This window comes from Heterocephalus glaber, unplaced genomic scaffold (assembly GCF_053883595.1).
Source record: "Heterocephalus glaber isolate CG9 unplaced genomic scaffold, H.glaber_assembly_v1.0 deba00001466, whole genome shotgun sequence".
Classification (NCBI taxonomy): domain Eukaryota; kingdom Metazoa; phylum Chordata; class Mammalia; order Rodentia; family Bathyergidae; genus Heterocephalus; species Heterocephalus glaber.
Genome location: NW_028258313.1, coordinates 1,421,675 through 1,491,026, shown reverse-complemented (window position 1 = coordinate 1,491,026; position 69,352 = coordinate 1,421,675). Strand labels below are relative to the sequence as shown.

At 54.2% G+C, this 69,352-nt stretch overlaps 2 protein-coding genes across 5 annotated transcripts; one reads left to right on the top strand and one right to left on the bottom strand.

Annotated features, from left to right (window-relative positions):
- Positions 1 to 23,005: 23,005 nt before the first annotated feature.
- On the top strand, positions 23,006 to 43,125 carry LOC101712523 (NACHT, LRR and PYD domains-containing protein 3). 4 transcript variants are annotated; one of them, XM_087181033.1, is made up of 10 exons: positions 23,006 to 23,243; positions 24,642 to 25,112; positions 27,778 to 27,876; positions 28,415 to 30,146; positions 31,551 to 31,721; positions 31,822 to 31,992; positions 36,291 to 36,461; positions 41,070 to 41,240; positions 41,965 to 42,135; positions 42,645 to 43,125. In XM_087181033.1, the coding sequence occupies exons 2-10, from the start codon at positions 24,836 to 24,838 to the stop codon at positions 42,742 to 42,744; spliced, it is 3,063 nt and encodes a 1,020-aa protein (XP_087037159.1). In that variant the 5' UTR covers positions 23,006 to 23,243; positions 24,642 to 24,835; the 3' UTR covers positions 42,745 to 43,125. The 4 variants fall into 4 exon arrangements, with proteins under 4 accessions (XP_087037159.1, XP_021107778.2, XP_087037161.1 ...); XM_021252119.2 differs by having other exon boundaries at positions 23,006 to 23,544; XM_087181034.1 differs by lacking the exon at positions 23,006 to 23,243 and adding an exon at positions 23,573 to 24,252.
- A 9,057-nt stretch (positions 43,126 to 52,182) lies between these two features.
- Positions 52,183 to 53,241, bottom strand: Or2b11 (olfactory receptor family 2 subfamily B member 11). The gene has a single exon (XM_004874753.2). The coding sequence runs from the start codon at positions 53,239 to 53,241 to the stop codon at positions 52,183 to 52,185; it is 1,059 nt and encodes a 352-aa protein (XP_004874810.2).
- Positions 53,242 to 69,352: the final 16,111 nt, after the last annotated feature.

Below are 69,352 nucleotides of genomic sequence, written 5' to 3'. Positions count from 1 at the left end.
GGTGAACGTGGGGAAACTGGTTTCCGGGCGAGGCTGGAGGCAATGGCAGGCTCGGGACTCCACAGGAGTGGTGGCCCTCCAGGGAGAAAGCTGTTCTGCAGGTGGACATTGGTAGTCCAGAGCACAGCTGAGAAGTGGCCCAAGCAGGGCAGGGTGGGCTGGGCACTTTGGGAGAGAGGAACAGGAGGAGGTGGAGGCTGCCCCGGGCCTTGGCAGCTTCCGGTCTGGCCCAGAGTGGGTGGGGAGCAGCCACAGTGGGGCAGAGCTGGGGGGCCCAGTGGGCCCTGGCTTCCAACCCAACCTGCATCAGGGAGGAGGGCGCCCAGCACAGCCGCTTACTGTACACATCAGCCCGGTCAGCCTGTGTGCCCGGTGAGATCGAAACGCCAGTCCAGGTGTTTCTGGAAGGTGCCCTTGGCATTTAAATCTGGATGTTGCTGCTGGTGGTGGTGCTGGGGCCGGAACCCAGGGCTTGGAGCCCGTGGTGGGGTGCTCAGCGCTCCGTCGTAGGGTTTGGGCCATGCAGCCCTCTGCGGGCCTGGCCTCCTGAGGAAGGAGGATCTACACAGCCCATCTTGCAGATCTTGGAAGCCGATCCTTGAACTAAGGCACCCTCTCCTGCTCACTGGTTCGGTCTCCAGGTGCATGGTTTATATCTAGATGCTCTCCAAAGTCTCAAGCTTCCCAGATGGGGCTTTTGGGAAATGATGGGGTGGTGAGTGCTGCCAGGCTTGCTGTTGGGAGCTGAGGTCTGGTCAGGAGCAGGGCTGCTGGGGCGTGGCCTGGAGGCGTCCTCTCCCTCCCTGGCAGCTCTCCTCCAACCCTGCCCGTCCACCACACCCTCTCTGTGGTGGAGCCAGCAACGGAGGCCGAATCTGAGCCACGCTAAACCTGTCCTCCTTAAGCTTCGTGTTGGGCACTGTGTCTCAGCAACAGGAACGTGACCGAGGCGCCCACCGTGGTCAGCTCTGCCCAGGCCCCAGACCGACTGTGGAACTCACCAAATCCTGGCCTGGGCATTGCTTCTCCTTTGTTTGCAGCTTGGGGAATAAAGATTTGTTCTTGGGGTCCTTTCCCGAGTCATGGACCTATTCAGTGGCTTCCATCTGTCAGGGTCTCCTGTTGGACCTGACACCGAGCTCCCGAGTCAGGGACTGCTCTCAGACTTCTGAGCAGCCGTGGTGAGGGCTGCAGAGCACCAGGACGCCACCCTTGGCACCAACTTGGACGCCTCGAGGGGCCTGTGCCTCTTGTGGTCAGCTGGGCCTGTCCCTGTCCCCGGGGGCTGTGTTCCTCCTTCTCCAGGTCTGGATCTCAACCTCTGCCCACCCTTCCCGGAGGCCTTGCCTCAGGGGTCCATGTAGAGGGATCTGCTCCTGCTGCTCTGTCTAAAAGGCCTCTCCTGGTGATGGTGCGGGGTCCTCATCTGCCGTCCAGCCTACCCGGAAGCTGATACAGGAGGCTCGAAAGCCCACACTGGGTAGTTGAGCAACTTAGTGAGAGCTGTAACTACAATGCTCCTTTCTACCTCTGCCCAGTTCCACACCTGTGTTTCTTCTTGCCACTACCTGGTCTTGCAAATGTATTTCTTCCTCCCCACCCTCCCCTGAACTGCAGGCTTCATAACGAGGGTGACCATATTTGCCACGGGTGCCTGATACTTGATACACTAACGTTAACAAATGAGCTTCATAAATTGCCGAAATTAATAAACTGCAGTGAATGGAGAAGAAATTGTTATAGACAGCCCACGTGAATCCACTTGGTAAAATCGGCTTTTTGTTGCAAGGAAAAGAAAAGTTCATTCCAGTGAAGAAGGATTAAAGTCAGAGATTCTGGCAGCCAGCTGAAAAGCCGTGTGTCACATCCGTGTGAGGCTGGGCTGACGTTGGGAGAGCTGGTGGCAGCTGCCTGGGAGAGGTTTCATCTGTGAGTGGATGGGACAGCAGCAGGAGAGAGACACTAGCAGAGAGCAGGGAAAGGAGGTTCATGTGGGTACTGGAGGGGCTGAGGCCTCTGGGGTGAAATGTTTACGGCTTGGATGCCCAAGGACAGTCTGGGTCTGCTCAGCTGAGTACACAATCACCGGACCTCGAGGCACTGGGGGCTTTGTACTTCCTTTCCAGTCCGTTTGTCCTATTTACTGAGGAGCCGCTGCTGTTTGCTGAGAGCAGCCTGTTTGCTTTGTCCTATTGGTTTAGGCCAGGCCTGACAGAAACGTGGACTGAAATAACTGCAAAGATCGTATGGAAGTAAGACGAAGACGACAACCCTGGCTGATTCATCTCTGGCTCCAATGCAACAGGAGAATGAGGAAAAGCAGTTAAACATGCAACGGTAGAGAATTTCCACACAAAAATGCAGGGGCTGACTGCAGAAGAAAATGCTCAAAAGGGCCAGGAATTTAGCTCAGTGGTTCTGCCGCCTGCCCCTCAAGCACAAGGACCTGAGTTCAATCCCCAGTACCAAAAAAAGAAAATACTCAAAGGGCTGAGGATTTAACTCAGTGGTTCTGTTGCCTGCCTTGCAAGCGCAAGGTCCTGAGTTCGATCCCCGGTACCCCCCCAAAATAAAGAAAAAGAAAATGCTCAAAGAGAGATGGACACACACTTCAACACAGGGTCCATCCTGGTTATGCTGTGGTCCATACAGAGCCAGGGAAAAACTGCAGACTTCCAGGCAGAAAAGGACAGCGTGGGCAGGAGGAAGCCCTGTGGGACACATACTTGTTGTTAGCAATATTTAAAGCCAGAAAACAGTCATATCTGCTGTTTTAAGGTGAAGCCAGCATAACCCTGAGCTGTTAAGTCTAATTAAGGACCACTCAAGAAATATGGGAGCTGGGCCTGGAGGTGCATGCCCGTAATCCCTGTAATTTGTGAAGCTGAGGCAGGAGGATTGAAAGTCTGAGGCCAGCCAGGGCAATTTCATGAGACCCTGTTTCAAAGAAAGGAGCAGGGGATGTAGCTCAGTGGTGGGCAAACCATAGGTCTGATTCCCAGGAGAGAGAGAGAATGAGAATATGAGACTGAACGAAAAAGGCAAATGAGGCTCACAGCACCTGTGAATCTGTGTAGGCAAAGAAAATAAACAACTACTCCACGCAGAGCAGGCAACAGAATGTGAACCACTTCCTAAGCGGGCTTTGGTGAGCCAAGGCTGCTTGTGAGTACTGGGTTTGGAAAACATTTTATTAGTTTATGTTTGTAGTACATAGTGATTACGTTCTCCGCGTGTACGTAACACCCTCAGTTCCTCCTTCATCTCCTTTCCTTTCCCTTCGCCCCTCCCTCCATTTCTTGGATTCCTTCCCATTTGAGAAAGATCTCTCTCCCTACTTCTATTTATTTCCTATCTTTTATTTTGCTCTTTATAATTCTCATGCAAGAGAAACCATGTGATATTGAAGCTCGCGTGTCTGATTAATTTCACTTAACACTATGGTCTCAGGGAGCATCTGTTTTCCTACAAATGACTCGTTTGCCCTTTACGGCAGAGCACTATTCCACTGTGTATAATGCCACATTTTCTTTATCCACTCATTTGTTGAACATACGGGCTGCGTCCAAGATTCATCTACTATGAGTTGGAGCACTAAATTTTTAAATACAGATCAAGACTAGCCACAGAAATTAAGACCACAGTTCAGAAACAAACACTGACACTTAGAGAGGAGGACACACACTTTGGAAGTAGCTCAGTGGAGCTTGCCTGGCATGTGTGAAGCTCTGGCCTCCATCTCCAGCCCTGCAGGATGATAGTAACTGAACGGACAGAATCAATAAAGCTGCATTTCCAGAGCAGCCTCTTGTCATTTCGGAGTCTGAAGCATATGTATAATACTCTCATCTTATTTTTTAAAAAGTCAGAATCTTAGCAACTAAGATCACTTGTGGCAAGGAAATCTTCCTTCAGTTTCTCTTATTTCCACAAACTTCCACTCATGAATTTTTTTCTCATATTTCATATTAATCACTTTACTACTTCAAAAATTTATTCCTTGTCTTTCTTTGAAGCTTAATGTAAGGCCTTTCCTGGATGTTAAAGAAATATTATTTTTAGCCAGGTGTGGTGGTGCACACCTGTAATCCTAGCACTCAGGAGGCTGAGGCAGGAGGATCACTCAGAGTTCAAGATCAGCCTGGGCTACATAGTGGGTCCAAGGCTAGCCTGAACTATGTAGCAAGAATATGTCTCAGAAAAAACAATAAAACAATTTATTTATAATTATAAATTATATAATGAGGCGTTAGCTTAGTGGTAGAGTGCTTCCCTAGAACATAGGAGATCCTCGGTTTAATCCCCAGTACCACAAATAAATAAATTAGTAGTCGTTTTTTTCTTTTTGAGACAGCTTTGTAGTGCAGGCTGACCTTGAACTTGCAGCGATCCCCCTGCCTCTGCTTCTCTTCTCGAGGGCTGGGATCAAATAACAGACTTTTAAAAGGGGGCTAGGGATGCAGCTCAGTGTGATGACTAAATTAAAAGCGATTGCAGGGCCGGGGATTTAGCTGCCTCGCAAGGGCAAGGTCCTGAGTTCCATCCCCGTACCCAAAACAAAAACAAAAATAAAATAAATAAAATAAAACTGGTTACTGTAAAGGCGCATCGCCATTTCCGCCCTCCTTCCCGCCCGTTCTGCAGTAGCTCCGGAGGCCTCTTTCCGGAGCGTCCACGCGCCGCCCAGTGGAGAGGCGGCCCCAAAGCACGAGGCTGTGTCCTCCGGAGGTGGCCCCGGGGACTTCGGGCGCCTCCCGACGCAAAGGCCCGGACACGTCAAGTTGACTGGACCTGGGACGGCGAGGCCCGCACAACGCAGCTCGGACACGCGGCAGGACTCCAGGGCTGCAGGGGGAGGCCAGAACGTGGGACCAGGGTCCACAGGGGCAGGGCTCGGGGAGGCGGGAGGCTTCTGCGGGACCGGGCTCCCCAGGCCGCCCTTTGCGCGGCACTGAAGGGCTCCGAAGTGGCGGTCAGGAGTCCCGCCCCGGGGCCTGAGGGCTGCGCAGGCGCCCTGCGGTCTCGGTGCTGCGCTGGATCGGAGGGCGGGCGTAAGGGCGGGGCCGGGACCAAGGAGGGCGGGGCCCGGAGGACCTCGGACTCGCGCGTGCGCCTGGGGAGCGGCCGGCCTGGCCGTGAGGGCTCCGCGCTGTCCGCGCGCTGTGTGCCGGGTCACCGCCGGGTCACCGCCGTGTTGAGGACCCGTTGCTTTAGGGGCCGGAACTGGGCGCGCAGGCGATCTCCCCACTTGCCTGCGGGAGAGGTCCGGAGGGGAGTTTCCTTCCCACGCTGCCCGGGCCGTGGAGGGGTCGTCGGCCGCGGCCCAGCAGCGTGGCGGGTCCTCGGGCGGGCGGTGGTGCAGGAAGAGAGGAGCGCGCTGGGCCGCCGCGCACGGCAGCGGGGAGGCCGGGGGGCGAGCAGGCGAACCCGAGCGGGAGGCAGAGGGGCCTCACCAGGGACCGGCCCGGCCGCAGCGGCTCCCTGGCCTGGGCTCAGTCCGGAGCCCGCCAGGTGCGGTTTGAAGACCGAGTAGGGCCCAGTGCCCCTGGCGGCGTTGGGAGCAGCGAGCGCTTGCGAGCAGGGCTGGTCAGCAACTGGGCCTGGGCTTCGCGGGTGAGTGGCGGAGGGGCCCGAGGGTCGCTGTTTGTACCGAAGGGGCCTGGAGTTGTGTGGGGCCGCGGAGGAGGTGGTGGCCCGGCCGCCTGCGGAGGTGTGCGCGGCTGTCCTCCCTGCCGGGAGTCGGGGTGCCTGAAAGGTCGCCGAAGAAGGGGGGCACACACGGACGTTCAAGCAAGCTTTATTGGGGCGGCAGTTTGCAGCCTGCTGGGGCTGACTCACAGAATGGAGACCAGCAACTGCATGGGCTGAGCTGGAAGCTTATATAGGGATCTTGCAGGAGGGGGAGCACTAGTCCACTGGTGGGGGTGGGGGATTGGGGCTGGGGTATGTAACAGTAGGTTTCCGGGAGGGGGATGGAGTCACTGCTTTCGGGAAGCCCCTGTCTCACTGGAATATCTGACTCAGAAACTGGTGGGGCAGAAAGACCTTAGCTAGGCAGAAAGTCACTAACAAAGGGAGGTCAGGCCTTAGCTATGCGTAAGTTCCCTGTTCCTTGTGGCCGGAGTGGGGCAAAAGGAAAGGAGAGGAGGGGGCTTGCTCTGCGGGGGCTCTGAAATACCTAACAGTCCCCTGCAGACCCTGCTGCTTCGGCCCGGGCTGAGGAGCACCGGCTCCCGGGCCCGAGGGGCAGCGCCCCCGGGTGACCCGAAGCGCTGGCCCTGGGACTCCCTGTGCACAGCGCCCCCTCCTGGCGGGCCTCAGGCCTGGCCTCCCACCCGGCCTTACCTGGGCAAATCCGTGCGAGGCCAGGGCCAGGTCCTGAAGAAAGGGACCGTAGGGTCCAGTACCGGGGCGCCTCGCTCGGAGGTTGGTCTGTTTCTTCCTCGTCTCCCTCTCCCTCTCTTCCTCCCTTCTTTCTTCCCTCGCTTCCTTCTTTCCCTTTTTTCTTGAGGAAGAAGGAGGCGGTGTCACCAGCAAGGCACTCCTGGTTTCCTCACCACATTTTTATGTCCTGCAGAGATAGTTTTGGGGATCCCAGAGAGGCAGAGACGTCCTCCTAAGCAAACACCTTTAACGGAAGTTTGCGAAGCTGAAAAGGGTGTCAGTAGCCACTTGGGGAACATCTGCATCTGAGAGAAATCCGGGGCCCAGCGCTCGAGGAGCAGCCCCCGGGTCGCAGGCCGGGGATTTTACGCGGGATGCATCTCAGGTCCAGCCCTGAGCACGGGGGTGGGAGGCGCGGTTCCCTGAAGGGGCTCCCGCTTCTGGACCCCGAGTTCCTCGGGAGGGTGTCTGGGATACAGGCATGTGGGGCCGACCTACCTCAGGGCCGCTCCTGACCCCGCGAACACTCCCACCAGAGGGCCTGGGCCTGAGTCCTTCCATTCAGAATTTTAGTGTCACCTTGGTATTTCTCAGGGCAGCGGAAGCCGCTGGCATCTAAACTACCACTAACTGCCATACTTACTAGTATAGTGGCCCATATTTATTATTGTAGGGAAGCTAAAGGGCCTCAGTGAGGTTTCTGGCAAATAGAGTTAAACTCCTGCTAGAGAGAGAAGCTAAGAAAAAGAGCCAATGGGGCTGGCTGTCCTCAGTGCCAGGGCCCCATTTCCCTCCTCCCTCCACTTCCAGTTAGGCACAAAAGGAGCAGAGTGGGGAGGGGGCTATATTATAGAAAACTCACTTGATATGTAAAAATACACTAACACCTGGACACTCACACACCTCTGTATAAGTACATACATATTTTATTATTCTCTCACAAGATGAGCACCTGGACAGCACAGAGACCACAGATGTGCTTATCCAGTAATTGCACATAGGCGATGGAAGGGCCGTGACCAGGTCAGGGTCTCAGAGCCCAGAGCAGCCAGTCAAGATGGAACAACTCTCAAACAGGGGAGTCCCTCTCACCATGTGTAGCAGATGTCCCTGCCCAGTACTAGCGGGCTATGAGTGGCACCTGCTTCTGGCCTGCCATGATTCAGCTATATTGTTTTATATCAGGAGTCAGACCGAAGCCATATGTGATTCAAATGGGTGTGTCAGCTGGTGGACTGGTGAGTATAGCTGCTCCCCAATGGAGACCTAGGCCCTGCTCTGTGAAGTGGCAGGGCTCCGCTGAGTTATGTGCAGCTGAGGTCAGCGTGACCCCAGTTAAAACCCTTTCCCCTGAATTATGGCTTCTCACTGACTGGATGGGTTGCTTGCTAATTGCACCCGGTCCCAATACCAGTTTGTTCTATCCAAGCAAGATAAGCAGTGCCGACTCCCTGACAGCCCTGCCTGGTGCCATCATGCCAGGTGTTTGGCAGTAATTCACTAGATAACTTCAGAGCTCCCCAGCTCCCTATTCCTTCTCACGATTGTATTCAATAAATGCTGGACAAGCTTGGGGGCCTTTGTCTTTGCTGCCATCGGCAGCACTGATCATGCCCCAAGACTCAGCTTCATTCTAAGTCTAGTTTCCTGTCTTTATTCTTTCCCCTTGTGCTGTAGTGGCTCATAGGAGGCCAGGACTCAAGGCAGAGGTTCTGGCAATGTCCCCTCCTGTTCCCTATAGCCATGTGTTAAGAGGAGCTGAGAACAAAGACTCCCGAGTTCTGGCTCTGGGCTCCCTTGTCCCTTACTCCCACAAGGTAGCTACAATCTCCTTATTTCTCTCCCTTTTCCCAATAAAGTGATTTTGTTCCGTATTTCTCTTCCCTTTCCAAAAAAGTGATTTTTTTTCTCCCTTACGAATTTACATCTCTAATTCGAATTCTTTTATTGATGTAGGTTTGTTTTTTTAGAACCCTGGATAAAATCTACCCTCACAAGATGTAACAGTAGTAGTAGTAGTAGCAGTAGTAGTAGTAGCAATAGCAGCAGCAGCAGTAGCAGTAGTAGCAGTAGCAGCAGCAGCAGCAGCAGCAGTAGCAGTAGCAGCAGCAGCAGCAGCAGCAGTAGCAGCAGCAGCAGCAGCAGCAGTAGCAGTAGCAGCAGCAGCAGCAGCAGCAGTAGCAGCAGCAGTAGTAGTAGCAGCAGCAGCAGCAGCAGCAGCAGCAGCAGCAGCAGTAGCAGTAGCAGCAGCAGCAGCAGCAGCAGCAGCAGTAGCAGTAGCAGCAGTAGCAGCAGCAGCAGTAGCAGTAGCAGTAGCAGTAGTAGTTGTAGTAGCAGTGTGGGGATTCAAGGCCTTCACCCCAAGCTCCAGCTCCAGCCCTTTTCAATTTTGAGACAGGGTCTCCATAAGCTGATAAGTTGCCCAGGCTGGCTTGAATTTGCATCCTCCTGTCTCAGCTGGGGTGATAGGGTGCCCCACCATGTGGGCTCTACTAACTCATTGATTTGAGGCCCTAGAGCTGCTGGAGGCAGAGCTGAGAAATTTCCCCTTTCCTAAGATCCCAGGTGGCTTCTTTGTCCCTTTCTTCCAGTGCTGGGGACCCCACTGGGCCTGCCACCTGCCAGGCAGGACCCAGGCTCACCCTGAGCCCATTTGGGTTTTAAACACGAGAGTTGGAAACAACGCCCGCAGGCAGTTTTGGCACAGACCAAAAGTTCTTCAGCCTCTGCCCTTGTCAGTTCCAAAGATTTTAACAGGGAGCAAAAGGAAGTTTCCCAGGCAGGGGAGGACAGTGAAGCCTGATGCCCCGACCTGCCTGCCCGGAGGGGCTTCACCAGCGCACCCCCACCTCCCCCAGGAGGGAGGAGCAGGGCCACAGGTGGGAAGACAGCGACTCATCCTTTACCCCCCCCCATGCCGGGCCGTGCTCCCCACGGGTGTCACTCCACTGCCGCGGCCAGTGGCTCTGGGCGTCCCCCCATCTGGGCGTGGCCAGCTGCCTGGGCCTGGGGACAACACTGGGAGGCTGAGGCTGGAGCCACAGATGACCCTGGGCAGGGAGGTGAATGTCGCTGGGAGCCTGCAGGGTCAGGATGCCCTGGGTGTAGTAGGCCCAGAGGCTGCAGAGACCACCCACACAGACATGGTGCCAGGGACAGCTGGGTCCACACCCCCTGACAGGTCTGAGGGTCCCGAACCTGTGTCCCCTGGAGGTGAGTGTCCACCTGAGCTCTCTGTGAGGGCTCTGAGGGCATGGAGCTTGTCCCTCACCATCAGGGCCTGGTAGGGAAGGTGTCTGGGATGCTCCAACCTGCCGTCCCCGAGTCCCCAGGCCCCGGTGGGAGTGTGTGCGGGCTCAGGTTCTCCTTTAACCCTGGCGTGTAGGACTGGCCCTGCTGAGCACCTCCTGCCCACGGAAGGGGAGGACGGGAAGAGCCTCCTCTCCCACCTGAGTGGCCCACTCGTCCTCCCTGACGCTTGTCCATCCAGCTCCTCCTCACCTGTGCTGCTGGCTCTCTTGACTTCTTCATGTTCCCCTGCACTGGGAAGTTTGGGGTAGAGGCCTGAGGGGTGCTCGGTGGGCCTCTGGCAGGCCCGAGTGAGTCTCAGTTTTGTTTGGCATTGGCTGTGAGAAGGAAATAAATCTTAAAGCTTTGGAACATATTTGTTGGTTGTTGACGTATGAGGCATGGTAAATGTTTAATTTTTAAAAATTTGTTGCAGTGAAGACACATTGCAGTGAATCCCCGTCTGATCGTCCTTGCCACTTTCCGGAGCAGCTCTGCAGTCCTCTCTCCTTAGGGTCTGTAGCTGTGCTGCTGTGGCTGCCTCCATGTCCTCTATCAATTCAAAGCATTTCCCTTTCCTGGTCATTTTGACTTTGCGGAAGGAGTCAGAAGTCACTTGATGCTGGAAACAGTGCATAAGGTGGATGAGAACATACCCTCATATCTTTTTGTACCAGACCTTGTGCTTGCCAGGCAGGCTTGGTGCCACTGAGCTAAATCCCAGGCTCCCATACCATAATATTTTTGAGAGAAATTGCCATGCCAGAAGTGATATAAGGCACAGAATGTTGCCACGATGGAAGATGAGACTGTTTGCCCATTTCCTAGGGCATTTTCTATGCACATAATTTCTCAAACAACCTGATAAGCCCTTATAATATTAGAATTCACCGTAACGTTCCTGAGGACAAACTCAACTTGCACAATTCCTCCAAGGTCAAAAAACACAATCAACATCACCTGATTTTGGACCTTGATTGACATGCATTTTCACATGAAAACTGGGTGGTTCCCACTGAGAACTATGAACCTTGGTCTCAGGATCATAACTAGGTTTTATCTCCCATGATGACATTTCTTAAAAATCTGGAATCTGAGGCAGCACAAATGCACAACTGAGGTAGGGTAGAAGAAATGAAAGACAGAAGAGCAGAGAGACAAGGAAACCATAGCTAAACCTTGTACTTTAAGAGCACTGCAGCTTCCCAGTCTCCCGCCTCTCGCTTCCCCTGGTGAGACTTAGGACTTCCGCCCTACCAGGCCCCCGCACCCCACATTCCTCAGGAATCCGGGAAGTCCAGAAATGGTCTTAACTAAGAAAGTGAGGAGCAGAAGCCCGATCCGAGGGGAAGGGGCGATGAAGGGGCGGGTGGACGAGTCGCCTGTTGTGGAACGGGCCACACCCTCTGGGCGGGGCCACCCCCAGCTTCTCCCTCCTCAGGAGAGGCGCGCGTGTCCCCAGCCCGGCTCCCTTCTCCGGGTGTGTCCCGATGGGGCAGCGACCCTGCTACAAGAGGGTGGTAAGGGCCTGCTCTCCGCCTGGGGTGGGGACCCTCAGACGCGCCCAGTGACAGCCTGTCCCTCCCTCCCCCCTCTCTCCCGGGGGCCTCGGGGAATCCAGCCTTGCCCTTCCTCAGCCGCTGACCCTTTGCACTGCCCCCGGGCCGGTGCTGCCCTCTGGCCATCTGGGGATACAGGGCCGGCGGGGGCTGCAGGGCGGCTCCGGCCGGGAAGTGTCGCGGGCCACCCCAGGAAAGGCGCCTGCCTGCGTGGGTCCCCGAGGCGGTGGGCCTGGAGCCAGCTGGGGACCTGCGGCGGCAGCAGCTTCTGTGCAGAGGACCCAGCGCGGGAGGATCTGACCACGCCAGGCTCGTTTCTGTGCTCAAGGGAAACGGCCCATTTCGGGGCCTTGCCTGTTCCTCTCCTTGGCTGGGGCTGCAGCCGCCTCCCTCGCTGGCCCGGCCACCACGGCGCCCTCACAGGCCCTGCCCGGCTCCCCAGGCCCGGGCAGCGGGAGCGGACGTCAGGGGGAGAGGCGGCTGCGCCGGGGCTGCAGTGGGGCTCACGCCGCGCGGGGCTCCCGTCGGCCCCAGGCCCGGCCCCCCGCGCGGGCCCACACTTTCGCGGGCTTCTGTCTTGGCGCCTGGGACCCCGACCCCGACCCCACCGGACGGCGCCGCTCAGCCCCACCCCGCGCTGCCGCCGGGCGCCCTCAGCAGGAGCTGTCACCAGGGCTCAGCCCGGGGCCGTCTCCTCTTCGTGTTTTATCCACCCCGCCGACCCTCTCCACACCACTTTCCCCGGTGTAGCTGGAGCCCATCTCCCCCAGGACAACTGCCTTGACCCCTCCCTGCTCCCTGGTCCTGAACAGAGGCTGCGGCTGAGCTTTATCGAGGCCACCAAGTGACTTCTGCCCAAAAGAGAGACCCAGAGCTGGGTAAGCAGGATACACAGCGGTGTCGGAAGGCAAAGGTGATCGCCAGTCAGAGCGGCCGTTAGGCAGGCAGACCGGTAAGCCGGGGACCACCTGTTCGTACACGGCGGAATACTATTCAGCCACAAAGAAGAGTGAAACAACATTTGCAGGAACAGGGATGGAACTTGAGATCATAACATTCAGTGAAATAAGTCAGGCCAAAAATTAAAATGTTATTCATGCAAGAGAAACCCAGGATATATATAGAAGAGTAAAGTGAAGAAGAGACGGCAGGAAACAGACAGATTTTTGGAGGTGGGGGGTGGGGCAGGGAAGGCTGAGGGGGGTGGAAGATGAAGTTATGGTACACACTTCCATCCCGGGGGACATAACCACTACATACTGCAAATGTACACTGATGGAATGTTAAAAGGAAGGGTTGGCAGCATAGAATAAAACTAATCCAAAAAAAGATGCAAAGAAGGGTTAGCCAAGTGTGGCAGTGCAGGGCTGTCCTCCCAGGACCCTTGGAGGCTGAGGCAGGAGGTTCACAAGTCCGGGGCCAGCCTGGACAATTTAGTCACCGAGCGAGACCCTGTCTCAAAGTGATAAAAGAGAGCTGGGGATGTAACTTAGCTCAGTGCAAAGGTCCTGGGTTCAATCCCCAGTACTGCAGCAAAACAAAACGCCCCCCAAACAAAACCAAAGCAAGGCCTGATTGGAGTGAAGATGTTCCCGCGCTGGCTGGCCAACGTGTGTGTCGTGTCGCCTCCGCTGCATCTGCAGACCAGGGCAGTGCGGGAGGCGGGGCTGCGGTTCCTCCCCTGCTCAGCCCGAGCCACTCAAGGGGCGGGGGAGGGGGGTGGGTGCGGGCTCGGACCCTCTGCGTTGGCCGCGCGGAGCCGCGCACCACGGGGAAACTGAGGCCCTGCTACGGCAGTGAGCGCCGGCCTCTCCCGCCGCTGTGCCCGGACAGCGCCTCCACAGGACAGGCCCGGTCGGGACGCCGGGGCGGCCGCGCGAGGCCCCACAACTGCCGGCTCCGCCTGGGCCTGGCGTCGCTCTGCAGCCGGCAGATGGACCCCGGGAGTCCGTGGCGCAGCTCCACTGGCTAGGCCTGCTTTTCCTTTTCCTCCCTCCTCCTCCTTTTTGCTTTAACGGGCAGGAAAATTAGAGTTACACAGAGAAATATCTTTGTTGCTAATACCATGCTCCGCACTGGTTTTTCTGCTGCTGTGAAAATGTCTAACTCTGGGGCTGGGGACAGCTTTGGGGTAGGCCACTTGCCCAGCAGCACTGGGCCCTGGCTTCGATTCCCCAGCACCAGGGAGAAAGTTTCCTTATTTATTTATTATACTGGGAATCGAACCCAGGGGCTCCTGCATGCTAGGCAAGTACCCTACGACAGAGCCACAGCCCTGCTGTAGTCAGGGTTTGGGCAAGGGAATACAGTGAGTACGGGACACATAACTGATAGGACTACTGGGTGATATTTACCCAAAAAAGTCAAATACAGAGGAGGGCAGGAGAGTAGCTACCCTCTAGAGGCCCAAGGAATCCAGCCGAGGGCCTGGATCCCAGCAGTGTCCCACACAAGTCCAGCTGAAGGCTTGGAGTCCAAGGCAGTGTCCTCCACGAGTCCAGCCCGTGGCCTGGAGCCCACGGCAACGTCTCAGGCTCGTCTGTATCGAGGATCTGCACCCGGAAGGCCCAAAGGCCAGTGGTGGAAGCCTGAAAATCTGTGCTGATGGGATGAAGGATGTGTGCCACCAGGCTGAGGAAGCTGCACTGGAGCCTGGAGTGATGCTCACGGTGAAGATCAGAGCTCCCCTGAGGAGGACAGCAGCCGCTCCCAGGGACAGGGAGGCCCCCAGCTCTTCCTCCCCTGAGAACAGCCAAGTTCGAATCACAAAAACCATCCGCAGCAAGCTTCTCCTAGAAAATCAGTAGCTGGGATTTTCCCCTCCTGTTTTCTTTTTTTTTTGGTACTAGGGATTGAACTTGGGTCTTTCCACTTGTGAGGCAGGTGGCAGAACCACTGAGCCAAATCCCCAGCCCTCCGGTCCTCTTTTTATGGCTACTGGCAACAATCCTCAGGTGGATCCTCCATGCCCAGACCAGGCTGATTCAGTTCAGCTGGGTGTTACAAGTTGCCCATTCGTTAATGCACCACAACCCCTACCCCATATTTTAATTTAAAAGGAACTTACCAGCCAGGCATTGTGATATATGCCTAGCATTCTGGGAGGCCGAGGCAGGAGAATTGGAAGTTCAAGTCCAGCCTGGGTAACTTAGTGACTTAGCAAGATCCAGTTCCAAATAAAAAAATAAAAATAAGTTCTGGTTCTGTAGCTCACTGTGAAGGCCCTGGTTCAATCCTCAATACTGAAAAAAAAAAAAAAAAAGAAAAGGCATTTTCCAATTCCACATTATGACACCAATTCTTTTTTCTTTATTCCTTCTGTCCTTCCTCCTCTTCTTCTTCTTCCTCCTCTCCTTCTCCTTCTCCTTCTTCTTTTGGATGTGTGTGCTATTAGGGGCACCAGAGGTGGTCTACCCCTGAGCTACGTTTGCAGCCTTTTAATGTTTTTAAAATTTTTATCTCGAGACAAGGTATCACTAAATTGCCTAGATTGGTCTTGAACTTGTGATCCCCTGCCTCAGCTTCTTCCATAGCTGGGATTGCAGGCATGCAGTCCCACTGGGGCTGGCCTCTACCTTCGGTATCTACCTATCTATCACGTGTCTATCAGTCTGCCTACCTACCATCTGTTTTTCGATGGTCTACCTACCCGTTACCTACCATCTGCTATCTGTCATGGAGGCTGGTGCCAGGTGTGTAAAGCTGGGTGTCTGAGGGCGCTCGAGGACACCTGAGCACCAGACTCTGTCATCTAGCACAGGTGCACCACGGAGTTTGCTACAACAACGAAGTCAGCATGGACAACCACGCGGTACACATGGCTATGCAAGGTCTCCCAGTACGTTTTGTCTCACTGTGCCTTAGCTAAGCTGATAAACAACTACTATAAGTTCTGTGCTGGAAATTAAAGTTTGGTTCCTGCTTTCTTGTGATGTGTGCTCCACGAGTGTTCTTTTCTTTGGGAACCTCGCCTGACTGGGCCTCCCTTCAGCCCATGCCCCGACATCCATGTAACCTTCTAAATGTCTATTGTCTATCTACCTGCTACCTGTCATCTATATACCATCTATCTGTCTATTATCTATCGTCTATTTATCATCTATATATCATCTGTGTGTCTATTAGCTATCTGCCTGTTATCTATCCCTCATCTCTCTGTCATCTATCTGCATACATTTTCACTCTACCGGTCACCCAATCTTCTAGGCAGAAGAAAGCATGGCTCATGCCATGCTCGGAGGGAAGGAAGGTCAGACTCTGTCAGATCAGGTAGGATTAAGACATGGGCATTAGCTTTCTGTCACTGTGACAAAATATCGGAGATAATCCACATACAAGGAGGGAGGCTTATTCAGCCTCCCAGAGCGCTGTGATTATACCCTGGCCCACCTTTCTTCTTTTAAGCTGATTAACTTAGATCTTTTTATCCCAACGTGGAAAGCTGGTGAACATACTGCCGTGGTCTGGATACCCAGCTGTACAGCTATTCCTTTACAAAGTCATTGTCCTTTGTCTACAATGTATGAAATCATCATGCTTTGGTCTCACTCCTGTGGGGGTCCCCCTGTCCAGGAAGAATAAACAAAACTTTTATGCTTTTCTCTTGTTAATGAGCTGTTGTATTAATAGGGTTCCTAGGTTCAGGCAGAGAGCTCAGAGGAGAACTGAGGGGAACCTAGCTTGGTGGCTCACAACTGTCATCCCAATGCTCCAGGAAGCCGAGGCAGGGGGATCCCAAGTTCAAAGCCAGCCTGGGCAATTTAGTGATTTACCAAGACCCAGTCTCAAAATAAAAAATAAAAAGACTGGGAATGTAGCTCTGTACAAATGCCCTTGTTACACACACACACACACACACACACACACACACACACACACTCAGAAGAAAGGAAGGAAGGAATAAAGAAATTGAAAGAAAGAGATGAGGATGGGGTGTGTGGAGGGCCCTGTGCCCTGAGTCTCTGCCCTCTGGGCTGCAGCTGCCTTCTGGAAGGCGGAGGAGGATGCGCATCCACCAGCTCCACTCCCTGGGCTCCTTCTCCTCTGGACAGCTCCACGGTTGCTGCCAGGATGCACACATTGCACTGCTGCCAGGCTCGTCCTCCAGGTGTCAGGGACGTCCGTGCCTCCAGAGCCCCAGTGGGTGGAAGCGGGTGCTCTCGGGAGCTGCTGGTCCCGGCTCCTCCAGTCCTGGCCAGCACACCCACGGTCCTGGACTCCATCCTGTGCTTGGGGCCACCGTGAGTGGTCACAGGGTTGTCCAGCATGTGGGACACTTGGTGACCACTGTCCCCGAGCAGCATGAGACAGGATGGGACTGCTGATGTATGCAGCTGCTCCGGTTTCCTTTGTGCTCCCGGCAGATCCTGTCTGGCCCCCAGCCTTCCATTCTCCCAGGACAGGACCTGAGAGAGGATGGGGAAGGGATGTTAGTGACCCAGTGAGTCAGGACTCAGCTCCACCCAGGTCCCGAGGTGGCCCTGCGTGTGTAGGAGCGTGTGCCACCAGGGCCATGCATGTCAGAGCCGGGTCAGCCCCTCTCAGTGTGCACAGGTCCAGCCTGACTGGCCTGAGCCGGCCACAGCAGCAGTGGGGGAGAAGTGGCAGGGAAATCACCCCAAATCTGTGGCTTCCTGTCAGATGGAGGGAGGCAGAGAAGAGAGGAGGGCGTCGGTGGCCCTTGCAGGCTCCTGTATGGTTTGGCACCCAGACCTGGCCTTGCCTCGGGCTGCACACTGACACCAGCGCGCTGGGCCGGACCCTACAGAGGCGCCAACAGACAGGTCAGAAGACCCCGTGGAGAGGCGACTCCCAGGGTTTGCAGGGTTTATGTCCAGTGTGCAGCTGAGGCTTCAACGTTATGCTCTGAGCAGTGACCCGGGGCCTGGATAGTTGGGATCACCGGGAAGCACAGCCCTGGGCCGCCTCTGGATACCGTGGCACATTTGTACCGATGGCCACATGGCGTGAGAGATCCGCCACTTCTGCTGGGGACACACGCTGAGGGCACCCGGGCACTGCTGGGCTGTGGGTGGTCAGCATAGCCACCACACAGACTGCGGCTTCCCACGAGAGCTCCCGGGCCATCGTGCATGCTGTGGGAGGCGAGGTGGCCCAGGGCGAAGCCAGGGCAGCAAGGGGCCCTCTGGGCAGCAGCCACAGGCGGGGGGAGCCGGAGCGGGAGTCTGGGTCCGCATGAGTCGGCCCCAAATGTGCCTGTGTGGTGGGACAGAACACAGATGCGGTCTCCCCTCCCACACAGCCCCCAGGAGTGACAGGACCAGGGGCCTGTCCCACAAGCCTGCAGCACGCTGTTAGGGCCTTCAGCCTCCCAAACTGTCAGCTAGATAAACCGCTTTTCTCTATAAAGTGAGCTGCCCCCAAGTGTTTCGTTGTAATAACAACGAAAAAGAATAATCGAAGGGCGTACAATGATGGTCCCCTGAGCCGCTGTCAACCGTGAATCTGTCAGGGAGGTGGAATTAGGGTCACTCAGCAGTGACCTTCAGGGAGGGACAGCATCCGGGGTCCCCCAGGCCTGACAGTGAGGGAGAAGAGGGTCAGGGTGACTTGGCGCAGAAAGGACTCCGGGGAGGGACATGGCCCAGGCTGGGACGGGGCTCCCAGAGGCCACCTGCTGGGCGGCGCCCAGAGCGGCTGGGGCCGGAGTCCGGCAGAGTGCTGCGCAGAGGACACGGGCACCACGAGGGCAGCAAAGAGAGCGAAAGCCGCCCAGTCACTCTGTGCACTGCGGAGTAAACGGTGGGAAAGGGCGCAGCGTTTAAAGAATTGCGCCATCGCCCAGTGGAGGAGGTGGAATTCGCAGGAGACCCAGCTTCTGCAGAGCCTCGTCCTGGAGCCCAGCAGCTGCGACAGAGAGGGCCGTGGGATGCACAGGGCACTGTCGGGAGGGCTCCGGAAACTGCCTCGGATGTGCGGGTGGGGGTGCCTGGCACGGACCGGGAGGTGTGGCGACTGCCAAGCTGCCCACGGGCTTCTGCCCAGCATCATTTGCAGTTTTTTGTTTTATTTACTCATGTTTTTCCCCCAGTTCTGGGCCTTGAGCCCAGGGCCTTCACAGTCAGCTACATCCTCACCCTTTCTATTTTTCATTTTGAAACAGGGTCTTGCTAAGTTTGTCATTCTCCTGCCTCAGCCTCCTGAGTGCTGTGATCGCAGGTGTGTGCCACCATGCCAGCTCCCCCAGAGCCCCCTCTGGGATGGCAGTCAGCCGACCGTTCCCACGCTGACCGAAGCTGCTGTGGAGCGCCACGCTGAGGTCTGACCAGGGCTGCCGGAGCTCCCTGCAGCAGTGGCGGGTTGCAGTCTCCACCCTGCCTCGCCTGCTCCTGGTGCAGCTGGAACTGCTACCACTCCTTGGCCTGCGCCTGCAGTTCCATAGCCACAGCGTTGCCTGGCTGCCATGGAACAAACGGAGGCCGCTGGCCGCCTCTGCCACCTGGGGAGATCTCGGTGTCAGGCGAGCCTGGCCTCCTGGCCACACAGCAGAGAGGGTGGACGGGGCACCATGCCATCCAGGGTGTGGAGGGACGGAAGGGGACCCAGGGCTGTGGGCAGCAGGAGGCCGGAGAGGATTCTAATGTGTGGACTTCCCAAGATGCCGGCTTCCGGGCCAAGGTCTTGGTGCCCACAAACTCTCAGGTTCTGTCTGGATTTCGGAGTTCAGAAAACCCCCAGACACCTCCGCTGCCTCATGGGAGCAGGGCTGCCCAGCCCTGTCCTGAATCGTCTTTGTGGCTTTCACAGTTCAGGGTTTCTCAGTGTGGATTTGCTCCCCTCTCTCTAGCTTTTCGGTTTGAGGGAGTTTGGGGTCACTGAGTGCTGGAGCCCGGCCTGGGTTTCAGTTCTCTGTACCCTACGGAAGTGAGTGTTGAGTACTAACCAGAAAGCAGAGGTGATTTTCCTCAGGGTACAGCAGTGAACTTTGATGCTCTGTGTTCTTTTCATGAATGATATGCAGAGAATGACTGGGTTCTTTTGTGACCAGACTGTGTTGGTTTTGATGTTCTCATGTGCACAGTGAAGATTTTCTGTGTGCTGTTTTTTTTTCTTGACCTGTTTTCATTCATGATTAAAATAGTTTTCCAAACTCTGCAATGCCATTTGGACGCAGCTGTGTACTTTCATTTCACTTCTGGGATTGTTGATGGGAAGAGCTGAGCCCAGGGTGGTGGAGGAGAAGCCACCCGACCCTTGCGACATCAGTGGGACGTTTCATTGGCAGCCCAGGCTGGAAATCCCGGCTGTTTCCCCCTAAGCCTCCCACAGCTCTGCGTGGTGTTCAGAGAATTTCTCACTGCTTTCCCTCATTCCACGTGCACCTATGTGAATGGCTTAAAATAAAACAGTGGATCCCAGCACGCTCTGACCAGCAGTGGAGTGACTCTGGTCCTGCATGGTGGGGAAGCTGCCTGGCCTCCCTGCACCTCATGTCCTGCAGCACCCAGAGCCAGCACCTCGTGAGGACACTGGGCTGTTTCCCTGTCTTGGCTACTGCGAATAATGCTGTGATGGGCACAGGTGCACCGATACAAAGTGTAACTGAAGAATACCATGAATATTTAAATGAAAAATAGCTATTACATCCAGGGGTGGTGATGCATGCCTGTAATTCTAGCACTGGGCAGGCTGAGGCAGGGGGATTACCTCGAGTTCAAGGGAGCCCGAACTACATAGTGAGACCCTGTCTCAAAAAAAAAGTTATTACAGTAAAAGACACATTGCTGTTGATCACCTCAAAATCCTCCCCCTCACTTCAAACACACTTATCCCACCTTTCTTGCCACCTTCTGAAGCCCTCTTTCCTGCGTGTCACTAGAACATTGCATTTTTGCAGGAAGAGCAACAATGGAAGAGCCTGCAAAGTTTTGGCTTTGGAGAGCTTGGTTGCTAAAAGATTAGCATTAAAAAGAAGCTAACTACTTTGCATCAGGGCAGTAGGAAGGGTACCTTGAGAGTACCTCAGAGAGCAGCCAGACCCCACTGTTCAAATGCTCAAAGGTGCAAAACCATGAAGCTTTCATTTGAGAAGAGAGCCGCTGGGCTTCCTCCTCTAGAAGGACATCTAGGGAATTGGGTCCTAGGGAACTGGTTCCTTGGAATTCATTCACAGTGCTCAGCTGTCCAGAGGCCTCCGCATCCATGATCCCAGGAGGCCTGACTACTGCTCGAGTTGGTCCCAGACCTTGGCATTGTCCATGTAATCCTGTCCTTGTAGGCATGCAGAAGGCAAGAGTTGTTGGGTCATGGAGGCTTCCATGCAGGTTTTAGAAGAAGCCCTGGGAGGCAGGGCAGTGTGCCCCCAAGAGAGCAAGAAGCTGGGAAAGTGAAGCTGAAAGCTCAGTGGAGACCCCAGGATGTTGAAGAAGTAAAATATGTGGAACATATGCTGAGGAAAGTTGCAGGCAGTGAGCAGAGTCACACCAAGAAAGAGGCCGTGAGGATTGCAGCCAGCAGTGCCACTGGGGCAGAGCTCTCTGGAGCTCACATGTCACCACAGCCTGCCTGGGTGCTGGACACTGGGCTACAGGATTTAATGTTTGCCCTGCTGGGTTTTGGTCTTGCCTTTGTCCCCTTCCTTTCTATGCCCCTACTTCTCCCTTTTGGAATGGGAATGTTTACTCTGTGTCATTGTATGTGTCTAACTTTCTTTTTTATTTTTATAGGGGTTCATGGCTAAGAGTTTGCCTTGAGTCTCAGAGGAGACTTTGGACTTGAACTTTACAGCCATGGCTCTGTTACTCTGGAGCTAGGTCTGCTCAGGTTCTGTGTCTATGGTTTGGATCACATGGCTTTTTTTGCTGTAGAGTTGATTGAGTTCTAACATATTTTGGAATTAACCTCTTGTCTGATACGTGCTTTGCAGATATCTTTTCCAGTCAGTTGGCTGTCTCCCCTTGATGGTTTCCTTTGTGTGCAGAGCCCTTGTTCCACTGTTCATTTTGGGCTTTGCCACCTGGCCTCTTCATGAGGACCCGAAAACCCTGGCCCAGGCCAACGTCCAGGGCTTCTCTGCCTTCTGGGGTTTTTATAGGCTCAGACCTTCTGCTTAGGTCTTTAGAAATTTTTAGCTGATTTTTGTATGTGGTGTAGATAAGGGTCCACATCGCTCCTCTGGGTGTGAAAATCCAGTTTTCCTGAAACTGTTCAGAGATGAGAATTCCTTCCTCACAGCATGGTATCTTCTTGGTGGCCTTGTTGAGAGTTAGCTGACCACTTGTGCTTGGGTTTATTTCTGGGCGTTCTGCTATGATCCTTGGCTCTGGGTATCTGTTTTTATAAAGGAATGAATTTTCAGTGAGCATAAAATTTGAGCTGGGTGCAGTGGCACAGGCCTGTAATCCTGTACTCTGGAGGCAGAGGCAGGAGGATTTTGAGTTCAAGGCCAGCCTGGGTTATATACTGAGCTCAAGGGCAGTGTGGACTACGTAGTGAGTCCCTGTCCCCCACACCCCCCATAAATGAAACTTCTTCTAGCTTGCCCCCTGTCCCTATTGCCTGGTCGTGCCAGTGGCTCCTCTCTTCCTCAGCCCATCTTCCTGGCTTGCTCTCCTACCTCAGATCTGAGTCCTTGCTCTCCTTCCCCGGTCCCAGGTGACCTTCACAGCCTCTTTGTGGGCTCTCGATCTACAGTCATGCCCTGATGTTGCCAGGAGCAGGTGCCCTGTTCCTGAGAGCCTTCTGGATGAAATTCTGTGACAGAGGCCAAGTCCTGGCTGCCAGGCCCAGCTTTTCATGCAAGGTGTTGGAGCCATTTTCCCCCACTGGGACACAACTCAAAACCTAAAGGAGGAGAAGTTTATTTTGGTTCCTGTTTCAGTCTGTGGTCTGCTGGCTCCAAGGCAGGAGGGGATGGAAGGAAGGGCCTGGGGGGAAGAAGCTGCTCAAGTCTTGGCAGCAGGGAGCAGAGGGAAGGCAGGAGCCAGGAGGCCCCTTCCAGGGCTGCCCAGTGACCTCCTCCAGCTAGCCTCGGCCCCCGCACAGTTGTGATGAGCCTGCTGGTGAGCAGTGCCCACTGCAGTCACCTTCCTCAGGAGCCTCGGGGACATCTGAGGTGAAACCTAGCCTCAGCCATGTCCCCAAGGCCTTCTGTCGACCCTCTGGGGCGGGTGCCATCCGCGCTCACAGGTTGCAGAGAGGGACACACAGGCTCAGGGACGCTGGCACTTGTAGCCCACCTTTGTGGACGTCAGCATCCCTGAGGATGCAGTGAGGCCGGGTCCGCAGTGCCCCAGAGGAGGGAGTGGCCTCGTGTCCATCCGTGCATCCATCTGGCCCTTAGGGTCGGCAGGATGCTTCTGGTCTGGGGCCTGCCTGGCGGACACCAGGTCTCCAGGTGGACTAGGGATGGAGGATCTGCATGTCAGGAGGGAGTCTTGGCCTGGGCGGGAAACTGTGGCTGGCTGCACCTCCCTGGGGCGGGTGGGCCTGGTCACACCCAGGGGCCCTCCAGCCAGCCCCATCTGCTGCCCCTCCCTTCCCTGGTCAGCAGCAGGGACCCCAGGATGGCTGTGGTGTCACAGGGACCTGCAACAGCCCCAGGCCTGTTCCCCACCCAGGGCTCAGCAGGGCTGCTCGGCTGACACAGGCCCAGCCCTGAGGGCATGGTTGGCACAGCCTGGAAAACCCAGCTGGGCCGTGCTGGCTCAGCCCTGCCTGTGATGCAAGCCCTGGGCCCACGCTGAGCCACATCCTCCCTGCGCTGCAGGCTGGGGCCAATATAAATTGGTGTCATTTCCTGCCCGCCACCCTCAGCCTGGTGTCGGGGTGAGTCCTGCTCTTGCGGCAGGGTGCACGGGAAGACCGACGGGGTGGCCAGGCCGGCCGGGAGCCTGTCCCGCTCCTGGGCTCCTCCGCTCCCGCAGTCCCTGTCCCCTTCGGTGTCAGGAGGGCTGTGTGACGGGAGGTGACGCTGCTGCTGACAGCTCGGGTCCCTGGAGGAAGCAGTGGGGTGCCCGGAGGGTGGAGCCTTGGAAGAGACCGGGCGTCAGGGTGAGGACGGCCAGGGAGGGTCAGGGCACCGCCTGGACCCCCGAGCCGAGCAGAGGGCTGGGCTCCTGAGGGGCTGGCGACGCCCAGCCTGAGCGGCTGGAGGGCCCAGCCTGAAGCCTCGCAGGAGGTGTCGCCACCCCCAGCCCTTCCTTCGCGCCTCTGCTGGTGTCCCTGGGCTGAGGCGACCCTGCTGCCAAGTCCAGCAGAAAGGATCAAGGAGGAAGCGACTCCGACAGAGCTGGCCAGCTCCTCCATCCAGGCTAGGAGGGGCACGGCCACAGACAGAGCCCGTGACACTGGGGTGTGTTCGCCTTTGGCCGTCTTTCTTTCTTTCTTTCTTTCTTTCTTTCTTTTTCATTTTTGTGGTACTGGGGATGGAACCACTTTTTATTTTGTATTTTGAGATAGGGTTTCTCTAAGTCACTAAGCTGCCCAGGCTGGGCTCAAACTTGCGATCTTCCTGTCTCAGCCTCCAGAGTGCTGGGATCACAGGGACAGCTGGCTTATTTCTGTCAGACCCCAACCGAGGTCCAGACCTCGGGCCTACATCCTGGCCCTGCTCCTTCCGCGCTGCACAAGCTGTGGGCTGGGACTCCGTCTGGCTGAGGCTCAGGCTCTGCCCAGAGTGCTGCTGGCCCTGAAGAGCACTGGTGCCAGTGAGCGGCCGGGGACTGCGGGCCTCGCGGGAGTGGCAGGCCACGTGCGCTCAGAGCTCTGTGTCCCGGGGACCAGGCCTCGTCAGCGCTGTCCGCCTGTCCACAGTGCTCCTCTCTGGCCTCTCTGAGGCGCCGTCCTCTCCAGTCAGGACAGTGTGGGCTGGGAGGGCCAAAGGCGGCTCTTCCGCCTCTCGGTCCCCACAGGACCACGAAGGTTTGGGGGTCGGCGGCAGGCGCAGTGCGGTCCGCTCCGATGGGCACAGAGCCGCTGTGCATGGCTGTGCTGCTTGCTCTCTCCTCAGGGCTGCTCTTCCTCCGGGGCTCGGGACACTCCGGGCAGGGCTCACTTCCTGGTAAGCACTCGGCTCGCTTTTCAGAACGGAATGGTGGCTCATGATGCTTGACTGATACGTTTTCCTTTGAGTTTTCTGAGTTTAAAATTTTTTAACTTCACCGGGTGTGGCGGCACCTGGCTGTAATCCCAGCACTTGGAGGCTGAAGCAGGGGCTCGCTCTGAGTTCGAGGCCAGCTGGAACCACCTAGGGAGACCCTGTTTTAAGCTGTGACTTGGAATTGTGCATGTTTATAGGGCGCCCTGTGATGTTTCTCCATGTGTAGAATTTGCTGACTTTGATAACTCAGTTCTCCCTGAGTGCAGAAGTTTTTGTGATACTGGGCTTGAAGCCAGGGCCTTTGCACTAAGCCACATCTCCAGCCCTTTTATATTATTTTTATCGGACAGGGTCTTGCTAAATTGCTAAGTTGCCCAGGCTGGCCTCAAACTCGCCATCCTCCTGCCTTGGCCCCTGACTGCTGGATCCAAGTCCGCTGCCCCTCGCCCGGCTGAGCGGAGACTGGGAAAGTCGCTCCTTACCCGGATGCCTGGGACCCCAGCGTGGCACTGAGCCCCGGCCCTGCCTGTTGCTGCCGAGGAACATGGCCAGCACCCGCTGCAGGCTGGCCGGCTACCTGGAGGACCTCGACTGCTCGGACTTTAAGAAGTTCAAGATGTACCTGGAGGACTACCCCCCGCAGAGTGGCTGCACCCCACTCCCCAGGGGCCAGACGGAGCGGGCGGACCACATGGACCTGGCCACTGCCATGATCGACTTCAATGGGGAGGAGCAAGCGTGGACCATGGCCGTGTGGATCTTTGCAGCCATCAATAGGAGAGACCTGCATGAGAAGGCGAAGCGGGAGCAGCCGCAGTGGGGTGAGTGGATGGGCAGGCCAGACACGGCTCCTAGTGTGCGAGCGGGCATGCAGGGGAAGCGGATCCACACATTGCACAACCCGTCTCCAGAGCTCTCTGCATCTTGCACAATGGAAACCCCGTAATGGTCCTGCCAGAGCCCTGTGACCTGCTCTCCCTGGCCGGGAGCCAGAGGTCTGGCTTCTGCTCCCTGTGCTCGCTGCTGCTTGGCTTCCTCTTGGAGGGCACCAGAAGCTCTGTGTGGCCAGCTTGTGTCAGGCGGCTGCCCCCCAGGCTCCTGCACACACGGGGCCGTCGGTGTCTCCTCCTGTGGGAGTCTGAGTGCCTTTCCCTGTGCACGTGCGAATGCCACGTGCAGCTTGTGTCCACACGTGGGCAGACACTTGTGCGACCCCCTGCTGCTGTGAATAGTGATGATGTAAGCCTCGGCGTGCAAATGTCCTGTGCACACCCTGACTCGGGCTCTTTGGACTTTATGACTGGGTGTGGAGTTGCAATCCTCAATCTAAACATTGTGAGGAACTGCCAGGTGATCTTTTTATAGCAGCTGCACAGTTTTCTGTTCCCGCTCACAGTGCACAAGAGACTTCTTCACATCCTCATGAGCAGCTGGTGCTTTCTGCTTTTTCAGAGCAATCATCCTAATAAGTAGGGGTGGTAGCTCACTAGCTCTGCTCTGCATTTCCTGATGATCGGTGCAGTGGAAATCATTTTGTGGGCTTCCTGATCACTTGCCAGCTTCTTTGGAGAAAGATCTACTGAACCCCTTTCCACTTCCTAATTAGTTTTTGCGGTTGTTGACTTGTAGTGTTCTTTATGCATTTTGGATGTTAATTCCTCATCGGATGTATGACTTTCTTCCATGCTGTGCACCTCTCTTCATTGTTAATTGTGTCTTTTCATGCTCAGAAATTAGTATGCTTTACAAATCATTTCTTGTAGCATCTTGCTTTTTCTTTTGCTTCCTCTCATGGTTGCGCTATGAGAAGATGGAGGGAAGCAGTTTGCTTTTCACACCTCCTTACAAAGCCCAACTCCAAGGTGACCAGGGACCAAGGGCTGCGGATCTGTCCCATCCCTGGTGTGGTGCTGGGCTCCTCCAGCTCTCTACTTCTCACCCCTGAGTTGCCCAGGCTTGCTTGTCTGGTCCCCCACCCAGAGTCACTCTTTTCCACGGCTTAGAAGGAGTCCCTGACCCTAGAGGATTATCCAGGTCATGGGTAACGCCTGATGGCCACCACTGTGGGAACGGAAACAGGGCAGGGGCGATCCTTAAACTCAGAGTGCACATTGTGGTGAGGGTCTTCCTTCCACACCAGGAAGGCACAGAGCTGCCTGGAGAAACAGCATGGTGATGGTGAGCCAGAGAGGGTGGGAAGGAGGAATCGACTCAGGTTGCAGACAAGGAGCTGTGTGGCAGGGCAGGGGATGCAGGGCGCGATGGGCAGGAGGCGATGTGGGGAGGGGGTGGGCAGCAGGGACCTCAGGAGCACACATGCCCAAGCAGGCGGTGCTGACAGCGCACACGGCCTCCTGTCACCAAGCAGTGTACCACCTCAAGCCCCTGAGCGTTTCTCACCATGTCCCTGCACTCAAGTTGTTCAGTGAACCTGACAGGGCTGTCTGCCCAGGGCCCCTTCAGGTCAGTGACACAGCGGGTGAAGCCAGAGGATGCCTTAGCCCCAGTGCCATGTTGGTGCCTCGCTGGGCTTGAGTGGAAAGATTAGAACAAGGTTTCACATTTTGTCCTGGGCTGGGGCGAGACTTCAGATCACGTTTGTTGGGGCTTTGTTTGGGTTTTTGTTAGGATTTGCTTTGGGGTTTCTGGGGAGCAGAGTCCCTGAGTCATTTCCGCTGCTCCGGTCCCTGCACACCTGGAGCAGCCTGACGGGTTCCCGGGGCTGGCTGCTGTTCTGTGTTCCCCAGGGCCAAGCCCTCTGGGCCTCTGGCATCTGCTGATGTAGGTCCATTTTCTCATCTGTGGGTCGTGTTGGGGTCACGGGGGGCTTTGAATGTACGGTGGTCCTGAGCTACACTTCATTTGGTTGTAGAAGAATCTCCAGGGCTGGAGGTCAGTGTTCTGCCCTGTAAAGCTTCCTGAATGAATCTAAAGTCGGCCAGGATTAGGAACCATAAATCAGAGATAAAATGGACTGGGATCCTCATGCTTTTGATTATAGTTTCCACAGAGCTTGGGTGGGACCCAGGCCTCACGCAGGCTGAGCCAGGTCCTCCCCAGCAATAGGACTCTTGGCCTGTTGGCTGGGGAGGCCTAGAAATCTTGGTTGGAGAGCACAGACGTGGGCTCTGAGGCAGGGAAGGGTGGCCTTACTGGGCCTGGCCTTCTCGAGGGTCCGGAGATCTTGGGGAGGTCTCAGGATTAGGGTCTGGGGCTGGCCACAGACAGCTGATGATGAAGATGCTCCCTGCTGATTGACTTTGGAACTGGGAAGGGGTTTTGCCGCTGGATGTGTGTGCGTGCACGCACGTGTGTGCTGTCCCCACTCCATAGAGTGCAGGACACGCCGGGGGCCTCTGCCCATGCTGCTGTCACCTGCCCTGGGAGCCATGTTCCCCTGGGAGTTTTCCAGGCCTGGTGCCTTTGACCTGTGTCCTCTGTGATAAGAATTCAGGTTTCTGAGCCGGTTTTTCTTTCTGTGTTCAGATAACCCCACAGTGGAGTGCCGGGAGGACAGCATTGAAGAAGAGTGGATGGGCCTCCTGGGCTTCCTTTCCAGAATCTCCATCTGCAAAAAGAAGAAAGGTGAGCTGTTGGTGGCACTTGGACTTCCAGTCTGGGGCCCGCTGGGCAGGTGTGGGGGCAGAGCAGCTGCAGCTGGGTCTCCCACCTGCTTCCCATCTGGGGTGCAAGGCCCGGCCAGCAGAGAGGTGGGTCCTGGGCGGGGAGGCCCAGAGTGAGGGCAGGTGCTGAGGGCAGGAGGGGGTGGCTAAGGGAGGGCTCCCCCTGGGGCTGCGCTTGCAGCATTGGCCTCTGCTCAAGGAAGATGGGGCCCTCCACAAACAGGCAGTGGACAGAAGAGGCCCCTTCTGTCCCTCTGTCCCGATTGCCACCGCCTCTGGCACTGTTCTGCTGCCGTGTTTAAAGGAGAGCAGGCCGCTTTGATACAAATTTGCTTGTCTGACACCCGGACCCATTGGCAGTGTGCACGCACATGGGAGGCGTAGTCTCTGGCTGTGGGCCACACACGTGTGCCTAGTGCTCCTGGATCTTCCCTCCCGATGCCTGCAGAGAGCCAGCCCTGTTCCTGCCCAGCTGGGCGTGACTCTCTGTGTGGCTGCAGATTTTAGCAGGACGTACAGACGGCACGTGAGGAGCAAGTTCCACTGCATCGAGGACCGGAACGCACGTCTAGGGGAGAGTGTGAACCTCAACAAGCGCTACACACGCTTGCAGCTGGTCCGGGAGCACCCCAGCCGGCAGGAGCGAGAGCGAGAGCTGCTGGCCATGGGGGGGAGCCGGCTGCGGGACGCCCCCCCGGGCCCCCTGAGGCTGGAGTCCCTGTTTGACGCCGACCCTGAGGATGAGTCCCTGGAGCCGGTGCACACTGTGGTGGTGCAAGGTGCAGCCGGGATCGGGAAAACCATCCTGGCACGGAAGATCATGCTGGAGTGGGCGTCGGGGAAGCTCTTCCAGGACAAGTTCGACTACCTGTTCTACATCCACTGCAGGGAGGTGAGTCTCGCCACCCCCCGGAGCCTGGGGGAGCTGATTGCCAGCTGCTGCCCGGACGCTGGCCCCCCAGTGGGCAGGATCGTGCGTAAGTCCTCCAGGGTCCTGTTCCTCATGGATGGCTTCGACGAGCTGCAGGGTGCCTTTGACGAGCACACCGGGGCGCTGTGCACGGACTGGCAGGTGGCCGCGCGCGGGGACGTGCTGCTGGGCAGCCTCATCCGGAAGAGGCTGCTGCCCCAGGCCTCGCTGCTCATCACCACACGGCCGGCCGCGCTCGAGAAGCTGCAGCACCTGCTGGAGCGGCCACGCCACGTGGAGGTCCTGGGCTTCTCCGAGGCCCGGCGGAAGGAGTACTTCTTCAAGTACTTCTCGAGCGAGGTGCAGGCCCAAGCGGCCTTCTCGCTGATCCAGGAGAACGAGGTGCTGTTCGCCATGTGCTTCATCCCCCTGGTCTGCTGGATTGTGTGCACTGGGCTCAAGCAGCGCATGGACAGCGGCGAGAGCCTGGCCCAGACCTCCAAGACCACCACGGCCGTGTACGTCTCCTTCCTGTCCTGCCTGCTGCAGGCTCGGGGTGCTGGCCATGAGCACCAGCACTCTGCACCCCTCCGCGGGCTCTGCTCCCTGGCTGCCGATGGCATCTGGAACCAGAAGGTCCTGTTCGAAGAGAGCGACCTCAGGAGCCATGGCCTCTGGGAGGGGGATGTGTCCGCCTTCCTGAGGATGAGCCTGTTCCAGAAGGAGGTGGACTGTGAGAAGCTCTACAGCTTCATCCACATGACCTTCCAGGAGTTCTTCGCCGCCATGTACTACGTGCTGGGAGAGGAGGAGGGGGCGGGCCCAGCGGGGAGCTGCATGGAGCTTCCCAGCCGGGATGTGGCTGTCCTCCTGGAAAACTATGGCAGGTTCGAAAAGGGCTACCTGATTTTTGTGGTCCGTTTCCTCTTCGGCCTCGTCAACCAGGAGAGGGCCTCCTATTTGGAGAAGAACCTGAGCTGCAAGATGTCCCAGCAGATCAGGGCGGAGCTGCTGAGGTGGATCGAGGCCAAGGCCAGGGCCAAGAAGCTGCAGGCGCAGCCCAGCCAGCTGGAGCTCTTCTACTGCCTCTTTGAGATGCAGGAGGAGGGCTTTGTGCGCAGGGCCATGGGCCACTTCCCCAAGATCGAGGTCAGCCTCACCACCCGCATGGACCACGTGGTGTCGTCCTTCTGCATCAGGAACTGTCCCAGCGTGCAGAGCCTTTCCCTGGGCTTTCTGCACAACTCACCTGAGGAGGAGGAGGAGGAGGAGGAGGAGGAGGGGGAGGAAGGCACGGGCCCTCCGGCCAACGGAGCTCACAGGTGAGGGTGGCTCCAGGCAGGGAGGCCCTGTCCGCTGCTTTCTGGCTGCTTTTGTGGGTGTTACATCCTCTGCCCAATCTTCAACCGTCTTCCAAGCAGGGTCACCACACCCTGTGATAATGGCCCTACTGCTTGTTTCTCCCAGTTCCTTCATTGGAGAGATCAAGCTTTTGTGTCCCGCAGATAAATGGGAGGGAAAAAGCCCACGCAGGAAGATGTGCATGGGAAGCCAGGTCAGCGAGGCCCAGTGGGGTAGGGTTACCTGTGGGACTCGAAGTCTGCTGGGAGGCCCAGGTCAGCATCCTGCTCCAGCGTGGGCTGCTCTAATGGAACACAGAGGCAGGGTCTTCTAGAGGACAAGGCTGGTTTATCACAGTGATGGAGGCTACAGGGTGCAAGGCGGAGGGCCCCCTTCTCAGGAGAGACTGATGCATGGTGCCAGGGTGGAGGTGGAGGGCATGGGAGGGCGTGGGCAGGTGAGGGTGCCGGTGAGCGTGCGGTGCGAGTGGAAGATCCGTCAGTGCTGTGATAGTTCGGTGGGTGTAGTCCACCTTCTTGGCCTGAGAGTCTGGCCTTCAGCGAATGCGCCTCCAGCCCAGGTGTCTCCTGCACTGACTTCTCCGAGGCCCAGGCTGATCTGGCTGCCTGATATTTCTAACTCTGTCCCGAGACAGGACACCGTAGTCGCACACCCAGCACCGCACTGGCTGTCACACTTCCACTTCTGGGGACAGGCGTCGCCTTGGGCTGCGTCTTCTGGCCCAGCCCTTCTATTCAGCGACCCCGCCCAGGCCTCCCCCAGCCCACCTCTACCCCTGGGGGGAGCGCGCGGAGAGAGGAGGGAGGGGGACCCGCAGGGAGGACAGTGGGGTTGGAGGCACAGCACCGGGGCCAGAGCACACCCAGACCTCTGGGCAGCGGGAGGACAAGGCTGCCGCCCAGCCCTGGGAGAGCGGGGAGATCCCGACCCGCTGGGCTCACCCCTGCGCTTGCTCAGCCCATGGCCGGCTGCGGCAGGACAGCTGACCACGGGCTAGGGGCGTCCAGGAGGGGACCCTCGGGTCTGCCCGAGGCGCTGTCCGGCCTCCGCCCTCAGCCTGCTCATTTCTCCGTGACTGTCTTTGGATTCGTGGCCACTTCCTCCCTCCCATTTCTCTTTCTTTCAATACTGGGGATTGAACTCAGGACCTGCACGGGGCGCTAGTCCCCAGCCGTTGTAGAGACAGGGTCTCCCTGAGTTGCCCAGGCTGGGCTCGAACCCTGGACCCTCCTGCGTCAGCCTCCCAGCTCTGGGATCCGGGACTGGGCCAGAAGCGAGCCGTCTCTTCTCCCTGGCGGCCTTCCTGTGGGTCCGCTCCGTGCCTCAGCACGGCCTGTCCCGACTCTGCCCTTCTGCCCCTCCAGCTCGCCGAGCTGCTACCCAAGCCCAGGAGTCTGCCGGGGCCTCTTCTCGGCTCTGAGCGCCACGCCGAGCCTCTCGGAGCTGGACCTCAGTGATAACGTGCTGGGGGACCCGGGCCTGAGCGCGCTGTGCGAGGTGCTGCGGGACCCGGGCTGCGGCGTCCGGAGGCTGTGGTGAGCGCCGTGCGAGCGCGCGGGGCTGAGGCGGGCGGGGCGTCGGGCCGGGGCCGGGGCCGGGGCGCAGTCCGCGTCCCCAGCGCTGCTCTGCCCGCAGGTTGGGGCGCTGCGGCCTCTCGCGCCAGTGCTGCTCCGACCTCGCCTCTGTCCTGAGCAGCAGCCGGAAGCTGGTGGAGCTGGACCTGAGCGACAACGCCCTGGGCGACCTCGGGGCCAGCCTGCTGTGCCGGGGCCTGGCGCACCCGCTCTGCCGCCTCGCCAAGCTCTGGTGGGTCGCGGCCTCGGGCACGAGCGGGGCGCGCGGTGCTGTGGAGGGGACGGGAGGCGGCGCGGCTGGCGGGGCGGTGGGGTTTCCCAAGCAGTCTCCCGGGGCCACCCTGATCCAGCGGGCGCACAGGTAATGGGACCCAGAGCGCAGAGGAAGCCGCGCGCGCCTTCCGCAGGAGTGGGTGAGGGGCGGGTGTGCGCCTGCGCCCCCTCGGGGGCCCCGCCCCCAGGGCAGCCGGCCGACCCCTCTGGAGGGGAGTGTGGGGGACGGAGACCCCGCCTGCTAGGGCTGAGAGGAAGCCCCGCTCTCCTTCCCCTAAGATTAAAATGGTTCGGAAGCTGGACAACACTGTGAGTATCTCAAGGCCAGGGAAATGTGCACTCCAAGAGGTTGAAATGGCACATTAAAAAAAAATTCTTTTATTCGTACCTTTTAGGTTATACAGTACGTTTACATTTGTCACTGGGTGCTGGTACCTGTACCTGATGGATCTTGGTTCTTATTTTTTTTGCCATTACCTGTGCGCCCTTCACCCCTCCACCCTTCCCTATTTACGTAGATTTAGTTTCCATTTTTTTCCTTTCCTCATAATTTTTCCTTTCCCTTCTTTCCTTTCCCCTTCCCCTCCCGCCACCCCTACCCCTTTGGAATTTTTCCTATTTCAAATTATCAGTTATTCATTTTCATCCTTTTTTGCACTTTCAGTTTCTCACAGTAGAGAAACTATTTGGTATTTACACACGTGTGTGTCCTATTCATTTCACTTAAGAGTGTGGCCTCAATATGCATCCATTTAGCTATAAATGTCTCCAGTTTCTCATTCTTTATGGCTGAGTAGTACTCCCTTTTACGAAAAACCACATCTTCTTTATCCAGTTTCCAGTTGATGGGCACTTGGGGTGCTGGAATACAGGCTTTAGCTATTACAAACTGTGCCGCTATAAACATGGGTGCACATATATTGCTGTGGTATGATTCTTTTAATTCTTTATAAATTCCTTTTTTAAACTTTTGTTTTTTGGTATTGGGGATCAAACTCGGGTCCTTGTGCTTGCAAAGCAGGCGGCAGAACCAATGAGCTAAATCCTTGGCCCCATAAATTCCTTTTTAAAAACAAAACAATAGGGTCTCACTGTGTTGCCCAGGATGGTCTCAAAGTGCCAGGGTAGCTGGGACTACAGGCATACACCACTCTACCCAGCCTAATAAATTCTTTTTTTTTGGTACCAGGAATCTAACTCAGTGCCTTGTGGTTGTCAGGCAGGTGCTCTGCTGCTGAGCTACATCCCTAACCCTTAAATTCTTTTTTTTTTTTTTTTTCCTCAAGGAGAAGGGGTTTATTTGGCTTACAGTTCTCAGAGGTTTCAGTCCATAATCACCCAACTTCAAGGCAGGGATGAAAAACAGGCATGGCAGAACAGAAACAACATGGTACACACGAGGTAGCAAAGGTAACAAGAGGGAATTACTGGTTCTCTCTGCCCCTTTTATCTTATTCAGACTACTTAGGGCACATAGCACTCACACCCTAATCCTAGTGCCCTTGAGCCTAGCACTGCATCATGAATCACTTGCAGCTTCACATACTCTCAGTCAATCCTATGACCACCTGAGGCTTTGCGGGGACATCTAGACCCAAACCCTAGCATTCCACCCCGGCCGCCCAAAGACTCTTGTACATTCCTATACACGAAAGGCATTTATTTAGTCCATCTCTAAAAGTTGTCAACGTCCTAACAGTTTCAGCACTGCTGAAAAGTCCAAGTCCCAGGTCTCCTCTGAGATTTAAGGCAAACTCTTAGCTGCAAGCCTCTGTACAAATGAAAGGAAAGTCAAACTCTTCCAGCATTCAATGGCACAAGATACACATTACCATTCCAAAAGGTACAAACAGGAGGATGCAATGGAAAGGGACCAAAGTAAGCCCAAAATCCAGTAGGGCAAACATTAAATCCCACAATTCCATTTTCAGCATCCTCAGCAATCTGTGGCAAATTGTGAACTCCAAAGGGCTTGGGTGGCTCCACCCCTGTGGCATTTCTGGTAGTTGTAGCTCCCATGGCTTCTCTCTTGGGCTGGCTCTGCTTCCTCCTTGAAGCTTTCCTCAGGTGATCCATGCCCCTGGCTTCTCCAAACTTCTGGGGTCTCCAGTGCACCTCTGGCTTCACACGCACAGCTTGACACACGGCCCTCTCAGGGGCACCCTGCCCGGCCTCCCAGGCCTCTTCTGAAACCTGGGTGGGAGCCTTCCTGACCCTACCACTCTTGCATTCTGTATGCACCTAAAAGCAGCACCACGTGGATGATGCCAAGGTCTGCTGCCAGCTGGAGTAGGAGTAGCCGGTCTTGCCTCTCTCTTGGCTGTAGGGGTCAAGTGCCTGGATTGCTGAGCACTCTGAACCCAATCCCAAGGAACAAATTCTCTAGGCTACTGCAGTTCTGGAACATGGTGTGGCTGTCGCCATTTTGGAACCTGGTTTTCTGGGGCTTATTTCTCAAAGCAAATTCCTTCACCTTTGTAAATCTGAGGCTGCATAGTGTAGAGTCCTACTGCTTCTTGTGATTCTCTAAAACCACCTTTTCTATTCTCTTGTTCCTTCTCAGTAATCAAGATCTGCTCTGCTCTATCTTTGCAGTTCACAGCTTTACTGGAGCTCCCATTCTGGCCCAACTCAAAATGTTTTAAATCATTCTGCTGGTCTCTTTGCTCTTGATTCTCCACACAGATCTGGCCAAAAGCCCCCAATAGTAGCCATGCCACTGCCTTGATATTCAACTGCCTTGAAATTTCTTCTTCAAGATTAATTAGTTCACTACCCTTAATCTCAGTCTCAGAAGTCTCTGGACAGGAACAAAATGCAGACAAACTTCCTGCCAAGCTATAACACACATCATCTGGAGTCCAACAGCCAGTACAGTCCTTCTTTCTAGCAGAAACCTTCCCAGCCTGGTCTTTATAAGCTTTCTGGTCTTCTGAGCTCTGACCAGAATCTCCCACACACCTGAAATGGCAAATTTTATCATCGGCATAATCAAAAACGATGGTGAATGTTTGAATTAAAAGTTATTATAGTAAAAGGCACATTCATACCCCCCAGTCCTCCCCCTGCTTTAACACACTCACCCCATCATCCTTGCCACTTTCTGCTGCAGCTCTGGAGTCCTTTTTCCTTGAGCATCTTTAGTTGTGCAGTCCTGGTTGTCTCGATGTCCTGAACGAATGCAAAGTGTTGACCTTCCGTGGTCAGTTGGACTTTGGGGAGGAACCAGAAGTCCCTGGTTGCCATGGTGAAGAAGGGGGATGAGGACACAGCAGCATGTTTTTATAAGCTGCCTTTCCGCTGGATGGTGCCTGGCAGCAGCACTCTGGTTTTTTATTTTGTTTTGTTTTCACAGGACAGGGGTTGAACTCAGGACCTTGCGCTTGCGAGGCAGGCGGGGGAACCACTGAGCTAAATCCCCCACCCAGCACTCTGTATTTTTGATCACACCTCTAAAGTCACTCATAAAAGTGGACTTCTAGAATTGCTCAGAAAGTGGCAAGACAATGGGATAAGTGTGTTGGAAGCAAGCAGGAGTATTCTGAGGGGAATTCATGGCAAGGTGTCTTTTTGACTGTAAGAAGAAAAAATTGAAAATGTCACTTATTTTCATGAAACTCCATGTCTTAATTACTTTTCTCATTGCTGAGACAAAATACCTGACATCCAGAGTTAAAGGAGGAAAAGTTTATTTTGGCTCACAGTTAGTAGAGGTTTCAGTTGATAGCCGATTCCAAGGCAGGGTGCTGTGGCAGAGGGTCCTGGCAAAGGAGAAACAGTCCATGGAAGGCAGAAGGCAGCAAAGCAGCACAGTAGGGAGCAGCCCCAGGAGCAGCCCTCTTTCTGACACTCATGGTCTCTCCAGGCTGCGCATCCATAGGGTGGGGAGCACTCACACCCGGGGTGGGCCTTCCATTGTCCACACCCTGAACTAGGCCAAGCCCATCAGTGGACTGATGTAGTAACCACACACCCTGGATCCAGCCCCTCTGCAGGGCCCCACCTGACTGTGCAGTTCTTGGGGGGACAGGTGTCGTCTACTTACTGTGATAAAGATAAGTTCAGGAAGCTGGGAGATGCTACAGTGCTGGGCAGCCTTGGAGGCGCTTGCTTGTTATTACAGCCAAGGAGTCGGGAAGCTTCCTTGGGGCCGGGGGCGGCCGGCAGTGGCGGGTTCGGGGTGGGTGGTCTCGGGGGTCTCCCTGCCCTGGGGAGCGAGTGGTGGGAGACAGTGCCTGACTCTCCTGTGCCCACAAGGCTGGTGAGCTGCTGCCTCACGACTGCGTGCTGTGAGGACCTCGCTGCAGCCCTCAGCGCCAGCGGCTCACTGACCAGACTCTATGTCGGGGAGAACGCCCTGGGTGACGTGGGGGTCAGAGCTCTGTGTGACAGGGCCAGCTGGGCAGAGTGTCGCCTGCAGAAGCTCGGGTGAGTGTCGCGGGCCTCGCGGCCGGAAGGCGGCCTGGGCGGGTTGGAGACGAGTCTCGGCAGAGGGCAGCAGCCGACTTCTGAGTGGTCTTAGGCACCAAATCCATATGAAATGGTTGGTGCTGGACCTGCAGGGCCACAGCACAGCAGGTTGTAGGTTGACCTGCCAGGGCCAGCGGAGGTTGAAAAGGCCGTCTGTGCTGAGCCAGCAAGCTTGTCCGTGTCCCCTGGCAGCCCGGTGTGAGGCACTCGGTGTGACAGGCACTCGCTCGGGGACCCCTGCTGCCTTGTGTGTGGCCCCTGCACAGGACAGTGCTGGGCCCCATGCAGACTCTCTGGCTCTGCGCTTTGGTCCTTCCCAGGGTGGCGGGAGCAGCTGCAAGCCCAGGGCCCCAGTTCCCCTCTCCACAGGGTCTCTATGTCCTGCCCGGTGACCCTGACCCACCTTCCCTGTGCTGCTTGGCACATGGTGCCCGATGCCTGCCAGGGCGAGGCCCCTGGGTCCTCATGCCGTGGGCAGTCACAGCAGGTTTTTGGCTCTGGGATTCTGCCCTAAGGGGTAAGAACACAGACACCAAGCAGCATCGCGCAGGAGTCTGGGATCTGATCCTGTGCTCCACGTGGGTAGTGGCAGGTGGACTCCTAAGTGACACAAAGTGGCCACAGGGCCTCGGGTTGAGAGGCGTGGGGTTCAGGGAGTGCAGAACCTCCCCCTCCAGGACAGCTGCCCCAGGACAGCCCCGACCCAAGTGTGGGGCGTGGTTGACTCTGAAACTCCAGGGGCCCTTGCTTAGGAGCCAGGGCGTGTCCCTAGGATTCTCCCCAGCTCCTGGGTGTCCTGAACAAAGGATGAACTGGGCTCTGGAAAGGCAGCGAGGGCGAGCATTTATTGAAGGTGGAAAAGCAGCACGCTTGCAGGGTGAGTGGGCCAGGGGAAAGGTTCACAGAGCAGAGGAGAAGGGAAAGGCATGTTTTGCACCCCAAATTCCTGGGGTACTGATCTCCCTCTCATGCAGATAAGGTATCAGGACAGCCCTCACTTCAGGTACTCACTTGGCATCAGCCGTGTGTCCCATCAGAAAGCTCGTTTGGGTTCCTGCCATGTGTAAATGAAAGACCAGCCAGGTGTGGTGGCACACACGTCTGATCCCAGAGCTCGGGAGTCTGAGGCAGGAGGATCTCAGGGGGCTCGAGGCCAGCCTGGGTTACATAGCGAGTTCAAAGCCATACTGGGCTACATAGCAAGACCCTGTCTCAAAAGAAAAAAAAAATCAGAACAGTGTCTTTTGATTGGTTGTATCCATATGCAAATGAAGAGTTGAAAAGAGCGTCTTCTGATTGGTCCTTCCAGTACATCCGATTCAAATGAAGGATTGAAAATAGTGCTTTTCTGGTTGGTTCTGCGTAGTGCTGCAGTTGTCACCCTATTGGGAGTGCCTTGCCCCCTGAGAGTGTCCCTTACCCTGATGCCCTGTCTTACTGTCACCTATGCATTTTTGGATCTTGATTCTGCCCATACTATCTATAAATACAGTGAGCAAGTTGCATATGGCTTTTACTCTGCCAGCCAGAGCAGCATTTAAGACAGTCACAGGAGGGAGGGACTTTCCTGAGCAGGAACCAGAGGGCAGCATTAACCGTGCGTGCCCCACACTCTGTCAGTCCTGGGCTTGTCCCCTGAGCCCTGCTGCAGACACCACCAGGCCTGCACACTGCACCTGTGTCCCTCTGTCCCCTTCTGCTACTCCTCAGCACCTCAGCCTTCTGTGACACTGGTTTGTCCAGCAGATACACTTGGCCCTTGGGTCCCAGGCCCCTGGGCTTGGGGTAGATTGCAGAAGGGAGGACAATGGACCAGACCCTGTTTTCACACACATTCCTGTAGGGAGGAGTGACAGAATGAGCAGTAGACAGTGACATGTCACACTCATCAGCACTGTGATGACCACTGGCAGGACCAAGGGCCACTGCTTTACTGCCTTCAGTGAGGAGAGGCACTGGAGCAGGTGCTGGTGACATGTGGCTTGGCCAGGAGCTGGGAGCAGCCCTCTAGGTGGAGCAGAGGGCACAGGCCCAGGCGTGGGCCTCGGCCACCCTCAGAGATTGGCTGCTCCCCACTGAGTCCTCCCCACATCCCATCTTGGTTGACCCCTGCTGCCTTTTCTTCCCTTACTCCTCCTCTGAATGTCTTTCCTCTCTTGGCCTTAGAGTGCTGCTGTTTTTCTGTTAGTTTTATAGTTTCCTCCTCCATGCGTCCTGTGTTGGCCTCTCTTCCTGTGGTCTGGGATTTCACCACCAGTTCCTTTTTCTTCTCAATCTTTGTGCACTCTGAGCTCTCTCATGTACCAAGCAAGGGCCTGCACACATGGCGTTCCCCAAACAAGTCTCAAACCCTGACACCACTCATGAGTTTTTTTTATTGCAAAAGTAACACATGCTTAGTGTAAACATCAAGGAATATAGGTATGAGATGCACCACCCACCCCCTCTCCATCCACCCACCTATCCATTGACCTATCCATCCTCCCATCTACCCATCCACCTGCCCATCCATCCATCCACCCACCTACCTATCCACCTACCCATCCATCCTCCCATCTACCCACCCATCCACCCATCTACCAAGCCACCCACCCATCCATCCACCTATCCATACATGCACCTACCCATCCATCCTCCCGTCCACCCACCAGCCCATCCATCCACTCACTCATCTGTCTACCTGCCCATCTATCCATCCAAACATCCACCCATCCATCTACCTATCTGTCCACCCACTCACCAATTCATCCAAACATCCAAGCATCCACCCATCCACCACCCATCCAAGTATTCATCCGTCCATCCACCCACCCAACTGCCCATCCTCCCTAGTGTACTCTACATATTAGTTTGCTAGGGCTCTATAACAAAGTTCCATGAACACAGTGGCTTAAAGAGCAGTCACATAGTCTTACTTCTGAGCCTGGCATCTGGCATTAAGGTTGGGGCAGGCTGGTTCCTGCTGGGAGGAGACTGTTCCTGGCCATCTTCCAGTGCCTGGTGGTCTATGGCGGCCTTGCTGGGAGCTGCCCCACCCTGGTGCCTGCCGTTGTTCTTGTGGACTCCTGTGCTTGTGTCTCACTGTGCCGAGTCCTTGCTCTGATAAAGAACCTGGTCCTGCTGGGTTTGGGCCACTGAGTGCTCATGAGTCTACATCCACCTAAGGTCACCTTCTGAAGGGCTGGAGGCCAGGACTTCAGCACAGGAAGTTCTTTTTGGGGGGAGAGTACAGTTTAACCTGTAACACTCTATTTAGCAATTCAAACCAGAACCATAATAGAAATGCTTTCCTATGATTTGCATTTTTCATTTGTCATGGATAATGGGTACATTTCCATACTGATATATGAAGACCTGTAGATTGGGGCATAATATTCCATAGAATGCATGACCACAGTTCATTTAGCCATTCACCAGATAATGAAGTTTTGAGGAACCTTCTGTATTGTTATGAATGACCCTGTGAAGAGCATGTTTGGATACAGAACCTTATGCAGGTGTGATTATTTCTTTAGTGATGGGCAGCATAAAGTGGAATTAATGAGTCAAGAACTTCCCGATGGTCACATGTTCATGCTGCTGTCTCAGGGGATCCTTCTGGGTTTTTGTTTTTCATGACTCTTAGACACCAGAGCACTTGCACACGTACTGGCAGAGGGAATGTGGTCACTCGAGGTGTGCCTGGCTCAGGGGTTTCCGGTTCCTGCTTCCACTGAGCTGCATCTGAGCAGAGCAGCCCAGTGATCTGTTTCACATCCCTCTGATCTTGGTGGTAGAACACGCTCAGCTAGACCTGTGTATAGCACATCAGAAACTCCCACTTTACACATCTTCCTGAAAAACCACAGGCTTCAAACTGTGGGGAGTGCTGGGTGGGCAGAAGGAGCCAGAGAGGAGCTGGTGGGGAGGGCGGTGGCATTGCTGGCCCTGCCTGGCCCTGGCTCCTACCACATGGCCTGCCCTATTTCAAGGCGTGCTGAGTTTCTGGAGGGTAAAGTCCCTCTCTGCATGTCCTGTGCTTTGTCTTTGAGTCACACACGAGTCCGTAAGTCTCAGATTTGCACGCTGCAGAAGGTTGACGTAGCAGCACGGCTGCCTCTGCAGGTTGTACTGGAGCCACGCAAGACAGAGCAGGGTCCACGGCCAGACAGTCTCTACCCGAGGCAAGTGTGGGACCGGGTTAGTGTGCCTTGCTCTTCCCCTGTGTGAATCCCAGCAGGGTGACCCCGCCACCATCCCATCTCTCAGAGGGCGAGTCACGGTCCCCTCAGGTCACGTCCAAGATGCTGTGTCAATCTCTGGGTTCAGGAATGCAGCTGTTCAGCTGAGTGGCCCTGTGTTTGGAGCTGTGCAGCATTGGGTTCATGCCAAGAACGCTCTTGTTCTTTATTTTTGTTTTTTCCAGACAGGGTTTTGCTATGTAGCATATAGCTCAGGTTGGTCCTGAGCTCACTAGGTAGCCCAGATTGGCCTTGAACTCAAGGTGATTCTCCTGCCTCAGCCTCCTGATTGCTGGAGTACAGGCAGGCACCACCACACCTGCCCTCTGCTCTGTTCTCTTCACAGCTTGGTGAATTCCGGGCTCACGTCCTCAGGCTGCTCTGCACTGGCCTTGGTGCTCAGGACTACGAAGAGCCTCACACATCTGTACCTGAGGGGCAACGCGCTCGGGGATACAGGGCTCAAGCTGCTCTGTGTGGGGCTCCTGCACCCTGGCTGCGTGCTTCAGATGCTGGAGTGAGTCCCTGCTTCCCGAGGCACAGGGACAGGCAGGGCAGGGGAGTGGGAGGTCCCCACCTGGACACACTGTATGCTGGAAGGGCTCTGTCCTGGGGCAGGGTCGTTTCCAGCTCCAGGCACCAGGAGAAGCGTTGCTTGGTGGCAGAAAAGTTGAATGCTGAGTTCCTTCCACCACCTCCAAGGAGGGATGGATGGCTTTACATTTTATGGAAATTTGGGGAGAGACAGCATTTGAGAACAATCAGCCAACAAGCTTGTGTTACTTATTTGACCTGTGTGATGCAGCAGACTTGCAAAAGAGCTCCGCCTCTGAAGAGGAGAGAAAAATAACTATTAGCATGTAGGTTACATCCAGCTAGCTAAGCCTGTGATTTTTTTCTCTTGCTTTTTTTTTTTTTGGTACCAGAGATCGAACTCAGGACCTTGCACTTGTGAGGCAGGCGAGGGTACCACTGAGCTAAATCCCCAGCCTGCTTGCTTTTTTATTTTGTTTGTTTTTTTGAGGCAGAGTCTTTCTATGTGGTTCAGGCTGGCCTTGAACTCACTGTGTAGTCCAGGCTGGCCTCGAATTCATGGTGATCCTCCTGCCTGAGCTTCCTAAGTGCTCGATTACAGGCGTGCATCACCATGCCCCACTAATGCCCTGATTTCCCCACAGCAGTGAGTGCACAGGCTCACGTCTCAGAGCCTGTGGGCCTGGCTCAGAGTGCGTTTTCTGCAGGTTGGACAACTGTAGCCTCACCTCACACAGCTGTTGGGACCTCTCCACGGTGCTGACCTCCAGCCGGAGCCTGCGGAAGCTGAGCCTCAGCAACAATGACCTGGGTGACCTGGGGGTCATGATGCTCTGTGAGGTCCTGAGACAGGGGGCCTGTGTCCTTCGGAGCTTGCAGTGAGTGTGTGGCTCGCTGGCAGGTGGGAACTTGGGCTGGGGTCAACCAGCCGCCCAGCCTGGATGTCTGGGTCCCTCTGCCACAGCTGGTGATGGTGGGGGAGCCCTGCTGCAGGTTCTTTCCAGTGGCGTCTGTAGAAACAGCTGGTTCAAAACATAGTGAGCTGGGGGCCGAGTATTTAGCTCAGTGGTTCTGCCACCTGCCTCACAAGCACAAGGATCCGAGTTCAACCCCCAGTACAAAAACAAAACAAAACAAAACATAGCGAGCTGTGCACCACGGCACATGCCTATAGTCCCAGCAGTTTGGGGCTGAGCCCAGGCGCTGGAGGTCAATCTGGACAACAGAGTGAGGCTGTCTCAAAAACAAACCAACCCTGGAAACCACATGGGCATGAGACAGCCTTTGGGCTCAGAGGGTGGGGCCAAGGGAAGTGAGGTGAGATTTTAAGACTCAAAACTGGGGGCTTTCTGAAGAGCATGACCCAGCGTCCTCTCTGCATTTCCAGGTTGAATGAAATGTATTTCAACTATGCGACCAAGTGTGCATTAGAGACACTGCAGGAGGAGCAGCCTGGGCTGGACCTGGTGTTTGAGCCTTCGTGGTAGGGCAGGAGCGGGACGGGCCCCAGCCACCCCGCGTTGTGACAGCTCGGTGGTGCATCGAGGAGGATTTGGCTCTGGTTCTGTTGCCACCACAGGGGAGACATGCGTCTTGGTCCCACCTGGGGGCGATGGCAGGAAGGGGAGTCGGGGAGACGCTGTCCCAGAGCACCTGCTCAGCGGGGAATGGGCTCTTCCTTTCCCTCCTTACCCCCGCTCTCTCTCTGGTTTCCCCTTATTCAGCTGCTTACTCTGTGCCCCTTGTGTCCCTGTGTCCCTTAACTGTCGCACAGAACCCTGGACTCCATGCTGTGCTGCAGTTTTGTGGCAGCTACTTATTTATTTTTTATAACAATTATGTTTTCTAATAAAAACAATTCGTACTTATTTTAGCTCATTGAAAATTCAGAAATATATAAAATCATTTTTTGGTATTGATCAAGTTAAATTTTCTTCATTAAAAAAATGTGTCTAGAAATCTTTTAAATCATTGATCTCAACTCCTAATGTAGTTTACAGCCCATCCTCTGCAGCAGCGCTCTGCGGCCCGGGACGGAGGCTGGCGTGCAGAGCTGTGACCAGCGCTGTCTTCCTGCTGCAGCCTGTCCCGGTGGTCACAGGAGGCCCCGGCCGAGCCGTGGGGACAGGGTGTTGTTGGGTGGACACACGGGAGAGGGGCAGGGCACCCACGGGGTGGACCCAGGGAGGGTGCCGGCTCCCGGGGTGGACAGACTGCCTGGCTAGGAGCGAGAGGCTGGTCTGTGGTGAGTGTTCCATATTTCATGACCCCAGGGGACAGCACCAAAGACGCCTGCTGTCCCTGCCCTGTGGAGCCCATTCCCTGCCTGGCCCACCCTTTCCCTTCCCGAGGCGCCAGGTCCCACTCCAGCATCAGCAGGCAGCGTCCCCCGTCCCCCTGCCCTCCTGTCCTCCACTCTGCTGCACTGCTTCCCACAGTGCAGTCCACCGGCCAGGCCAGCGGCCTCCTGGCCCTGGGGCTCTCAGAGCTGTCCCCACGGCCCCTGCCCCAGGTCACCCTGCCTCTCCCCACCCTTGTGTGCCGCCTGGAGATCCTGAAGCTGACTTCACCTCCCTGTGTGGAACGTGGTGCCTTGGCGTCCACTGAGCCATCTGACGTAGTTAATGTTCTCTCCCCTGAGCAGACAGGGATTTCCACTTGTTCCGTCACTGCACACCACAGTGGTTCCTTGTTTCTCAGGTCTCAGTAGCGTGAGAAGCACATCTTACAGAAACCTCTCTGCCTGGCTCCACGCTTAGTGTTGCTTCCGTTCTTTATTGACCTTGTTACCAGGGTTGGAGCTCTGGAGGGCTGGGAAGCACCCACCCTGAGCTGCAGCAGACGGTGCAGCCTCAGAGGCTCTGACAGGCATCGGCTGTGTCCCTCGCACACTTGGGCACAGGCAGCCCCCACTGACTGGTATGATTTTCAGTGTGTCCGACAGTGCGTTTCCCCTCTGCAGTGCAGATGGGAGGGCGGCGCCTGTCTGACTCTGAGGGTTTAGCAACAATCAGTGGCACAGTCTCCACAAAGGGTGCACTGCCTTGCCTGTGACACAGTCCACCCCTCTCAGGGATCTGATGGCTCAGGGCCACCCCTGTACCTGTTGGCTTGCAATGCAGAACACGCAGGCAAGCTGGTTACCAACAGGCTTGGAGGCTGAAAGTCCAAACAGAACTTCACAGGCTCTGTCCAAGGTCTCCGAGGGAGGAGGAGCGTGGGCAGCACTGCACCTGGAAGCAGGCGCTGGCTCAGGGAGCAGCTGAGGGCAGCCAGGGGCACCCGTAGCACCTTCTGGGTGCACCCCAATGACCTGGGGACGTCCCACTGGGCCTCGCCTCCTGAAGGTCCCCTCAGCCCTTCGCCAAACCTCAGGCAGATGGGCCTTGTGGTCTTCCAGACTCTGCGCTCTGGAACGGAGCTTCTGCCCAGTGGCCCACTGTCTGATCCTGGTCCTCTGTCTGCACTCACTCCCTAGGGTTTTTAAAAAAATATTTTGTTTTTAAATAGAAGGAAAAAACAGAAACAAAGCTTTTGTACATAGGGAGGGGAAGGGGCTTGAGGGGGGAATGGGATAAAAAAATAAAATTTATTAACAAAAAATACAGAAAAACACTAAAAAGTTTTTGTTTTTATTAGTGTATGTTTGCCGTACATAATGATTATGTTCATCAAGGGGCGCTGCATGCATTAACCCTCAGTTAACTGCCCTGCCTTCAGACGTGGCAGGCATGGTTTCTGCACTTCCTCCTCCGTGTGCGTGGATGGTGATTTCTGATAATCACGATGACTGACCACCGACTTGGCTTCCTCCTGGGGATCTATTTTCCCTATTGGAGGACTCTCCATTCTCTTTCCCACAGTGGGTGGGCCCACTCATATCCCCCTAGTGGGGTAGAAGGACCCCTTTTCTCTGGTACTAGTTGTTTTAACTGAAGTGAGGTGATAGATTTCCTTGTGGTTTTGAGTTGCATCTCCCTGATGATTAGTGATATTAAGCATTTAAAAACACTCTTCTTAGTTATATGCATTTCTTATCCTGAGAAATATCTATCAGCTCATTTGTTGACTTATAAATTGAATTACTTGTTCTTTTTTATTTTGCTGATGAGTTGCATGAGTTTCTTAAATGCTTTGGACACCAGCCCCTTGTCTGATGAACAGCCTGCACACATTTTCTCCCATTCTGAAGTTGGTCTCTCCCCTCTGAACCTTAAGCCCCTTGCTGTGCTGAAGCTGTTCAGATTGCTGTCCTCCCACTGACCTGTTGCGGCTTTGTGGCCTGTGCTTGTGGGGTCCTCTCTAAAAGCCTGCTGCCTGTCCTCTCTCTGTTTCCTTCTGTTAGTTCCCCAGTGTCAGGTCTCATGCTTGGTCTCTGATGCATTCTGAGTTGAGTTTCGTGTACACTGACGGGCAGGGATGCAATTTCATTCTTATGCATATTCAGTTTATTATGCATATGCATATTCAGTTTTCCCAACAGTTTTTGAAGAGATTCTTTTCTCCAACCTTTGTTCTTGGGCATCTTCTCATAAGTGAATGCACTGTAAATGTGTGGATATATTTCTGGTCTCTCTATTCTCTATTGATGTGTGTGTGTGTGTGTGTGTGTGTGTGTGTGTGTATGTGTGCACATGTGTGTAGTGCCATTTCCATGTTATTTTTAGTACTCTAATAGCTTTGTAGTACATTTGAAAGTTACTGTTATGCCTCTAGCTTTGTTCTGTTTGGTCGAGATTGCTTTGGCTATTCAGAACCTTTTGTGGCTTCAAATGGATTTTAGAAATCTTTTTTCTATATATGTTAAGCACATTATGAACACTGGAATTTTCATACAGATCATAGTGAATCTGTAGGTGGTGTTGGGTAGTATGGATTTTTAATTTTGGTATTGGGAATCAAACTCAGGACCTTGTGCTTGTCAGATAGGCACGGTACCACTGAGCTACATCCCCAGCCCAGTATGGATATTTTAACAGTGTCCATTCTTCCAACCCATGAATGGGGATGCTTTTGGATTTATTTGTGTCTCACTTAATTTCTTTAGTCAATATTTTATAGTTTTCAGTTTGTCTTTCACCTGCAAAAGTTTGTAAAGAATTTATTCTTTGGTGGTACTGCATGAGATTGTTCCCTCAATTTCCTTTTCAGATAGTTCATGGTTTATGTATAGAAATGCACTTAGTTCTTGGGTGTTGATTTTGTGTCCTGTAACTTTCCTGAATTCATGTATTAGTCCCAACAGTTGTGTGGTGCATGTGTTCATGCATGTGTGTAATATTTAGGTTTTGTATACATAAGATCTTATCATTTATAAATGGGCAGTTTAACTTCCTACTTTCCTACCTGAATGTCTTTTATTTCTTTCTCTTGCCTAATTGCCCTGGCTGAGATTTCCCCCTTTAGTTATTTACTTCTAGTTTTATTCCTCTGTAGTCAGAAAAGGTACTTGGAAAGTTTCAGTCTTTCACAACTTGCTGCCACTTGTTTTGTGACTCAGCATGGTGTGTGTCCTGGAAAATATTCTGTGTCGCTTGAAAATATTCCATGAGGCTGCTGAGTGCAGTGTTTGTCCCTTGTGATCTCCAGTGCCCTGCAGTGGGCTCTTTCCTTCCGGGTCCTCTGCTGGATGCTCTACTGATGGCTGAACTTGGGGCACCTCTGCATCCTACTGTTGCCACCACCTGTTCCTCTCCCCACTGTCCTCTCCCCAGTGCTGCTTCATGGGTTTCAGTGGTCTGGCACTGTATGCCTGAATATGTATGCTTTTTGATGAACTGACCGTTTTATCATTACGTAGTGTTTTTCTTTATCTCTTCTGGTACGTTTTCACTTAAAATTGATGTTTTCTGATTTGAATGTGGCCGCTCTGTCTCTTTACTTCCTTTTCAGCCTGTGTGGCCTTATTCCAGAGAGAGTCTCCGCAGGTGGTGCATGGAGGCCTTGCTTCCTGTGCATCCAGATATGATCTGCCCTTTCCAGGGTGTTCAGCCATTTCCACATCAGCTGATCTCTGAGATGAACGGACTCTTGCAACTGTCTTTCTGTCCAGCAGCTCTGTCCCTTTGTCCCTCTCTTATGTTTCATCTATTTATTATACCGATGTGCACCGAGTCCCTCCCTTTTTAAAGGTATCATTTAAAGGTATTTTCTTTGCAGCTACAGTGAAGTTATCTAAACTTTCTTTTAGTGCTACCAATCTATTTTAAAGGGGACAGAATTTAACTTGAACTGTATGCAAAATTTTGCACTTTAATTCAGTCTCATCATTTTGTGATTTTGATGTCACAAATGACATCATTTAATATTGTTAAGCCATTTACATATTCTGCAATGATAGTTTTTTTGGTACTGGGGATCGAACTCAGGACCTTGTGCTTGCCAGGCAGGCGCTGTGCCACTGAGCTACATCCCCAGCCTCTGCAATGATAGTTTTTTATGCTGTTATCTTTTAGCCTCTATATGGAATTAAGAGTGGTCAGTGTACCACCACTGAACTGTGTGGTATTCCGTATTTTTCTTTTTATTTACCTTTTTCCTCTTGCATGCTTCCTTGGTTGCTGTGTAGCTTTTATTTTCTTTCAGCTTCAAGTAGACCTCTGAGACTTCCTGGAAGGCATATTGAGAGGTGATGAATTTCCTCACTAGTTTTCCTTTCATGTGGGAAGGTCTTTACCGCTCATGCATTTCCAAGGACAGTTTTGTCGGATACTGGAGTCCTGTTGATGTTTCTTCCTCTCCGCACTTTGAGTGTACCACATGACTTCCTTCTGGCCTGCGGTGTATGCTGGGGAATTTGTTAAGTCTCACGTGGGCCCCTTGAGCATGGTGAGTCCCTTTTCTTTCAAAATCCTTTGTCTTTGACTTTTGACTGTTTGGTTACGATATGTCTAGATGTAGCCTTTTTGGGATTCATTGTAGTGAGATTCAGTGCACTTTTTAAAGTCGTAAAGTCTTGTCCACTTCCTACTCCAGTTTTGGGAAATTTTGGGCCATTTCTTGATTCTGTAAGCCTTCTGGCACTTTCTTTTTCTCTGCTTTTCTCCTTAGTTTTATAACAACCGTGGTCACCCCATGGTGTCCTGTAAGTACCTTAGGCCTTCTTCCTTCTCTTCAATCCCCACTCTTCTCATTGTTTGACTTCAGACGCTTTTGACTTCAAGTTTGCTGAGTCTTTCATTTGTTTGATCCGGTCTCCTTTTGGACCCTTGTGGGAATTTTTCATTTAAATAATTGCATTCTTCAGTTCTCAGACATATTTGGTTCTGTTTTATATTTTCTGTATTTTTTTTTCTTTGGTACCAGGGATTGAACTCAGGACTGCGCTTGTGGGGCAGGTGAGATGCTGCTGAACTAAACCCCTGGCCCTTCTGTATTTTTTTACACCCTCACTTTGCTTATGCATCGTCCCTTGGCCTGCCGTGCATTTCGATGGTGGCTATTTCCAGACCTTTGATGATGGAAACCTCCTTTATTTATGATACCTGGGGAATTTGCTTTCCCAGTGCTTGGGCCATTCTCCCATTTCCTCATCTTCCCCGTGACTTTGTTCATGCCTTTGAGAAGGAAAGCAGAGCCCAGGGAGAGCAGGCAGGCAGGCGACCCTCCCTGCTGCCCTTCTGCGCAAACCTGGGCCGGCGCCTCCCTGGCGGCTCGCCTGGTCTCTCGCGCCCCCTGGCGTCCTTCCAGAGTACCACGGGCTGCCGCCTCCCCTCCCCTGGTCTGCAGTGGTCCCTGGGCTCCTGTGTTGCCAAAGCATACAGAACATCTCAAGTCTTGAGTCTCACTGTAAAAGTTTATCCACATTTTTCTCTGCTGCCTCTGAGCGTGTCCAGTGAACGTGCTTCAGTTTGCTCATCAGTTAATTAAATGTTCCTCCTCCAGCCTCGAGTGGTATCCATACTTCTGAACTCTCCCTGGTCGGATGGCAGCTCTGGCTGAGTCCCGGGCCCTGTGCTGAGGGGCTGAGAACAGGCATCTGTCCCCTGTGTGGTCGGGGGCCGCTGCTTGGCATCACTGGGTGGGTCCAGGAAGGGTGGGAGCCACAGGGTCGTGTGCCTCCCTCTTTCGCTCTGCCAGTCTTTCCTGGTGCCTCAGGCTCCTGAGAGGTGAACTGCAACTCATGCGGAGCTGCAGTTTTCTTTCACACTCTTTGTGAGAAACCTAGAAATTCTTTCACTGATCTTTTTAAAATTTGTTGGGTACTGAGGACTAAACCCACACCCTTTCAAAAAAAATTTTGAGCCAGTCTCAGTAAGTCACAACATTGCCCAGGTTGGTATTGAATTTAAATTTTCCCGCCTCAGCCTCCAAAAGTGCCAGCAGCATAGCGATACAGGGGGAAGAGACGCAACTTCCAAACCTGCCAGGTATGGAAACGCCAGTTCGTGTTCTCTAAAATCGAAGAATGGATTCTAGGAACAACGGAGGTGAAGAGCAGGGAAATTTATTGAGAGAAAGAGAGCTTCTGCCTAAGGGAGACAGAAGGGGACCAGAGAGTGGGGCGCCAGGGACCCTGTTTCCCAGGGGGGTTTTATGGAGCAAAGCCAGGAGGTGAGGCGGGTTCAAGGTGGGACAAAACTATAAGACCCAATGGAAAATTCCAAGGTGGGCATGAGGTGGGGCAAAACCATGACCGACCAATAGGATTACAAGTACAGTCACCCAGGTAATATTGATTAAATGGGGATCAAATGGGAAAACAAGTTACATACAAGGGATTTCCCATTTAGAAAATCAATCACTGCTATCTATCCCCAGGGGAAGTAGTACCTCTTTTCCTTTTTCCATAATGCTAACCAGTGAATGGGCCTCAGTTGTTCCCCATGTTGGCTCCACCCTGTGTTGGTTACTTGAGGGCTGTGGCCTCGAGGGCGGCCCTGTCTCACTGCCTACAAGATATCTAATTAAATTACCTGTCTACAATAATAGGTCTGCAGCACCACACACCTCATGGCCTCTTCCGCTGCATCCAGTGTCAGGCGAGTCACTCAGTCCTCGTGGACAGCACGGAGGTTGGTCTCCATCTCTCACTGCAAGGCTGGAAGGGAATCTGAGCCCACCCTGAGCTAGCGTGTCTCTGCTGAGGCATCAGCCTCAGCACCAGTGTCCCCTGGGTGTGAAGACACCTTTATGGTGAGTCTGTGGGGCCTTCACTGAACTTCGACCACCTAAGACCATTGCTGCAAAGCTGTGCCCACCACTCTTTCTCTGCCAGGAAATTCTCTGCACCTTGCATGACTGTCCAGAAAAAAATCCTCTGTGCCTTGGTACTGGGACAGTAATTATTTTTTTATATTTCTTAAATAAATTTTACAGCACTGTGGTTTGTGCAGAAAGCCTTCCTCAGTTTCCTTTTTTCCTGATTTTCATGTGTTTATTGTGATTTTCCAGGGTCGGTTCTGTTATTGTTTGGCATGGACAAGGCAAGAGGATTCAAAATGAACAGATGGAAATGAACCTGTAACATAGAGAGGAAATGCACACGCACGCCCCTGGAATCTTGGCTTGGCTCCAAAAGCAGTGGCCAGCATGGGTATCATGGGAAGCTCACACCTCAGCCCCCAGAGGATGGTGACATGGTCAGGTTGGTGCAGCCTCTGACAGCCCAGACCTCACAGGAGCTGGGCTGGAACTGCCAGGGCAGCTTGTGAGGCTCTGTGCACATCACATGAGTTGTCATGCACAAGCACACTTCCATGTTGCTGGCATCTTGGAAGCCACCTACAAATGCTATTATCGGAACTACCCTGAACCGTGTGTGTGTGCATGTGTGTGTGTGTGTACATGTGCTGGGGCTGCACCCAGGGCCTCCCCTGCTAAGGGAGTGCCCTGCACTGAGCGACACTCCAGACCTTCAGCTTTTTATTAAAAGTTTTTATTGTCCTTAATATTGACTTTATTTACATGATCTTTTTTAAGATAAGAGAATGCACTATATTCGTTAGTATCATGGCACCTCACGAGTCCTTCCGCCATGGTAGATCTGTTGCCCTGGAGCCCAGCCAGTGTGGAAAACCTTTCTATAGAAGGAAACCAAGAGAGAAGAAGCATTGTTGATGATCATGAAAGAAGAAAGGAACCCACTGCATTCTTGTCATATTTTGAAAAACTCATATAAACCTTATGGAGATTAAAATCCATGGAGAACATTCATTTATCATAAGTAAGATAAGCATATATTTCAGTGTCACAGTCTGTGAACTTAGGAGTATGGGGAAAGGAAAGAAGAAGCTTAAAAAGAGAGAAGTGGGAGAAGAGCAGAGGAAACCTAGGAGAGGGGAAAGGGAAAGAGCCAGGAATTAAAAATTAATTAAACTGTTGTGGCAAAGGGAGTTGAAATGATCTTTCAGAGACAGGAGAGTTGGGTAAAACAAAAAAAGAAGTTTATGTCAGGCAATGGACAGCCTCAGGAAACAAATCCTTATAGGCTGACCATGAGTTAGGACAGTTTCTCCTTTTTATATCTCTTACAGGGTGGCTTAAATTGCGGTTACATAGCAGAATGTGGCAGAGATGTGATAAAGCAGCAGTAGGTGGCAAGAATAGCTTAGATAAACACACTTCAAGGCTGGTTTCTAATCTCTCTGGGAACAGGCTGCCCCACAAGAGGGGGAAGGCTCACCCAGAGTTTTCAAACATGGACAAGTTTCAAACAAGTTTCAAACAGGGTTTTAGCACAGAGTTTGTTAACAAATATTTTACAATAATTATCCATTCCAAGTTATGTTTGGCAGCTCTTTTCACTTCAAAACCAGCAGGTGCTTATGAACACTGGGTTGTCTGAGCATTTGGGGACAGCACCTGGTCTCTGAGAATTGCAGCTTTGGATCTGACTTGATCCACGGTGGGGCTCACAGGCTCTGCGGCCACAGGGAGGTGAGGTGTTTGGGGTAGGGGCTTTGGGGCTCCCCAGCCCTCAGTCCTCACTGCAAGGCCATGGACTCCCTGGTGCGTGGTGCTGTGGCACACGGGCCCGCCCGCACTCTCTGTGGGTGACGAGGGCCACAGCTGGGACACGCACACCTGCACAGCCTGCAGGTCCGCACCAGGAGCCTGCGGAGGGCGCCCTTCACGTCCTTGTTCCTCAGTGTGTAGATGAAGGGATTCAGCGTGGGGGTGATGATGGAGTAGAAGAGGGAGATGAACTTGCCCTGCTCCTGCGAGTAGTGGGAGGGTGGCTGCAGGTACATGTAGATGGCGGGCAGGTAGAAGAGGGACACCACGGCCAGGTGCGATGAGCAGGTCCCCAGGGCCTTGTGCCGGCCTGCGGGGGCCCGGACCCCGAGCACGGCACGAGTGATGAGGCCATAGGACAGCAGGATGAAGGCCAGGGGCACCAGCACGAAGAAGGCCACCAGCACCTCCAGCATGGTGTCGTTCACAGCCGTGTCCGCGCACGACAGCTGGATCATGGCCGGCACCTCACAGAAGAAGTTGTTCAGCACGCGCCGTCCACAGTAGGGCAGCTGCACGGTCAGTACCACCTGCACCAGGGAGTTGCCAAGGCCGCTGAGCCAGGCCAGGGCCACCAGGCGCCGGCAGAGTGCGCGGTGCATGATCAGGGCATAGCGCAGGGGCTGGCAGATGGCCACGTAGCGGTCCAGGGCCATGGCGGCCAGCACCACGCACTCTGTGCAGCCCAGCCAGTGGAAGACCGCATACTGCACTGAGCAGCCACTGAAGCTGATGGTCTTCTGGGCTGTGCCCATGTTGACCAGCATCTGCGGCACCGTCGTGGTGGTGTAGCAGAGGTCCAGGAAGGACAGGTGGCTGAGGAAGACGTACATGGGGCTGCTGAGACGGCGGTCCAGCCAGGACACCAGGATGATGGAGATGTTCCCCAGCATGGCCAGGACGTAGGACACCAGGAGCACCACGAAGAGCGGCAGCTCCAGCCACGGGCGGTCCGAGATGCCCAGGAGGACGAAGTCCACAGGGGGACGCTCTGGGAGGCTCTGGTTGTAGCCCTCATGGCACGGCATCGTGGGCCCCTGTGAGGGTGGGACAAGTGGGGTAAGAACCTGCTGAGGTGTGGTCAGCTGTGCACAGTCCTGGGTGGACCCACCTGGCCTTGGAGCTGGCCTGTGCTCTCCGCTGCCCACTGCATCACCTCCAAGGCCCTCAGTTCTCCCGAACTCTTATTCCCGCCATATTGAAAGGGGGGCAGCACTTGCCTCTGTTGCTGAATCTGGGGCTGGCAGCGGGATGGCAAGTCAGCAAAAGCCCTCCACGGTGGGGTCCTCTGTGATGCAGGTCAAGGCAGGGACAGCCCTGCTGGCAGGGAGTGGCCGCGCTCACTGCCTCTGGGGGTGGTGGCGGGCAAGGGGCAGGGACACCCAGTGCGAAGGCCCAGTGAGGGTGAGCAGGGGCTGCGGAGTGGCCACCCACCGGCCCTCAACCCAGGGCCGCTCTCATCTGTCCTCATTCACTCTAACCTCAGGCACAGGAAGGAAGCCGTGGGCCTGGGAAGGCAGCAGCCTGGGGTGACCCAGCCATGGCTGGGTCAGGCTCCCCCAGAGCCCCCGTTTGCCTCCTCTCTAATCCAGGAAGGGCACAGGCCGTGTGATTCTGGACACCTTTGCTGCCACCGCATATTCATGGCATCTCTTTTTGAAACAGGGTCTTGCTATATAATTCAGGCTGAACTCGAACTCACAGTGATCTCGCTGCCTCAGCCTCCTGAGAGCTGGGATTACAGCTTTCCTGGTGTCTTTCTCCCGAGGTCCTTTGTCCCAGCCCTGTCATCTCTGACACACTCTCTGCCCCACCAAGCCCATGAAGGGCTGCTGCACTGTCGTAGTGCAGAGAAGTTCAAACCAGCGCAGGTAACAGGAAGCTCTAGATCCCGGGCTCCTGCTTGATTGCAGCGAGTGGAGATCTGCTGGCTTCGCTGTTGCTGCAGCGCATGCCCATGCCCGGCAGGCCAGCTTCCAAGGAGCCCGCTGCTGCGCGAGGAGACTCGGAGCCCAGGTGTGAGGGACCCCACCCACCTCCCTCTCCTTCCCTCCTGCTGGGGTTCCAAGGCAGTGTTCCCACGGAAGCACCGGAAGCACCGCACCACGCGCTCCCCCTCCCTCCCAGGGCTCTGGAAGGACCTCAGGTGAGACCGCGCAGGAGGCAGCTCTCTCTGAGGGGCCAGGGCCCGTTCTGGCCCACGAGACGAGCTGTGAGCTGTGAGCTGTGGCCGGCACGGCCAGGCGGGCACTTGGGGCAGAGCTGGGGACTGAGCCAGGGCGGCACCGGAGCGACACCCCGAGGCCCCTGCCCCACCTTAGCACTTTCACTGCGGAGGCCGACGTCCACGCTGGGGTTGCCCGGGCTGGGCGGACTCGGGCTCCTCAGAGTGCTGCTGCGGTGCCAGGCCGGCCAGCCCTGAGCCCACCCGCGGTGCCGGGGTCAGAGCCGGGCCTCCTAGCAGCACGAGCGCTTCCCACCGCGGGGGATTGCCGCGCTTCCCCGGTTAGGCTTCCGCTGTCCTGCTTTTCTGCCGGAGCCCGAACCCGGAAAGGAAAGAAGTCACAGGGACCGCGAGGCCAGAGACTGGGAGATGCCGGAGAGGGCGAGAGGCCCCTGCGCAGGGAGGGACGCGTCCCGAGCCCTGAGGCCCGCAGCCTCGTGGGCCTGACGCAGACCACCGCGCTGCTCTCCTCTTGGCCCTGTGCCCCCAGGGCTTCGGCAGTGGATGCCTGGAGACATCGCGCTGAGTGAATAAATCAGACTCGCAGCCCAGACATTCGTGGTTTCTCTGGCGCGAGAAGCCTAGGGTATCAGCAGAGCGCAAAGTAGGAGCGCGGCCAGGCAGCCTGGAGAGAAACGTTCCCCAGGGGAAGGGGAAGCGGAGCCAGAGGGGCCGGGAGGAGGGACAAAGAGAGCGAAGCTGCCTCGGGCTCAGTCCCCTGCCACCTCCTGAAGGTGCGCTGTCTGTGGGCAGAAGCGAAGCAGCAGGGCGTCCTCAGGACAGGAGCTGCGGTGTCGGGTTCTGGGCCCATCCTAGTGCCTTCCCTTCGCCTGCACTGGCCCCAGACGACCTTTGCGTTCCTGTTTTTTATACTGTGTAAGTCAACGGTACAAGAGGTGATAGAAAAATATAGTGTTTAAGTTAAAAAAGTATTCGAGTGAAAGGCACATTGCCACCGAGGCCCTATAGCCCTCCCCTGGCGTCAGACACACGGGTCCCAGGTCCTGCCACTTCCTGCCGGAGTTCCGGAAGTCCTCTCTCCTCAGCGTCTTTACCAGAATTCGGTGCCCCCCTGTGGAGAGCTGTCCAGCGGAAGGCAGCTCCTAAGCCGGTCCCGGTCCGCATCTGTCCGACTCAGGGCATCTGGCACGGGGCGGCTCCGGCTCTTCCCAGTCACTGGAGCGATGCAGGACATCGGGCAGCCAGGACAGTGCAATGAAAATGCCCAGGAGAGGGCTCCGGAGCCGCTGCTGGGTGGCAAGAGGATGGGAGGAGTGTGTGGAGCGAGGGGAGGGCTTTGAGGGGACGCGTGTCTTGCCCCGTTCATGCAGAAAGTTCAGCCACTCACCCCGTTTCCCGAGCACACCTGACTGTTCTATTTTTTGAGACAGGGTCTCACTATGTAGCCCAGGCTGGCCTCGAACTCTCAGCGATCCTCCTGCCTCTGCCTCCCAAGTGCTGGGGTCACAGGTGTGTGCCACCACGCTCAGCTCCTGGCATGTCGCAACTGCTCATCACGGGGTTCAGCGGGAGAGTCCCACACCTGCACGCAGCGTGCACGGACCAAGTCCAGCCCCTCTCCATGCTCCTCCACACCTCTCCAATCTCTGGTCATCACTGCTCTCCTTGACGTCTCCTTGTCTTTACTTCCACATAGGAGAGGGAACACGTGACACCTGTCTTCCTCATCTGGCTTATTTCCCTTAACACATGTTCTCCAGCTCCATTTTGCTATACGTGGCAGGCCTTCATCTTCAGGGCTGAATGATATTCCAGTGTGTGTGTCGCCACATTTGCTTCATCCTTTCGCCTGTTGATGGGCCTGGGCTGGTCCCACTTTGGAGCTGCTGTGAACGGAGCTGCAGGAGACCCAGGGGTGCAGGGCCTGTCTCGTGTGCTGGCGTTGTTTCCACTGGGCATGCCCAGGAGTGGGGAACCCGCCCGTGGTAGCTAGTTCCACTTTAAGTTTGAGGCACCTCCATCCTGCTCTGCATCTGTTCTGCCCGTGTCCCCTTTGCCCGTGACGGGACAGAGCCTTGCTGCCTACGTCGTTGGCAGTGTTCAGCTGGATCTGGACAACGTCACTCAGCTGGGGTGGGGCGGTGTGCACTACAGCGAAGGCGTTTCCTGAGGACTGTCCTGTATGCACTGCACACATGCACTCCCACAGCCACGCACGCACACGCACCCACACGAGGGCACACAGAGCTGGGTACCATGCAGCCCGGCATGTGGTGCCTCTGCCCAGCATCTTCCCCTGTGCCCCAGTAGGGGTGAACCCACGCCACAGCCTCCCCTGGGCGGACACAGGGCTCCCAGGCCCGCCAAGTCCCGCCTGGTGCCAGACAGAGAGGCCCCTCTGAAGTGCAAAGGCTTTGACTCTCTACCTCACCCAGCCGAGCTGGCTCTGCAGCTGCTCTGGTGCTGTCTCCTCCTCCCCTTGCAGCAGCGTAGGGTGCTGAGGCTCAGTGCTTGGACCCCGAATTCTGCAGCCAAGGCTGTGGGCACACGGCATGCCCAGTACAGCCTTAACCTTTCTGATTGATCTTGGACCTTCACATCATTTTTCTTTCTGCGTCAGTGGGTATTGCACCCAGAGCCTTTATAGTGAGCTAGGACCCCAGCCCTTTTCTTTTAACATTCTGTTTATTTATTTAGAGACAGGGTCTCATGAAGTCACTAGGTCGGGATCCTCCTGCCCCAGCCTCCTGGAGCGCATCACCACGGCTGGTCTGTCCATCCGCTCATCTGCCTCCATTGCTGGCACTGCTGTGGGCCCTGTGGGACTTGTGCCTGGCCCCACACAGGAGGCAAGGGGATCACACCCGCCTGCCTGCGGCACTTCCAGACTTCCGGCAGGGACCAGAGGGCCTGGTTCTTAATCTGAAACTCGGCTCACCCTGCAGGGCGTGCCCGGCCCGAGTGGGGTGGCCAGGGAGCTGCTTCTGGTGCGGCCTCCATGCCCTGCCGGGGTTCACCCTCGAGCTCTCCACGCCAGGCCCCACACCCACCTCTGTCCCTGTCCGCGCACGCTGTCATGGATGACACCACCCTCGCAGCTGCCTGCTGTCCTCGAGGAAGTTGGTCAGCACCTGGGCTCCCTCAGCGTTTAAGTGGACCCCAGAGAAATTCCCGACAGGAGGGCCGCTGGGTGTCCCTGTCCCCTCTGGAGCCCAGCGGGTGGAGCAGCACCTTCGCCGCCTTGTGGCCAGCACAGGAGGCTGGAGGGTGTGCAAGGCCAGGCCTCTGGCTCTAACAGCCGAACCTGCCTCAGTTCCCCGTGGTTCCTGACACTAGGCTTTCCCCGTGAGGAAGAAGCTGCCTGCCCGTGCTGGTTGGGCAGGAGGGAGGCCCGGGTCCACAGAGGATGAGGGTTCTGTTCCGAGGCTGGGGCCTCCTACCCTGCCAGCTGGGGTCCTCCCCACGGTGCGCTTTGGCCTGGTGACGGTGGGGTCTGAGGAGAGAGTGCCAGCACAGGGTGCCCTGGGCCCTGAAGTCTCCCCTGCTGTGTGACTCCTCCGCCCTGGGGCCTCCTGGCCCTGTCCCCCGTGCAGGCCCCGCCGGGGTCTGTGTGCCTCCTGGCTGGGACACAGTAAACGTAGGGGCAGCAGGGGTGAGGCTGGGTCCAGAGATCGGCCACGGCACTGTCCAGGGGGTCTGCTCCGAGCCTGGCTGCCCTTCCGGCCTGCACACACCGGAAACGCATGCTCTTAGTGTGGTCACCGTCCGGATCTCCTGTCTCCACCCTGCGGCCCCTGCCCCCTCTGAAGTCTGGGGTGCACGCTGTCCCTGTCGGGAGGGACCAGCAGGTCGCTCAGCCCCTCACCACCCAGGACCTGCTTTCAGGCCGTGGGGCTGCAGCCTGTGCTGGGGACGGAGGACGCCGCGGGCTCCTCACCTGGCTGGGCCGGTCCGTCTGGGAGCAGGGTCTGCTCTCCCGGGCAGCAGGCCAGCGGGGTGCTCAGGGCTCTCCCTGGGTGGCACGGGGGACCTGCCCACGGCTGCAGTCCTGGGCCTGGAGACATGGTGACGCCGTGGAGTGGGCGCAGTACTCATATAGCGCAGCCCCATGTCCTTCCTGCTCTGCGTTCAGCTGTCCCTCAGGAAGTCCCCAGCCTCAGTGCTCTCAAGCTGTTCCCTGGCTCTTCCCTGTCCCTCGGCACCAGGCTCCCCTGGTGCTGCCTAACGAGTGTCTGGGGCCGCTGGGGCTCAATTAGCATGGATCCTGGAGACCCTGAGCGGGCACCAATTAGGGCTGCATCGAGGCTGGAGGTTGTTTTCCCTCCAAGGCTGGAGGGGTCACTGAGGACAGGGGAACACTGAGGCAGCGTGCAGCTCCCCTGAGCCTCCCGCTGTCTCTGGCTGCCCGTGTAACCTGTGAGCTCACCCACCTCTGAGCTGCCCTGTAGCACCGCCACATGGCAGAGGCCTCGCCCTGCCCCCAAATGCTGAACGGGTGTTTGCAAAGTGCTTTCTACTCCTCCCTGCCTCGGGCGCCTTCCTCACGTGTCACACAGGGAGAGAAGCAGTGCTTGGGGGCAGGGAGACGGGGTCCCTGGAAACGGAGGCCCCAGCAGCAGGGCCTCCAGCCTGGCCGGGCCTCAGGGCCCCGTCTGTGACCCACGGGGTGCGGGACCCGCTTCTCCCTGGACTCCCTGGAGGGTTTGGACTGGAATTTCTTTAGCTGCCTCCCCAGAGGTGGGGAGATTGTTCTTGGGTGACAGGGAGATCCCACCATGGAGCCCTGCAGGGACACGGACACCTCAGGAATTTCCTGACATCTGGCTCCAGCTGGGATAAGTTCTAGAAGTATCTGAGAGGTTGGAGAATAAAAGATAGAATCTGCTGTTTTGTTTTATTTTGAGATGAGGTCTCACTGAGTAGCCCAGGCTGCCCTTGAGCTCACGGTGATCCTGCCTGCTTCAGCCTCCCAAGTGCCGGGATTACAGGTGTGCACCACGGTACCCAGCTTGAATCTGAGCTTTATGTTGAGAAAATGCTGGTTTCGTTGTGGATGGAAACTGTCATGAAGGACACTGATACCGGGTCCCGCTGGCATCCAGCAAATCGTCATCTTGTTCCTCTTAGAAAAAAGACATCAAGGAAACCACCGAGGAAGCAGAGAGAAGCAGTCATGAGAAGAGTCAGAGAGGACAAGAGGTGCTGAGCATAAGGGATGCAGCCTGGCTTGAGAAGCGGCCGGCAAGACCCACTCCGGGAGGTGACGTCCAGCCTGTCATCCGGGTCCCGTCCGGATCCAAGCCATCTGGGAGGGCCCTGGGTCAGGCCCGGAGGGTGACACATCCCTCAGCTCTGGGCAATGCCTGTTCACGGCCGTGGCATGGCACAAAGGATGAGAGAGCCCTCGGGGTCACTCCAGGAGGGCCCAGAGGGGCTGCCTTGCCCGGGGCCCCTCAGCCCGACAGCCTCCCAAGGACAGCCCCGGACTGCAGCTTCTCCGGCTTCTTACTGACAGAGCCAGGAGGCAAGGGTGAAGGACACAGGAAGGGTGTCGGTGCAGGGACCCCCGTAGGGGACAGGGCAGGACAGGGCCCAGTTGGGCGCTCAGCTCCATGACCGACCCTGGGGCCCAGCAAGCAGGGAGGACTGGGCCAGAGCACTCAGTCCTCAGGCGGGGTTCGATCCCCCTGCGGCCTGTGGCCTGCGGGCCCCCTTTCGCTCTCCAGCCAGGAGTTGGGGAGGTTTGAGGCCTCCCTCTGCGTACCCTCTCATGCCGGCCTCGGCCAGCGCCCCGAACGCTTTGTCCCGCGTGGCAGAGGCGAGCTCGGTGGCCCGGCGTGTCCTCCGCCCGCCTGGCAGGGCGCTGTCAGAGGAGCCCTGAGCCACCGAGGTCCTCCTTCGGGTCGGAGGCTCGGCCACAGGTCTGGCGCTCCCTCCACCCGCTGGCTGGACCAGGGCTCCTCTCAGGTCACGGAGTTTGATGCAGACTCGGACTCGGACTCGGTAAAAACCACATGGATCCTGAAGTCCTCGGACACCGCACCCGGGTGAGCGGCTCCACCAGGGCCGGGTCTCAGACAGGAAACGCGGCTTGCGATCTGAGAGGGAAGGGCGAAGCGCAGCGGCCCTGGGAAGGGCTGCCCGAGTGAAACGCGCCTGACAAGGCTTCGCTTCCAGGTTAACCAAACAGGAAGCATGAACTGGGGAAAAGCCCCACACTGTAAGACTGGCGGGCGAAGAAATACAAATGATTGAAAAGGAGGAAGTAAAGGGCACAGGAGGCCCAGAGGGGAATAGCGCCTGCTAGGGGGCCGGCCAGCTGGTTTCTGCCGCGGGTTGCCGCTCAGGACGGGGTCCGGCGTCCGGTGTCCGGGTTGGCTGCAGGGACTCGCCAAGGGCGTCTGCCCGCCCGCGCGAGGCTCCCGAGTGCCAGTGCCGATCTCCCGCTGTCAGCCGCGGCGAGGCGCGGACCGGGCAGAGCGCGGCCCAGCGCGGTGGAGGAGCCAGCCGGACGCCTCCAGAGGGCCGGCCACGCGCTTCGGGGTCGGGTCGGAGGCCCCGGGACTGCGTCGGCCCTGCACCTCCTTCCTCCGGGTCCACGACCGCCAAGCCTCTGCCGGGCACGGCGGAGGGACGGCTTTGCGTAGGGCGGCGCGCTGCTCCTCCAAAGCAAAGGTCACCGTGAACACGCAAGGTGCGTGACACGGGGTCGCGCGACTCGGGCAGTGCAGTGCGCTCCTCTCCGTCTGTCTGTGCCGGCGCGGAGTCCTCGGGGCCCTGCTCACTCTAACAGTGCTCCACCGCGGAGCTACGTCCCTAGCCCTTTTTAAATTTAGATTTTATTTATTTTTGCTGAAACTATTTAAAAATTTAATTTACTTATTTTAAATTAAGTTTATCGGTACATTTTAGGGATGCAATACGCGGAGATTCATCACTGAAAATTTGTACCTTTATGTACTCTATCATCTATCTTGGTGCTTTTTTTTTTTTTTTTTGGTGCTTGGGATGGAACTTGGGACCTTGCGCTTGCAAGATAGGTGGTAGAACCACTGAGCTAAGTCCCTGGCCCTATCTGGGTTCTTAGTTTTCCCCTTCCCCTGCCCTCCCTTCACCCCCTCCATCCCTCCCTATTCACAAGGCTTTGTTTCCATTTTCCCATTTTCTCCTATTAATCCCATTCCCTTCTTTCCTCTCCCCTACCCCTCCCACTTCCCCTTTGCCCCTTTTCTTCCTATTTCACATTATCTATTAGACATTTTGATCCTTATTTACACTTTCAGTTTCTCACACCAGAGAAGCTATTCAGTATTTACACATGCATGTGCTACTCATTTCACTTAAGAGTATTGCCTCAATGTGCATCCATCTATCTATAAATGTCTCCAATTTCTCATTTTTTGTGGCTGAGTAGTACTCCATTTCATTAAAAAAACATATTTTCTTTATCCAGTCTCCAATTGATGGGCAATTGGGCTGTTTCCAAGTTTTAGCAATTACAAGCTGTGCCGCTATGAACATGGGTGGACATATATCACTGTGGTGTGATTCTTTTAATTCTTTGGGGAAGATACCCAGCAAGGGAATAGCTGGTTCAGATGGGACCACTAGTCCTAGTTCTTTGAGGTATCTCCATACTGACTTCCACAGTGCTTGCACCAGTCTGCACTCCCACCAACAATGGAGAAGGGTTCCTTTCTCCCCACACCCCCGCCCAACATTTGTTATTGGTTGATTTCTTGACAGCAGCCATTCTTTCTGGAGTGAGGTGGAATTTTGGTGTTGCTTTCATTTGCATCTCTCAAATGACCAGTGATATTGAACACTTTTTCATGTTTATTTGCTATTTCTACTTTTTTGTCATTTATTGATTTGCGTATGTTGAACCATTCCTGCATCCCTAGGATGAATCCAACTTGGTCAGGGAGTATGATCATATTGATGATCTTCTGCATTCTATTTGGCAGTATCTTATTAAGGATTCTTACACCTGTGTTCATTAGTGAGATTGACCTATAGTTCTCTTTTTCAGTTGGGTCTTTCTCTGCTTTGGGGATCAAGGTGATGCTTGCCTCCAGGAATGAATTTGGGAGTATGACCCTTGTGTAGCTGAAAAGAATGTATATTCTGATTTTGTGGGGTGGAACACTCTGTAAACATGTGTTAAGTTCATTTGTTGAAGAGTTTGATTGAGTTCTAGTATTTTGTTGCTTATTTTTTGTCTAGTTAATCTAACTATTTGTGACAGTGGGGTGTTGAGATTCCCCCACTACAATTGTATTAGTGCATATATGACTTTTCATGTTAGTATTTGTTTTATATAGTTGGGTGCACTAGTGTTTGGCGCATATATGTTTATGATTGTCATGTCTTCCTGTTGGATTCTTCCCTTTACAAGGATGTAGTGTCCTTCTTTGTCTCTCTTAATCAGTGTTGGTTTGAAATCCACTTGATCTGCAAAGAGGATAGCTACTCCTGCCTTTTTTTGGTTCCTGTCTCATGGAGTATTGTTTTCCACCCTTTAACTTTCAGTCTATGAGTTTCTTTTTGAATTAAGTGTGTTTCTTGTATGCAGCATATTGTTGAATCTTGCTTCTTGACCCATTCTGCCAGTCTATTTCTTTTGATTGGTGAATTGAGACTGTTAACATTGATGGTTATAACTGATATGTATTGACTTATCCTTGTCATGGCTTATTCTTTTTGTTGGATTCTCCCCCTTGCATTTAATTTCTTGTGCCTGACAGATTCATTCTCCTGGGGTTCCTGGGGTTGTGATCTTCATTGTCTTTTCCTAAGATATTGTCTAAAATTTTTTGGAGTGCTGGTTTGGTATTGATGAAGTTCCTAAGGTGCTCTTTGTCATGAAAGTACCTTATTTCTCCATCAATTTTGAAAGATAGTTTTGCAGGGTACCTCAATCTGGGTTGGAGGCTGTTTTCTTCTAGGGCTTGAAACACATCACTCCAAGCTCTTCTTGCCTTGAGGGTTTGCGTTGAGAAGTCTGCTGTGATTCTGATGGGCTTTCCTTTGTTTGTGATTTGTTTCTTTTCTCTAACTGGTTGCAGAATGTTCTTCTTGTGTTGGCTTTCTGGAATCTTAATTAATATATTCCTATGTGTAGATTTTTTTTATTGAAGTTTATTTGGAGTCCTATATGCCTCACTTATCTGTATGTCAAGTTCTTTTCCCCTGATTGGGAAGTTTTCTGCTACCACTTCTGTGAACATTTTTTTTTTTGGTACCAGGGAAGGAACTCGGGACCTTGTGCGTGTGAGGCAGGCAGCAGAACCACTGAGATAAATCCCTGGCACCTGTGAACAGTTTTTTATGTCATCTGCACTCTCTCCTGTTTCTTCATTGACTCTGATCAAACTTATGCTATTCTTCTTTGCATTGTCTACCAGCTGCTGGCTTGATGTCTCATGGTCCCTTACTATTTTAAAGAAATTTTTCTTTTCCTGGTCACTACTTGCAATCTTTTCTTCTATATCTGAAATTCTGTCCTTGCATTGACTCATTCTGCTGCATAAAATTTCAATGGAGTTTTTAATCTCCTGGAAATCTGTTTGTATCTGTTTTATGGATTCCATTTATTTCCTATGTTGGGATTCCATCATGTCCCTCATCTCCTCTATTTGTGTTCTCTCTAGATTTATTAATCATGTCTTGCACTATGGGCACAATCTCTGCTGTTATCTGAGAAATTATTTCTGATTTCACTTTTTCCAGATCCTCTTTTGTTTCCAGTTCAGGGAGTCCAGGTGGTGGAGCATCAGATTTTTCCATCTCATTTCCCTTTTGGGTTGCTTTAGGTGATCTGGAAGTCTGGTTCTGAGACTTGTTTATGTGTGTTTTCATTTCAATGGGGGTGGTTGGGTATGTGTGTGCTGCTGGCACCCACTGGAGGCAGTGGTATGATGTCTGGGAAGGTTCACCTCTTCTGCACTGGGGGTGGCTCTGCTCCTTGGCACTGGGGGCGGGGGTACAGTGGCCAAGAAAGTTCCTCTCCAAGTCTTCTTCATGTAGAAAATCCAACTGCTTTCTGGTTGGCTCTGCCCAGTGTGATCTCCTCATCCTGCACATTAATATCAGTGTCTGTATGTAGGAGTATCTACTGCTGAGAGTCTCTTTTATAGGACTCCATGTGAGCACCCTTAGATGTTAGGGTGTAGAAGAGACTGAGGACTTATCGAACTCTATGATGCTGGGAACCCCACTTCTCTATGAGGAGACCTGTGTTCACTGCCACACTCTTTGTTGGAGACTAAGTGTCTTTGTACATAATTAGTTAGAAGCCTAAAGTATTTGAATGAGAAAAATCGGCAGTAATTTTTCCTACAGGTTTTTGTCAAAACTTTAACAGCATGGCTGTTTTTCAAAACTATTGCATAAGAATACTGGTGACAGAAATGAGCAAACACCAATCATTATTAGTGTTGGAATTGCTGGGAAATGTCTTCTGAGTTGCTTTGAGGGCAACCTTTGGACTAAGGGTCTGAGCAATGTGAGTATGAATCCCTGCTGTGTATCAGCATGTGTACTCAAATAAATCCATGAATGAAAGGTTCATTGTGGTTCACAGTTTGGCAGTTTCAGTCCAGGAAAGGTAGATCACATTGCCCCGGGCCTGTGGCAGGACGTCATGGAAGGGGTGCATGGTGAGGGAAATCTAGACTTGCTTGCGGTGTCCAGGGTACAAAATGAGTGGGAACGAGGGGACAGAGCAGGGGCCATAGACCCAGTGTGTCCTAGTGGAGCATGACCATGCAACCGGAAGGTCACCACCCAGTCCAAACTACTGAACATTCCACCATCCCCCACGCAGGACTTACAGTTCTGTGTGCTGGGGCATTTGTCAGACAGCTGAACTGCAGGAATTTCTGCCAAAGTTTTGCAAAACTAAATGCAATAATTTCTTTTAAACACATAAGCACAAGCACATGTTAAACTGCAGATCATGCGGACCACCTTAGAAACTGGGATATTCAGAGCCCTGGGAGGTCTGTCACTGAGGAGTCCTCTGCTCTCCCTTCTTCCCATGGGTGCAGTGGATCCTCTCATGTGCTGAACAGCTCTCCATGTTTTACTAGAAGACGCTATGCACTGCCTTGGATTAGACATCCTTGTCATACAGCACAGCTTGTCAGTGTCTGTGAGCTCTGTCACTGCACAGGGAGCCCTATGAATACCTCCTTCACATTCCCATATAGCCAGGCTGCAGGTTCAAATCATGAGAGGAACTTGCAGTCTACATGAAGAGTCTCTTTTTATTATTACTTAAATTCTTTTATTGGTACATTGTAGGTATACAACACAATTACATTTCTCATTGGGAATTGTACCTTTACATAATGCATCTTGGTTCTTATTTTTTCCCCGTTCCTAGCCCTCCCTTCACCCCCTCCACCCTTCCCTATTTACAAAGACTTTATTTCCATTTCTCATCATTTTTCCTTTCCCTTCTTTCCTTTCCCCTGCCCCTCCCACTAACCCTACCCCTTTGGACCTTTTCTTCCTATTTTGAATTATGGATTATTCATTCTAATTGGTACATTTTAGGTATACAATATAGTGACATTCATCATTGGAAATTTGCACCTTTACATAGTCTCTCTTGGTTCTTATTTTTCACCCTTACCCAGCCCTCCCTTCATCCCCTGTAGTCCTCCCTATTTACAAAGATTTTGTTCCTATTTTTCCATTTTCTCCTATTAATCCCATTCCCTTCTATCCTTTCCCCTAGCCCTCCCACTTCCTTCCCCTTTGCCCCTTTTCTTCCTATTTCACATTACCTATTATACATTTAGTCCTTATTTACACTTTCATTTTCTCACATCAGAGAAACTATTCGATATTTACACATGTGTGTCCTATTTATTTCACTTAAGAGTATTGCCTCAATGTGCATCCACTTAGCTATAAATGTCTCTAATTTCTCATTTTTGATGGCTGAGTAGTATTCCATTTTATAAAAAAACCACATTTTCTTTATCCAGTTTCCAGTTGATGGGCACTTGGGCTGCTTCCAAGCTTTAGCTATTACAAACTGTGCTGCTATGAACATGGGTGCACATATATCACTGTGGTATGATTCTTTTAATTCTTCAGGGAAGATACCCAGCAGGGGAATAGCTGAGTCAAATGGGACTTCCAGTCCTAGTTCTTTGAGGTATCTCCATACTGATTTCCACAGTGGTTGCACCAGTCTACACTCCCACCAGCAGTGGAGCAGGGTTCTTCTTATGAAGAGTCTCTTAATCAGCAGGGTATTGGAGTCCCTAGCCTCGAGACCTGGTCTCCTGCAAGGAATTACAATGCAAGGAGAAAAGAAAACACAAAGGTTCACTTCAAAACTGGGTACTGGGATGGACCAAGCCATCCTTGTTACAAGGATGTAACAAGGGCCCTAAGCAGCCAGGACTGCTGGTATTTATTGATTATGTAAGCATGAGTAAAAGAGGGTAGGGGGATACATGTGGCATTCAGTGATATCAGCTGACACAGGCAGGCTTGTAAAAGGGGGATAAGGCATTCTTGTAAAAAGAGCAGAACAGACCAAAGGCAGCTTGTGGTTAACTAGTAAGTTAGTTAAACAACTAAGGGAGAGGCAGCTTTAAGAATGCAATGTGGATTGGAGCCACAGAGTGCTCAGCCAGTTATCTCACTTAGGAGACCTGCAACTTCACAGACCAGGGATTAGGTCTCCATCACAGCTGGTGGCAGAGGAGCTCTGCTAGCCCACAGGCCATTGACCTTGCTACTGTGAGTCATGTAGTCTTCTGTCCTGTTCCAAGTACATTGTAGTCAGTTATGGGGGAAAATGCCTACTCCACACTGCAGCCTGCTCTAAACCTGGCCAGGAGGGTCTGCCACAGTGAGCTTCCATAACAAATACCACATCGTAGGTGCCATTAACCACACACATTTGTTTCTCTCAGTTCTAGAGGTTGGCAGGCCCAAGATCATGGCGCTGACAGATCCCATTGCTGGACAGTGGTACTTTGTGTGACAAAGAGCAAGACACATCTTGTGAGGTGCTCAGACGGAGTCACGTCTGAGAGCACCAAGAAGGGGGCAACAAGTTGCTCAGTCCCCATGTTCCCCAGCCCGGGACTCGGAGTTCTGACAGCTCCTCAGCAGAGTTGTCTGCAACCTGGGTTATGGTGAGGCTTGGATGTTTCCTGGAGTCCCCGGTGTACATGAGTCAGGTGCCAAGCAGCTGACTTTCCTGGTTTTCCCATGCTTGCCTGAGTGCATGGCTTGGCTGGTGGCTGTCTGGCCCCTTCCCTTTGCTTTTCTTCTCCCCCTCGGCCAGTGCACTGACACAACTTGCTTTGGTGGCTCCCTGACTGTTCAGCGTCCACACTCCTTCATGCCAGTCTGAGTGAGAAGCATGCAGCTTGGTTGTGAGCTGCAGAGCCCCCGACCTGGTCCTGGCACTTCAGAAGAAGGGGCACCCTAATGTGGCCAGGAGCAGGGAGGGAGTGATCTGGGCCCACTGTTAACATCTCCAACTTCCTGGACCTCAGTCACCCACGATGAGCACAGCTAGCCTTGTGAAGCTTCCCTGGTTTCAGCCCTAACCTCCTTTCCTGGAGATGTGACTGCTGTCAGTCCAACAGCACAGTTGGGCTTACTCCTCACCGAATTGCTGCATGACAGCTACTGCTGTCCTAGAACCCTGCACACACTGGACCTATCACACACTTGTGTGTAGACCAATCAGCTGGCTGAAATTCAAATGAATCACAGGCCTGCACTCCCCACACCATTCTCTGGGTAGTGTCTGAGGCCTCCCTCCAGTATTCTGGCCCTGTGTGCTGCAGCAGAGGCACTCTTAAAATGAAGACTTGCTTTGGTGGTCCTGTAACTCTGGTCATGATTTATTTCTCAGAGAGTATGATGTGCAAAGGTCCTGTATGTGTACTCATTTGAAAAATCCTGAGTAGCATAGACAAAGTGTCTGAAAAGAAAGAGCAGCCAGGGCTGGGGATTTAGCTCCGTGGTGCCACCATCTGCCTCACAAGTGCAAGGTGCCAAGGTCAATGCCCAGTACCCCCCTCCCATGAAGACTTGCTGTGGTGGTCCTGCAACCCTGCTCTTGATTTATTTTTCAGAAAGGATGGGCTTGAAAAGCCCTGTGAATGTCCTCAGGACTTTTGTACTGAGCATTGTGGATGGAGCATTTGTCTCAAAGAAAGAGCAGCAGCAGAGCTTAGCACCCAGCAGTTGACCTATAGCATGTGCAGCAAGGTGGTCTTGACACCTGTGGCAGCAAAGGCCGTGACAAGGGTTGGCATCTAGCCTTACCTGGCATCATCTGGCAGCACCAAAATTGCTATCAGAGCTGCACCTGGCCAGTTCATGATTTCAATCTGAATTGAGAGAAAGAAACCTCTAGAGAGGGTTGTGACATTTTGGCAAGAACAAAGGGATGGCTCTTTAAAGGTGCCCAGGAATAGGAAGGACAGCAGTGATGATCAGCATAGACCTTCCTCATGGATAAGCAGCTCCCTGAAAATGTTTCACTATCTGACACCACTGCTCAGGGTCCCTCCTTGCCAAACTTAACTGTGTGATGCTCTCCACCCGAGTGACTCTGGCTACATTTCTGTTTTCTGTTCTGTTCCTGACTTTTCCTTTTTCCTTTGTCTCACTAGACATCTTTCTTCTCAATTTCAGCTTAAGGACTCTTGGATCTTGAACAGGCTTTCCCTTCAGATCCTCAATCAGGATTAATAGCCTGATTAAAATGGCCATACTATCAAATGGAATTATGAAAATGCTTGAAGCACCCTAACACCTGATTTCAAAATATGGTATAAAGCGTTGTTTATTTTTAAATTGTAATTCTTAGTCAATGTGTGCAGTACATAATAATGACATTCCTGGTGGGGAGCTGGTGCATGTACATAACACATCCTCATTTGTTTTTAAAATCTCCTTCCCAT

Excerpts from the sequence above, each read along its gene's own strand:
- LOC101712523 (XM_087181033.1), top strand. The coding sequence starts at position 24,836 with ATGGCCAGCACCCGCTGCAGGCTGGCCGGCTACCTGGAGGACCTCGAC. Across the intron at positions 30,147-31,550 it reads CCGGCCAACGGAGCTCACAG|CTCGCCGAGCTGCTACCCAA; the intron begins GTGAGGGTGGCT and ends CTGCCCCTCCAG. Across the intron at positions 42,136-42,644 it reads TGTGTCCTTCGGAGCTTGCA|GTTGAATGAAATGTATTTCA; the intron begins GTGAGTGTGTGG and ends CTGCATTTCCAG.
- Or2b11 (XM_004874753.2), bottom strand. The coding sequence starts at position 53,241 with ATGCCGTGCCATGAGGGCTACAACCAGAGCCTCCCAGAGCGTCCCCCT.